Source organism: Plectropomus leopardus, chromosome 16, assembly GCF_008729295.1.
Source record: "Plectropomus leopardus isolate mb chromosome 16, YSFRI_Pleo_2.0, whole genome shotgun sequence".
Taxonomy (NCBI): domain Eukaryota; kingdom Metazoa; phylum Chordata; class Actinopteri; order Perciformes; family Serranidae; genus Plectropomus; species Plectropomus leopardus.
This window is the reverse complement of record NC_056478.1, coordinates 8,427,023-8,499,111: the sequence shown is the minus strand read 5'-3', so window position 1 is coordinate 8,499,111 and position 72,089 is coordinate 8,427,023. Positions and strand designations below refer to the sequence as shown.

General features: G+C 38.8%; 3 protein-coding genes across 3 annotated transcripts; 1 reads left to right on the top strand and 2 right to left on the bottom strand.

Annotated features, from left to right (window-relative positions):
- The first annotated feature begins 21,313 nt into the window (after positions 1–21,313).
- Positions 21,314–25,379, top strand: mrps18a (mitochondrial ribosomal protein S18A). The gene is made up of 6 exons (XM_042503413.1): positions 21,314–21,479; positions 22,536–22,567; positions 23,254–23,358; positions 23,452–23,575; positions 24,686–24,758; positions 24,860–25,379. The coding sequence occupies exons 1-6, from the start codon at positions 21,332–21,334 to the stop codon at positions 25,002–25,004; spliced, it is 627 nt and encodes a 208-aa protein (XP_042359347.1). The 5' UTR covers positions 21,314–21,331; the 3' UTR covers positions 25,005–25,379.
- An 87-nt stretch (positions 25,380–25,466) lies between these two features.
- rsph9 (radial spoke head component 9) lies at positions 25,467–31,880 on the bottom strand. Its single transcript, XM_042503414.1, has 5 exons — positions 31,654–31,880; positions 31,411–31,570; positions 30,268–30,397; positions 29,896–30,042; positions 25,467–25,740 (listed from the first exon to the last, which is right to left on the bottom strand). The coding sequence occupies exons 1-5, from the start codon at positions 31,878–31,880 to the stop codon at positions 25,580–25,582; spliced, it is 825 nt and encodes a 274-aa protein (XP_042359348.1). The 3' UTR covers positions 25,467–25,579.
- A 10,855-nt stretch (positions 31,881–42,735) lies between these two features.
- Positions 42,736–62,110, bottom strand: tmem63a (transmembrane protein 63A). The gene is made up of 23 exons (XM_042503581.1): positions 61,999–62,110; positions 58,755–58,950; positions 58,435–58,514; positions 58,230–58,308; positions 57,443–57,480; positions 57,180–57,322; positions 56,111–56,162; positions 55,903–56,011; positions 54,871–54,941; positions 54,669–54,749; positions 53,495–53,612; positions 52,439–52,572; positions 52,025–52,171; positions 49,804–49,957; positions 49,603–49,709; positions 49,370–49,456; positions 49,070–49,135; positions 47,868–48,030; positions 46,832–46,937; positions 46,576–46,743; positions 45,819–45,934; positions 45,677–45,727; positions 42,736–43,931 (listed from the first exon to the last, which is right to left on the bottom strand). The coding sequence occupies exons 2-23, from the start codon at positions 58,923–58,925 to the stop codon at positions 43,788–43,790; spliced, it is 2,385 nt and encodes a 794-aa protein (XP_042359515.1). The 5' UTR covers positions 58,926–58,950; positions 61,999–62,110; the 3' UTR covers positions 42,736–43,787.
- Positions 62,111–72,089: the final 9,979 nt, after the last annotated feature.

The window sequence follows — 72,089 nt, the reverse complement described above, 5'->3', positions numbered from 1 at the left end:
ATGCAGTGATTGATTATTGCCATATATAGCCATTTTACATTTCGTCATAAAGAGGAAGAGGAGACATGCAGAATGGAGGCAGAAAGGCAACAGGAGGAAAACTTTCACTGCAGCGAGACTGACCTGTTGATGCCAAATTTGGAAACTAGAAGTGTTCATGGATGAGAGTGATCCCAGCTGTACAACAAATAAATTTGCAATGCTTATCATCATTTTCATCCTGCAGACTTTAGCCTATATTACACAGCCTGTTTAAGGCAGGTTTATCCGCCTTAGCATTTGGAATAAAAGGTACGATTGTGGAGTGGAGGGTTTTTCCATCTGTAAGCCGGCAGCGAGGGTAGGAACAGCACCAAAGAGACATTTGTAAATCAGTGGATGCCTTTTGTTGTTTTTTTTTAGTTTTACAACCTCTGTAAAATGACTAGTTTCAATATCAGGATTGGATCCATTTAGTTCAATAACAAAGCAAGCAGTCAGCAGCTAACTCAAAGAGGAGAAAAAGCAAACTGAAATTGCTGTAAATTGGGGAGACAAAGAGGTCTGGGAGCTCCTTACCCTCCGAGTAGAGGGGGAGGTCAGCTGCCATATAACAGGGAAGGGAAGAGATTGTCTTTGCCATTTATATTGTTTAGAAAGCGCCGCCCAGCGTGCATGTTATATCTCATGTTAGAGGCCAATGCTGTTGTGTTACACGTCAATCCCGTCACGCCACTTTTGCTTTTAGAACATGACATGCGACCTAAAATCACACACTGGAGCAAGATCATGCTGCATTTGTTTGATTTTGTGTTAAAAAGCAGATGTGACATAATGAAAGATCTTCATCACAGTTTTATTTCCAGATCTCTGAAAAAAAGGGTTTTTGTTTCACATTCCCTAAAATCAACTAAAAGAAAATGCAGAGGCAGGTTAAACTGATCGGCCAGCAGTAGTGTTAATAAATGAAAAAAAAACACAGTATATATCTTGTCATTTTCATCTTGCAATTCAGACACTTGCAGGTATTTCTTTGCTACTTCTTCTTTAGCCCAAAACACGCTAAATGGTACAAATACAGATCTTGCGTCAACAAAACAATGTGGAAGTTGAACTGAATGCAAATCCTCATGCAGTTAGACATGATGGCTGTTCCAAGCAACTACTGACTTGTGCAGCGTGCCCCGATCTCTACAACAGAGCGAGCAAGTGCAGAGTTAGCATGATCCAGCCACAACAGCCACATTCATGGGACATATGCAAGGTTAAATAAACACTAACTATCCTTTAAAACATTATACACAGCCTGTCAGATATCGTAGTGGGACTGAATGTGACCAAAAGCAGAGCGACCAGGGCAGATGTTTTACATCTGGGTTTATATTCATTAACATTCGCAGTTAAAGGACAAATCACTGGTGAAGTGAGGTCAGCACAAGTATTTGGAATTTATCAACTGATGTGACAATGTCTGCCGCGAAGGGTTTCATAAAATAAAAAGATTAGAGTGGTCACGTTTGTCAGTGACAACACCACAATCAGCTCCATCTATTTGAACATTATATATAGACTTGCAAATTAAAATCTAAAACATAAGCCTGAGGAGTGACAGTCTCTCTAGATCAGTTCTCTGATTATAAAATACAACATAACACAGTATTTAATATTCAAAATGAAGAAAATGTCATTAACCGTGGATATATTAAAGTTATGCTGTTTTTTTGTTCCAGATGAAACTTGCTGGGACAGTAAAACAACTTTTCATACAGGATCTGTTATAGCTGAGGAATGAAACTGTCCAAATATTTGCAGTAAAAAAACAGTAAATCCCACCAAAGTTACTGTGGAGCCTTCACTTACTTGTAACAGAGTTGCAAATATTTTGACAGTGCATGAGCTTAATGATGTTGGACTATCCTATTACTAGTGGCATGCAAACTCTATACCTCCTGTCAGTGAATGCTCCGTTGCCTCGGGCTAAGCAGATATTACTTCAGGGAAAAGAATCCCATTCAGCAGGCAGGTAATACTGTCTGTGTCCTCAGAGACTGTTGTCTGCGATCTGGATTTGAACAGCAGCGTTCACAGCCCAGAGCGCAAGAGTTTAACATGATTTTCTGGATGATGACAAAGGTATGTCTTCCTTGTAAGTGTGGCCTATTGTGTTAAAGATGCAGTATATCTGTTTCACATTACTGTGCCTCCCCAGGTTTACCCTGCAACTTATTCAACATACAGCTCCAATAATCAGAGCCACATTTCTGCTGCAGGGAGGCAGCTTTTTGGACTGGGATACATATGAAGTCCATGTAGTGATCATACTGTCAAATTGCAGCGGATGATTATTCTGCGCTGGTTAAGAAGTCTCCTGGACCAAGCATGTGCAATAGGTGCAAAGCATGGTTAATCATAAACACTTGATATAGTCGTCAAAGATGTTGACATTGTTTTGCAAACCGCAGATACATTACATTTTAACATTGTTGTGTAGCGGATACATTAAAACTCAACATTTCAACAATGCTGTGCCTAACATGGTTTAGGTTTAGGCACAAAAACCACTTGGTTATGAAAAAGATTGTGTTTTGGCTTAAAATACCTGGTTTGGGGGCACAATCCCTGCTGGAAATGCAGAATTAGCTCAGTAAAAAAACGAATGCTTTTCATGCCACCACCTCTACGAGAAAAGTATTGATGCCTTCTTAAAAACAAACTTTTTATTCCTGAAAAGCTGCAAAAAAAACAGTGACAGGTCACTACAAAACACCTGTTTGGTGTCCAAAGAGGCTGTTGGAAAAATAGTAAAGGGTCACTAAAAAACACCTATGTTTTTTACCCAAAAAGGTGCTGGAACAATAGTGGCAAGTCCCTATAAAACACCCACATTTTGTGTGCAAAAAGCCGCTGGACAAATGGTGATGGGTTGCTACATAACACTCATGTTTGATACCCAAAAAGCTGTTGCAAAAACAGTGATGGTCACTACAAAACACCCACGATTGGTGCCTAAAAACTAAAAACAATAACATAATTTTTTTTCTTGCCTGCATCTAAAGGTAACAAAATCCTCTCACCAGGACCTTTAAAGATCAGTCATTAACAAGTCATATCTTGTTTGTTTTATCTGTACAAATGTGGAAGCAACAGTTTGCTGTTTTATAGGGTTTGTGTTCTAGACTATTCCTTGGCTGAGACCAGTAACTTCCTTAAGTTAAAAAGATCAATACATATATTAATGAGCGACCTTTAAATGTGCTTTATAAAAAAAAGTGCATACATGTATCTTATTACTGTATTTTAAAGCTATTAGTGGCATGGCTTTTGTCCAGCTTTCATTTAATTTTTGGCTCCGTGTGCAGCACAGACACATGTTCTTTTTGAACTTTCAAAGAGATCTTCCTCAGATCAAATATCTGCAGATTTCCTGAGGATCAGCAGTAGATGAGCTCCAGTAGTTATTGAATCATACCGAACAACAACAGATAAAGCTCCTTAACTTCTAACAGGTGGAGTAGTCAGCGTAAGAAGAGTTCCTCAATCAGTGTCATGGAAACATGTACTGTACATGTATGTGCACCACTGTGTGAGTGAGATAAACCAATGACATGTGCTTCAGGAGGACGAAAACAAGTTGTATGGCACCAAATGGATATTTACTGCTGAAAAGAATCTATGATAAAACTTTGTTTCATATAATAAGCTTTTGGTTGAGATATATAAATCTGTCAGAGTGCGGTTTTGTCTGGAGATGAGTGTGATATGAGCTATCTCTGTTTGAAAATGGAAACACGTCTCAAAGTTCATGTAGGGAGTGAAGCCCTGACGTGATCCAGATGCAGCCGGAGGCCAATTTTCAGGAAAAGCCTTCCTGAATACAGAATATGAGGTCAGCCTGAGATTTGATTATGAAAGTAGGGTATTGTTCAAACCAGAAATACTGATTCAATGCAAAATCTATGTTAATATTTTTGCCTTTTTGAAATTTTGTCATATTTGCCGTCAGGTGTTCACCTGTCAGTAGATCCATCACTTTATTTCAGACTGAAATATCCACTTTCAGATAGATTTTTATGTAATTTTGTACAGACACTCATGGTCTCCAGATGTTGAATCCTACAAACACTGGTGATCCACTGATCCAATGTTGTACATATATTCATGATCCCCAGATGATGAATCCTACTGCTTATTGTCCCCTGACATTTCCTATTGTGCCACGATTAGGTCAAAATTTACATTTGTGTTATACTTTTATGACCAGTAAAACTAACAACATCTCTCTCAGCCTCAGATGCATTTTATGGTTAGATCAAAGCTGCAAATGTTGGCATGCTTATATGCTAAAAGATGATAAACATAACTGCTTAATGTCAGCATGTTAGCATTTTGCTCTAATATAGCCTCACAAAGTCTCAGAGGTAGAGCAGGTCATCAATTAATTGGAGGATAAGTCGTTTGAACCCTGCCTCCTCCAGTCTGCATGTACAAGTACCGCTGGGCATGATACTGAACACCAAATTGCCTCAAATGGCTGTGCCAGTGGTGTGTGAGTGTGTATGAATGTTTAGCTGATAAGCAGGAGCACCTTGTATGGCAGCCTCAGCCATGAATATGTGTGTGAATGTGGCAAAAAAGTGCTTTGCATGGCCGAAGGACTAGAAAGGCGCAACAGAAATACATCTCAATTTACCAAAGAGCCTTGAGTATGGCTATAGACTACCTCACACTCGGTGCAAAGCGACCCTCGGGGCAGCGTAACTGTCTTTGCTAGTTTAAAGCTGATGCAGTTGACATTTTCACGGCCAGCGCTCACACCATTTAAGTAGTAAATGTGTTCATGCCAATCTGTGTGCCCATTGGCGTGAAGGTCTTAAAATGGTGGTATTGTTATTTCGAGGCAGCATAAAGCCACTGACCAAACAAAACCGTATTTAAAGTCAATGGCACAGTATTTTAATGCTATTTTAAGGACAGCCTCTGTTTTTTTCTGTGGGAGGAATACACATTAATCACACTGATCAGACATTTTGTTGTTTGTTTCACTGAATAAATAAGGTCTCCTGTTCTGAAAACTCAATTTGTCATCAGGTGAGTGTGTCCCCTTTAAGAGAGCTGCTGCCATGAATGCATGAATGGACGCAGCTTTTAAAGAGAATGGGAGATGACACTTTGATTGGTTGAGTCAGGGGACTAAATACAACCCCTTTGCCACTGGAATCTTACTTTGCACCCAGATTATGTGCCATATCACAAGCAAAAGTGGAGTTGGAACCACCCTAAATGCACCTTTGCCATGCATTTCAGATCATGTGCTAAAGATCATTCAAATAGGACCTTTATCTTGGTCTAGTTTTCTACGTGAATGATTCAGTCCAGTTCTTCCAGTAGAGACACCACGATATTAACGCCATCATACTTTCATAACGCGCTCTTCGAACTCTTCGCTCATATCCATATGAATTACATTACTTTTAATGAAAAGATTACCCTGATTACCCTTGTTAGAAAAAACCCAGGTAAAAGTCCTCCATCGCTCAAACAGCTGTGGGGTCAAAAACATGAAAGAGCACATGAGACACTGATCTAATGTAGGGGACATGAGGGACCAGAGTCTTTGATGCTTTTGTGCTTATTTTGTTCATGTATGAGCATATGGGGAGACTCTGACAACAGGGTGTTTATCAAACATGAGAAGACTTAAATCAGCTGAGAGGACTTTGTGTTTGTTCCTCCCGGTGCTTCACTGTGTTTCTGTGTTGCCTCGCTGTTCACTCTCCTCTTTAATCCTTTTCTTTCTCTACGCCATCACAGCCCATGAAGGTCCCTTGTGAGCTGCCGGTGCTTGGGATCATTGTACTCACCACAACAAAGAGAAAACATCCCACATTTGTAAATTGGCTCTTGCCAGTGGGACAGGTTTTCTTAAACAAGTATTTCAGCAGGGGGAAAGGAAGTCCACCCCTCTGAATCTCAGCAGCCAACAGCGTGGGTTAAAGGCGAAAAGTGTGATCCAATCTGATCTAATTAGATTTTCACAATGTTTTACACAGTTGACACGTTCCTCTTAGCTCTCTGATGCAAGTCCTCTGTGTCTATTTACAGGTCTCGAGTGCTGAGTGAGATCCAGAAGATTACTTTAATAATCACTGTTACTCTTGTGAGCTGTAAGGGATTTATTAATCATAACGTTGACTTGTTTCTTTTCCAAGTTCTTTCCCTCGACATTATTTCTTGCTTGTCTTTCTTTTATGGGAATTAATGTATTATTTTAAAGTCAGCCAGATGTTAAATGCTGAGCCCTTTTCTACGACCAAATAAACACAACTGGCCTCCTACAAAAAATATATTTTTGCTTGCATTGTTAACAAGAGAATAAAGCAGAAAATTAATCATAAAATATTATACAGAAAAGGTACTCAAATCTATATCCATCTTTGACATCTTTACATTAAACAAAAGAACCAAGGTGGCAGTACACCAAGGTGTCAAGGACAATTTGGTCTGCAGAACCAGTGCCAGTGAAAAAACCCTCATAGTAATCCAACACTAATAACAAATATGTACGGTAAAAAAGCTGGATTTTTTAATTTAGAACATCTGTTTGGAAACTTGTGAACCAAACAGCTCATCCAAAGCTCATCTACAACACCACAGAAGATATGGGTGTTGCAACTAGAAGACAAAAACAAGTGATCCGCAGCAGATCATCATCACTTCAGTTTAGTCCAAGGAATACAAGCTTTCTCTCAAATTTAGAGACAAATATGGTGCAATGTTGGTTTACTGCGTGCAGCACAGATAACAAAAAACACACACATACTTTCTAGACACACTGTCTGCAATGCAAATGCATCCATCTGACCATACTAGTGTTTTATCAAAGAAGGCAGGTTTTTTTTAAGCCATAAAAGCGAGATTATGTAACTTTTCAACAAGTAACACATTCTTCCTTTTAAAAATTCAAAGATGAATTCATAAATAGTAAAACATACCTGCTCAATCTGAGAAGATACACTCCGGGGTTTTGCTTCTATGGCCTTACTTGGTCAGGTATGACCAGGCCACGTTCTCGTCCCAAATCATCACAAATTGCAGTCGACCTCTGCGTCTAAATATTACATTTTAGTTACTTTCTGTGTTTTCTCTTTAGGTCCCAGGATGCCACTACTATGATGTCAACAAATGCACATGGTGGGATAAAACTGCACATGGTTTTGTTTAGGCAACGCTGAGATGTCAACAAACACACATGCTGGCACTGATGGTTAGATTTAGGTGACAAAGTCGTGGATAGTTTGGATAAGGGGAAGGGGGCACATGGGTTGGTGTAGACTCCCCCATCAAAGTATGAGTTTGTTCGACCCATCCATCTCTCCTCCCACACACCTTATAAAGCGCCCTTGCACTCCGCAAATTACGTCGTTAACAGCAGCGTTTCAACCTGACGCAGTCCTGCTGCGTTTCACGTGCATGGGACAGGTTCCATGCAGTCACGTTTTCACTGGCAGGGGCCATCCGGCTGTCTGCCAGTGTGTAATAACACTGCAACAGCGATTAAAACATTTAAAGATAGATAGATTTTCTTGTCCACCTCAGTAGATTTGTCTTTGGTTTTGATCAAGGTACATACAGACACATAACACAGCACACCATCAAAAATGCACAAATGTACAATACACGAAATATAACAGGGAAAATTGGCAGGTAGGTTTAGTTTCTGTATATTGCCTGTATGGCACAAGGAATAGAGGACTTCTTATAAATGTTCCGACTGGTTTTTGTGACTTTAAATCGACTGCCAGACAGGAGCAGCTCAAACTCTGAGAATGATGGATGTGAGGCATCTGCAATTATATGTTTGGCTTTCCTGCGTACAGCACTGTCAAATATACTGCTGAGTTGTTTCTGTGACTTGCCAATCACCTTCCCTGCATTCAATGAGTTACAGACATCTCTTTCATGATGTAGGTTCAACAGCACATTTTGAAGCCAATGTGACATAGTGGCCAAACCACTAAATTTGGCTACAACTTCTGGGTTTGTCACGTGATGCCATTTGGCTCAAAATGACTTTTTCCTAAGATTGTTAAAGAGATGTCTGAAAATTCAGCACATTCTCATCCAAACTTGTCACATGGTGCCGCTCTGTCAGTGACCTGTGTCTACTTATGACGTTTTAGATATCTTCCTGCGTCAGCTGTTTACGCTCCGCAGCGCCATTACTGTGATGTCAACAAACACACATGGTGGGGTGAAGCAGCACGGGCCTAATGTTTACACAACAACACTTGGCAACCAACGCAGACCATCACGATGGTTGGGATGAGGCAACAAAGTCATGCATGTGGACATGCTCCTTGCCATCCGGCTGTCCACCAGTGTAAAATAACAACGCCACTGGTTCTGTCCGAGCGTGATCTCATCTGTCGCCATCCAGCCACATTCCGGTTCGATGTGGCAGGTGGGTAAAAGCAGTAAATCTTTAATATTGCTTTTTTACATGTATATGGAACATAAAATCACATACTTTAAACACAATTTAAAGACAAATGATGTACTTTATTAGGATGATTTAAAGGCCCTCCTCTCCTCACGGTCAGCCATGCTTGTCAAAAAAGGGGACGTGGCTCCACTGCGGTCCTTTTAAGATGATGTGGAAAACTGTTATTGGCTTTTAGACATCTCATCAAATAAATCTGTGTATTAAGGTGGAGTCAGATGAAAGTAATCATAGATCTAGATACCCTATAAAAGTTATGTCCATTGGAATGGACGTAGGATTCAAACAGGTTTAAATGATAGTTTGAAATTTTTGAAGTGGGCAGTATGACATATGTATAGTTGGTGAATTACATACAGTAGCTAGCGTTGTGGTTAATCTCAAAACGTATTTTAGTTACTTTTAAAAAAGTCTATCTAAAAAACACAAATTCAGTGTAAGTGGACGCTGTATTGAGAGTGTTTTTAACGTGAAGTTTCGTTTCAGTTGGATCGTGTAACAGCCGCTAACAGCACTTTATGACCCAAACGGCTGACCGGCAGCAGATGAGAAATGTAGTGCCAAAGGAAAAGGCTGTTTGACGGCGAGGTAAAGCGGCGAAAATTCTCTACATTTAACATCCACTTAGACTGATATTAATTTATTAGGTAGACCTTTTTTAAAGTGGCTAAAATACAGTTTGATAGCAAACCCTGTGAGGTGTGTGCCCTGTCTGTCTCTACAAACCGGGAACATGCCAACCGCCAGCGAATGCATGTAATACATTGACTACCCATCAGTATCTTAAAGGGCCACACTTCAAAAATCCCAAACTATACCTTCAAAGCAGTCAGTCGGGGAAGGTAATCCGATTTATAGTGACTGAAAACTGAAACAAGGCACCTGTAAATTAATAAGATTTGACCATAAATCCTTCATAGCGAGGTTAAGGGTATAAAACATTCCTTTAAATGTTACTATATGGTGTGAATGGAAAGAATTAAACTTGAGTGAGTGCGCCTCCGCTCGATGACAAAGCAGCTCTCGGAAAAAGTCACTCTTCCTCTCTGACTGTGTTGGCCAGCCATGGAATTTTACTGGAGAGTTTGCCTTGTGTTTGACTGCACAGTCCTTATACATACGAGTGAATGGGAGATGGAAGGACTTCAGGTTTGCCTCTTTTCAGCGTCCACTCTTTTGTTGCATCATGTCTCTTTGTGTTGAGAAAATGTCTCCTAATTAAGCCTGATGCATAAAGACTGGAGAAACTCTTGACTGATTGCCGTTGACTGTACTACTACTTCTCACCGTGGCAAAAGGCAGACTGGACACACACACACACACACACACACACACACACACACACACACAATGAAAGGTTTTCTCATTCAGGGAATAAGATGTATTGGACATGGTGTTAAAAATACAACAAAAAAGAGGGTAGTAAAAGTAAGAAAAAAGACTGTCTCAAGTTGTTTCCATGAATGACCCCCAATGGAGGAAGGAAGAGAACAAGGGACAAAGATCATGTACCCCATCGGGGAGCCCACATAACATGTCTCTGTGGTGGAAGAAGGGGGTTGGTAGGTCTGAAAACTCTGCTCTGACAAAAACGTCATTACATCCTGCTCAACCTTTTGTTAGAGCCCATTTTAAGTCACTATATCTTAATGAAAATATACTGAACTCAACTCGACTGAGCTACCTCTACCGGTTCTCTAGCGGTTTAGGTATGCTATGCTAAAAAAGTCCACTGGATGTCGCTGTGTCTTTATATAGTTTGTCTTTTCAGTTCGTGTCTGACAGACATTAAGGAACAAAAAAAAGGTCACATCAGACCTGAGGTTATAGTTTTAGAGGTGTTGCTGAGCAGATTTATGTACCTTTATGCAAAAAATAAATATTTAATGAGGGTCAAATATTTTCTTTTTTTAAACATGTTCTACCAAACAATTGATTTGACTTTTTACGGTAAATCATTATATGAATCAGCAATACTTTATTAATCTCCAGTAGGACATTGTGATTGATTCAGTCGCTCTGATTCCAAACACAGAGAATTATAGAACTAGAAATAAGAGGTATGGTAATAAGAATTAAGCAAAAATATAAAATACAATAAAGTATTAAATTAAAAAAATCATATTAAACTTGATACAAGCATGATAACAATACATGGTTGGTAAATTTGATGTTTTCTTTCTGTTTTATAATTACATAACCGTAAATGGCGTCATTTCTAATGTTCCTTTTATTTTTAAAGGTGATGACTTCCTCCCTCTCTGCCCTGTTGTAATGTATATGTAGTGTAATGTAATAATTAAACCAAATTGGCAGATTATTGTGAAAACAGTGTCTAGCGCCCTTGAGAACATCCAGTTGAATGTGTTTTATTATTTAATCCTCAAGGTCTCTGGCTGCTGCTGCAGGGCGACTGTCTGCAGGATGTTGGAGGCATTCATAGAGTTTTAGTTGAGCGAAGCTGCACCCAACAATCACCACTGCCCCCTGCTGGGCTCCACCTGTCTCCAACTCTGTGCAGCCTATACCATTCAATACATTCACCCAGTTTCAGTCAAAGAAAAGGAGACACACTAATGAGGTTGCTGGAGTGACCTTGTGTAACGTCGGGTTTCTTTACAAGCCAGGTGTGGTTCACATAAAGGAGCGCAGATCTCTGCTGTTCTCACTTTCTCTCCTCTGTGAGAGAAAACATCATATGTTGAACGTAAAGGTTTTCTCACACAACTCATGACCTTATGACAAACCAAGTATTACTATCCACTGGTGAATTCAATATACAAATGTCCTTCAAGCACCATTATTTTAATAAAATATCAACTTTAAAATATTCTACCAGTGGTGGAAGAAGTATGATCCATTGCTCAGGTAAACGTACTATTACTACCCTGTTGAAAATACTCTGTTAGAAATAAAAGTCCTACATTGAAAATGGTACTTATTAAAAGTAAATCAGGAAATTTACTCTCAGTTTTAAAAGTAAAATTACCCAAAGCAGACAAATGTTTAACCTCACCCCCCCACCCCCCTCGCCTCAATAAAAGAAAAAACACCCCGAAAAACTCGCAATTATAAAAAAGAAAAGAAAGAACACCAGCAAAAATTATTTTAAAAATCTGAAAACCTCAAATTTCTAAAAAGAAAAGAAGAATGTAGTGAAGATAAAAGTACAATATTTCCCTCTGATATGTTGTCCAGTAAAAGTAGAAAGTACCCCAAATCCTACAAATCCCATTCTGTATTGTGTACATTCATTGTACACAGTGCAGGAAAACCACATTTTAGTAACTGTGTTTCGTAATGTAGATAAGTAAAGCAACATTGACGTACACTGACAGATTCGTCGATGGAGTTTGATGTGACAGAAAGGCACACACTGCGATAAGCAGCGTGACTGTGATGAAAAAATCACAAAAAAAAAATCAGTAGGACGTTAACAGCTAAGCTGTAACTTGAGCTGAGCAGATGTAGTGTGGCAGAAAGAAAATAGTTCCTACAAACTGCTCACAACAAGGTCTGTGGATTATCTTGAGTAACCGGGTCATGATTTCTGGATCTCCACCGCTGACATCTCAAACACTCGAAAATTCAAACCAAAACAATCTAGATTGTTAAGAAGCACTACAGGTAAGAGAGCAAAATGTGTATTTTTGATTTGGGGTGGACTTTCCCTTTTAGGTTAGCCAAAACTATCATAGCGCAGAGCAGGCCTCTCCTACAGAAATGATAGTAAATATGACTGAAGCTGCTCTAAGAGATATTTTTGTATTAACAGTGGATCAAATGACTATGTGTAATATCAAAGGGGTCATGATCATAGGGATGAACACAAATAAAATATCCTGATTGGAATTTTTTAGCTCATTGTTTTTCATTTTCTGTCACAGCAGGCAGGAGCAAATAAAAGCTGAGTGGAGCAGCCAAAGAACCACATATTTCTCTTTAGGAGTTGGTGGAAACCAAAACTGAGCTAAAAGGAGAGTAAATATTTGACTGAAGTTCATCAACTCCAAATGAAAGGCAATATTGCTTTGTATCTGCTCAATGTGTGAATGTGCTTTACTGTGATGCCGTCATCAGACAGGAGGATGTGCTGCTGCTGTCAGGTGCAGAGGACCGGCCCTCCAACTACAGGTCAAAGGTAGCTGCGGAGCCAGCTTTGGGTCTGTCCTCGGCAGGCTGCATTGCCATCTGATGTAGTGGCATCAGTATAAAATTGAGATCAGATAAAGCTGTTTGTAGTCTTGTTAAATAGTTGTCCACTTCTGGTTTTGGTACAGTTGATGTTCAGACCTGATACTGTATAAATGGTACATGGACCTGCACTTAGCGACGTCTAGTCTTTTTAACTATACAGTCACATTCACCCATTCACACATGAATCGTACTCAAGACCACCTTTTGAAGTGGACAAGGGCACAGATCGGCGTACCATGCCTGAGTTTGGTACACAGTGTTCACACTCACCAAACAAACTGGACGTTGGGTCAAGTGTACTCGGATCCAGGCCCAGGCCCCTGATGTGAATGCCCCTTAAAAATCCATGCCTATATTATACTTCGAGCAAACAAACAAGAAAAATCACAACTTTTTTAATATAAAAGGTCACCTTATAAGTCACATGATCACTTGCAGATAGCCCTTTAGTAAAAAAGGACTGCTGTTGACTGGAAACCATCTGGTGTATGTGAGAATGCCGCTGCAGGCGTCATGGCAACATGCACAAGTAGGAAGTTAAGAGCAGAGGTAGCCATGGTGGGAAACTAATCTGGGCAGCACCGCACAAATCAACACAGCGTGAAACGGCCGTGTGTCACATTAAAACATCATTCGGAGCTTATATGAATCACAGATTACATTTTTTGTTGCTGTTTTGGTGAAACATGATTCTTTCCTGAAAAAACAGATGGCGAGGAAAGAATTCAAGCTCAGAGTTTCGATCCTCTGGCTTCAATTGACTTCCTTAGCCGCTGGGGGTGATGAACGCAACTCAACCAAAGGAAAAGAAAAACGTAAAGGGTCCGAAATGTTTTCAAACATTTGAAGAGGAACACTCACGAATCAAGGAGCTATTGTATCTTAGGCAATGCAACCTGCATGAAAACTGTAGTAAATCTAAGGGCTGCTGTCATACATAATACAAGAAACACAGAAGCATGTAGAGTGTGTGTATGTGCATTTACGGGCAGGCTGAGTATGTGTGTGAGAGAGAGGATAGAAGCTGGCACTCTCAGACGGCCAAGTGGAGAAAAAAACTGGGATAAGAGCCTCTTCAAAGAGCAGCGAGTTTGCTGAAGAAGCCAGTGCCATTTCGCACGTAAACCCAAGTAAGTGCCGGAAGGGTAGAGAGTGAGAGGGGCTGAGAAAAAGAAGAGGCGGGGGAGCTCGTTGATACTCGGATGGATGAAGATTCAAGTCATTTGCAAGAAAGCTTAACATCAGAGCCGCAAACACGTATGGCATGTCACCCTAGACCTAGTTTGACTGACCACATGTAGACTTTGGCTATAAGCCTACCACTGGCTGACTTTTTTGGCCGGCATGGTTGGTGCAGATTCAGTCATTCAGGTTATGGTGATTCTAGGTGCTATATCGTAGGCAACTAAACTTGCTTGAGTTTCTTGAAATCCGCACTCTCCCTCCCTTCCACTGTCTAGGTTTTGCTGTTTTTGAAATCCACTTTGTGAAGGGAAACAACAACATCTGAGTTAACAACTTCCACAATGAAAATGGAAAGTTTTGAAAGGTTTAAATCATGCAATAGGGCAGCCTGCTTTGTTCTTTCTGTAAATTGTTGTAAAGATCTACAATGAATAAAACAACTTGTGAACGCAGCTTGAAAAAACACAGACTCCATCTCGCAGGACTTTCATGCCCAATTTTGATCTGTTTTCTGACACAGCCATTTGGAATTGATTTGCCACATCTTTGGAAATGTCTCCAGTCAAACAATACCTCAATGCGTTACTTTTTGCACTGGGGCTCTAATCTCAGACTGCTCCAACCAAAACAGCTCAATTTTGTCATTAAACATGTTAAGAACCATAACATTAGCCGTGTGATTTTAATTGTTAGCCCCGTCGTTGTCCATTTTCATTGTCTTTTTAAGGCAGGAATTTCAAGCCGATATGTCGCCTCACTCTTCTGAATAAAAGCTATGATCGCAGACTGGGTGGACAGAGTTCTTTCGCCTTTGAGCCAGCATCAGAGGTAGTAACAGCCCCAAAATGATGTCTTTATGAAAGGGAAAGCTGGCAGGACGGGATCTTGAGCAACATGGGTGTAACATTTTGAGGATGTGTTATGTGTGTCACCCACCGCAGGAGATTTCAAAATAAAATTTAGAGGCTAATTCAAAGAAAAACAGTGTCTGTAAATGTCTACAAATGGGAAAACAAAGAGGTGCGGAAGTTCCTTACCCTCCAAGCAGCAGACGAGATCAGCTGCCACATAGATGGTAGAGATGGTAATTATTGCCATATTATGTCATTGTTATTGTTTATAAAGTGCTACCGACACGTATGGTATGTCCAAAAGAGGTCATGTTAATGTAACGCTCGCCATGTCTCTTTTACTTCTGTGATGCCTGCATGCTGTCTAAAAACCACACTAGAGCGACATGATGCTGCTGTTGTTTAGTTCTGTGTAAAAATGCATAGACGGCATAGAAAAGTTACTTCACTGTGGCTCTGTAGTACAATCTCTGTGTAAAATGGGCTTGTGTTGGGTTCCACCATGTGCTTGTGTTGACATTATGGTAGCGGCATCCCGGAGCGCAAAGAACAGGTGGAGAAGGATACCTAGATCGTAATATGTGGACTTGGAAGTCCATTGCAATGTGTAAAAATGTTACGACTTGGGATGAAAACTTGTTGGGACTAAGCCTTGCCCGGGACGATTGTAATACGTTTAGCGAAACAAAAACAAGCCAGAGTGTTTTTTCCCCTACTGCCAATAGTAATACGGTGATTCCAGACCTTTCTCTAGTGCTCCACAGTTCTGTAAAGATGTGGCTACGTGACACTTCTCTAGACCGTGAGCTCCAGCCCCTGGTTTGACGAAACCTGCGTCTCTTGTTTCCAGTTGTCTGCTTTGGCAAGCGTCTTACCTCTAACCTCATCTTACAAGCAGTGGGGGCCTTTAACTAAACTCATTCCCTTGAAATAGGCTAATTGTGTTCAGTTGACTTCCTTGGATGCAACAGCCCTTACAAGTTAATCACCCAGGAAAGCCTCTTAGTGACAGCTATGCCTTAATTGCATACCAGACTGTGCCCATCAATTTGGATGGCAGCAAATCCACACATTCCATCTGCATGGGAATGAGACGTTCTGTCGAAAACTTTTGGCTCTCACTGAGAGAAATCTTCACCTAAGGAAACTCAGCGGAGAGAGGCATTAGGAAGCCGCGCCACAACAGTCAGATTGTGTAATTCAGTGATTCTGATTAAAAGGTACCGCCTCGACTTCTACGATCCCACGGTGTTGCTGTTATGACCCTCTCGGAGGTCTTTTTGTGTTTAGACTCTTCAGCAGCAGCGATCGCCGGGGGCCCTTCTGTCTTCACCAAAACATTAAAGGCAAAACAAACTGACCAGTGTGACAATAAAAGTGGAATGCGGCGGGGTTTGTTTTTGTGTGATGTGACCATGCCCACTCATCTTCGCTCTGCTCTCGGCTCTCTGGCTCGTTCCATGCTGCGTTTTAGCAGTTTGTCCAAGGAAGCGGGGGTGAAAACTCTAACCTTTTCCACACAGCAATAACTTCCCACCATGACATCGAACCAACATTGCTTCAGCGTCCCTCAGCACTCGCTGTGAGAATGTCAGACGAGCTCTTTTCATCTGAGGGAAATCCTATCTGATTTACTCTCCCCCCTCTTCCTCAGCTGAGGCGCCTGTTTGTACAGGGCCATGTTTCATTTGAATATCAAAGCCTGTGAGGAGGTGGCCAGACACTTTAAATGCCATTTTTTGGGCTTCTCTCAAGGAATGTGACTGCTTAAGTGTCCTTGACGGAGGGACCTGATCACTGACACAATGCTTCCTTTGTGGCGGCAGGGTGACGGTAATCTCTATCTATCTACTCTCTGCTCCGTAGACGGGATGAACACAGAAGTCTATTTGCATCTCAGTGTGAAGCTTTTAAGCTCCACAGTTTAGATGGCATTTGAGAGATTGTTCACATTTTTTTGGCCATGAAACCAACAACCATAAGGGTGATTGTGCTTAGAAAATTGTTACAAGAACAGTTTCAAAGGTGAAGTGTGTACGGTTTAGTGGCGTCTAGCACTGAGGATTGCAAATCACAACCAACTGAGATTTTTCTAAGCTAGGATTCCTTCAGTGTTCTTTGTTCAGATTTTAAACGTGAGCCGAATTATGTGCAGAGGTCTCTCTCGCTCCAAAACAAATGGACACAGGGATTAAAATGGTTAAAAACACCAAATTAAGCAACTGCAAGTTACAAATCACTGTTTCTCTTATGCTGTTTGGCACAATGGAGATGGGCAGCTGTTTCATCACATGCTAGGTGTGTTCTCACCTTTTTTGTCTGATAACTTAACATCCAGATGTTTTCACCAGGAGCAGAATTATCCACAGAGGTCTCATCCTCTCTAAAATAAGCAGCCCAGGTGATATAAATCGATACCTGAACTACAGCTTGTTCTCATTTAGAAGTTGTCAAATATCTCCATGCAGTGCTTTCAGCGTAAGATCCCGACACCAAAAGCCATCTTTTGCATCTGCATGACATACCGCTGGACGTCATCAGGTGAGAATGTGGCCTGACAGAACTGTTTGCAGTTTTATTATACGCTGCTGGACAGCACCTGCCAGAGCGTCATGATACACAGACGGTTGGTGTCAGTCAAGAACGCAGCTGGACGGAACCGATCATGTTCGCATTATACACCACTGGATGGCATCATGTTTAAACACCAAAAGTAACAACGTAATCCAACAAACCTCAGACTTTAATGGGTTTTCACTACCAGTCTGAATATGATGTTTTTTTCTGCACCTTACCGTGTGCCTCATTTGCCTAACCATCCATGGCAGTATGTGTGTTTGTTGACGTCCTGGCGTTGGTTGCCATGTGCTTGTGTTGCCTTAACATAATTGCATAATGTGTAATCCCACCATGTGTTTGTGCTGACATCACAGTACCGGCATCCCAGAACATAAATAGCAGATTCAGGAGGATATCTAGAGCGTAATATGTAGACATGGAAGTCCACTGCAAAGCGACACTATGTGACAACTTAGGATGAAAACGTGTTGTTAAATACAGAGGTAGATGTAATAATGCAAATGGCCCTATCTGGAGCCAGTGTTTGGCTGTGGAAACATGGCGGTGCAACATGGCCATCTCTGTAGATGAAGACATGCTCACTATAAGAAGCTCAATCTAAGCTAACAAAAAATAACAATTCTTATTTTCTGGTGATAATACATGAAGAAAATATAATTAATGTATGTATTTTCTGCCAGTATATCCCCCTAAATCCTACACACTAGGCTTTTAAATGTCACAGATGTTGCAATCTTCACTTTATGTGGACAAACTTTATGTAATCACAGCTTCCTTTCTACCATTATGTCTACTTGTGGCAGTAGTGATTCTCAAGATTTCCACTGGTCAGGAAGAAGCCTGAGAACCAGTTCCCAACTACTTTAAATAAAGAAATATTTACAAAGAAAAACAAAAACTCACAAGAGCATTTACAATGAAAAAATGCTTTCTCGATTAATAACAAACGAATGCCTTTTCAGCAATAAACAAATATGTTTATATATGGGGTTCAGGGTTATAGGGTTCCAATACAAATACGTTATCATTAGATGAGCAAAACTCTCCCATGAAAAACAGTAAGACAGTGGTTCCCAAATGGTCCAGCCACAAGGTTCAAAATTTCCCTTAGTCATCAGTTCAAGTTTACACATGAGATAAATTACCACATGTTCAATTTTATTTCACCAAATGTAAACAGCATGTTGGCCAAAAAACACAAAAGAATAAGACATATTTCAAGAATTAACAGAAACAGCACTTCAAAATAAAAGTTCTGTGCCAGGTAACACTTTACAAGGAGCTGTGTTTTTTGTTTTTGTTTTTGTTTTTGTTTTTTTTAACAAATTTGACAGGTTCAATCACGAGTCACTTGTGCTCTGTTCAGAATGGACCCTTGACCCACTTTTGGACCACGACCCACCAGTTGGGAACCACTGCACTAACTGCCCTGATTCAGATGACCTTGTGGAAAAGTGTTGGGTTTTTTTTAAACATTTTCAGGAGGGAAAATGCACCAACCTGCCTTCAATTCTTAAACAGGATAAAAGGTAAATGTGTGCCGTTATAGAAGATCCACCATAACTGTATTTTACTGTGTGGAGGTGAGGACTTCTGCAGATCTATTGTTGCAACCTGCCTCGGCTTTAGCCCGGCGTAGTCGCCGGCAACTAAACTGAGTCCCATTTTATGTAAAGTGTCTAACTCTGCGACCGCAGATCGTCTTACTTTTTTCGGCAGTGTGAAGCTCCCGGCTGTGACTTTCACGGGGATGTCTCCGATGCATCGTAGCTCTCCTATAAGCCTCTGTATTCAGCCCTGGAAACAGCCCTTGGGTGTTTTTACGGGACGTTGTTCAACAAATCCGTGATGATAGATCCGATATTGGGTGTCTTCCGTCCATATTTTAATCATATTTCGGTGATAAAAGTATATTAGCATGTATGCTAAACGCCATATTGGTTTCCCACAGTTCCGTCAGGTCAGAGGTTTGTTTTGGTTTTGTCGTCCAATCGGAAGACCGTCCGACGCGTTGTATCCGGTTTCACTGTCATATGTCATCTGAAGCAAACTGCACTGTGATTGGCCAAATCCTGCTGTATCTATCGCTCTGTGTTATTGGTAGCGCCTCTTGCATTAGATGGTAGCTGGTAGCCCCTATAATACTAATAATACTAATACTAATACTACTACAACTACTACTAATAATAATAATAATGAGACACGGGTAAATAAAGAGACAGTGTAACAGGCAGCAGGGCTTCATATGGATGTAAGCTCTGTGTTGACTGCAGGCAGAGCAGGCAGGAGAATCAGGCCCCTCTCTGAGGTGTCAGGAGTGTGATGTGGCCCTCTGCAGCATCACAGAGAGGAGCTGCTTTGCAGAATGGCACAGATGATGGGATACACAAACAACTGCAAAACAAAAAATGATGGGACTTTGTTTTGAAAAGTGTGTCCATTTTTTGAACTATAATAGTTTTAATGTTTATTTTTTTCACTTTCTGATTCCCAATACTTAGGAGAAAGGTTTTCTACAGCAAAAAAGCTTGTGCATAATACTTTTGGGTGACTTATAATTAAAGATCTGTACAATCAAATTTCCGTCTTGTTTTTTCTTTTGTCTTTATGGTCTCATAACTATCTGTACATTTAAGTGACATCACTGCAGCCTTAATATTTTGATAGCCCAGGTTGTCCTGAAAAAAAAGATGAAATAACTTCATTGTGCATTGAGAGACTGAGGTTTTAAATGCATTATTACACAAAAAGTCCAGGCGAACTAAAACTAGGTAAAAATGGCTTAGGGCTCAGATTAAGTCTTCCTTTATGCAAACAGATGAAGCCGTGAGCTAGATCCAGAAAAATAGTAAACAAAAACATTGCAGGACAATGGCATAGTGTTCTCATGATAACACTATCATTCATCAAACTCTTTATCTCATCTAAGTCTCTTTATCTTGCCGTGGAGAGTCTACCTGTATCCTCAAGTTTCTGCAACAAAAGTTTGGCATGTTCCTACAGTGCTCCTCTAGGAGCCTCTCATACTTTCATCTGATGAGCGCAGTATGAATAGAAGCAGGAGCTGGGGCCCCGTCTTTGTTATGAAAGCATCTTATGAAAGAAACACAACGATGAAAGACAGTTATATGCTGCAGTTTTATCATGTATTTATTTTCCCCTGCCCTCGCACGTTATGGTCCTTGCAGACAAATACTTTTAAATTTTACACTGATCTCTCGCACTTTGATGTGGATGTCACTATCACCTTTCCCTGTGTTTCTCCCTTGTCTTAAATAGGACAAATACTTTTAGAATGCTGTGTGTTTATTGCTGTCCCCCTTGTGTTTAATTTCATTTTGATATTGTGCAGCAATCATAATGTTGTGGTTTATTAGATTAATCAGATTTAAGCGAGAATTTGGCTCACTTTGAAGCAAAAATGTTTGATGAAAGATCAAAAGAGTAGCTATAAATATATTTATGGAATTTCCTGTTGGCCATGTAACCATTTTTATCAAGCCAGTTCATAAAACACAAACACATGTCATACACAGACACGGGGGCAATTTAAGTTGATTTGTGGACTTGTGTGATCCACACCAATGTCAAAGATTACAGCCAGTACATATAGCTGTAATTATTTCCTGTAATATGCCAAGAAAACAGTAAATATTATTATAAAGGAGGTTTTTTTTTCATTTCTCATTCACATTCCTTCACATTCTATGTTATGTAATTGTTAAATTTAAAAAAACAAACTCAAAATGTGAATAAGAGGTAAATGAAAGGATAACAGCACAAAGTAAAATAATAAATAAATATGTTAAAAATAATATAATGATGTTGAGAGCGGTAAAACTATGAAACAGACTTAAGTATCTAAATAAGCAGTCAATATTTAAATTAAAATCCAAATTGAAGTTTGAATATAATTGTTTAAGCTATATATGTGGAAAGAAAGAAAGAAAGGTGTAGTAAGAGGTCTTCACCGTAGCTGTCGCTGTTTTAATTCTCGCGAGATTTTCATACAGGAAGACACGAAGGTCAGGAATTAAACATGGCAGCCCGCAATATGTTGAGGTCTGTGTGGACCTCGTTTGCGGGCTTAAAATTAGGTGCCACATGCTCCAATGTGAAGATTCAACCGAGTATAAATGTCCCACAGCTATCGGCTTTGACCATCCAGAGTCGAGGGATCCGCCAGGGTGAGATTTAACCGCAACAGTTCAGATTTTAGCTCACCGATGGTAGCTAGCTAATGTTAGCATGCTAACGGACGTTGATAAAGAGCCATCTTTGCAAAATGATTTCATCTTTTAAACAACTATTTACTAGTTAAATTAAATAATGACTTACTTTATTACAAGTGCAACAGTAGAATTGACAAACTGCCGTTGATAGCAGCTCTTACCAAAAGCCACTGAGACAGTTTTCCCTGTTGACATCCTTTGACATCCTGTCTCTACATCACCTTTAGAGCAAAATGACACATTTAAAGAAACACTCTTTAAACAGTGTGTATCGTAGTTTGTTTCTGTGTTTTGTTTTGTTTTTTGCCTCCTACTACTGACTTTAAAAGTCCTTAAATATGTGGTTAATGTTCAACACACTCTTAGATTATATTTTATAGTAAACAATCCTAAACATCTTTAACTCAATAAAGATACTAGTCATTGTTAGATGACTGCATGGAAATACAATGTGATGTGTGTATATTATGTATATATATATATATAAATATATATATTATGATATATACATAAATATTATGATTTTGATTTTTTATTGATGCAAGAGTTGGAAATTCAAACTTGCTTTTATTAACTGGCTGATTGTAAATAATGAATGGATCATTTGGCACAATAACAGCTTAAATCGAGCTTTTGCAGTGGCATCTCCAAAACTGTGGAACAATTTACCACTTCATATAAGATCAGCCCAGACTCTGGAGAATTTTAAGTCACTGCTCAAGAGCCACTTCTTCTCGTTGGCCTTTGACATATTTTGAGCTGTTCATTCCTCATATTTGTATTTGATTAATTGTTTTGGTATGCTTGTTTTTACTTGTGTATTTTATAATGCATTTTATGTGTTTGTATTGATTATTTATTCAGTACTTTTGTATAGCACTTTACTCAACCTTGGTTGTTTATTTGTGCTGAATAGATGTGACCTTGACTTAAAGTATAAATATTAGGAACACAGTAAAGGGGAAAAAAAAGTTTATGATTAAGGCTTAATGTACAATTTCTGTGTTTCAGTGGTGGAGAAGAAGGAGGGTACAACAACAACGGTAAGTAATGCAGGCTGTGATGTGAAATTGATGATTTTTTTTGGTTAGATTTTGATAGAAACTAAATAGAGATATATATTAGATCTATATTTCTTTATCACTTTTTTTTTACAAGCATGCACGTAACAACACAGCAACGTTGATGTTTGAAGCACTATAAAAACAAACAATTTAAGGGAATTAATTGCAGATTTTTGATAAATTCTGAACTTTTTACTACAGAAAGTAATTTATAACCAAATTGAAAATTGTATTGCCTTGTTATAATGTGAATGTAAAATACATACAATTTTACAATGATCCACCATAAAAAATAGCTGATTTATGTGCAGTTCATATTTTTTTTTATATTTTATAGCAGGGCCTGTCAGGTTCAAATATGTTTGCGATTATCTGATATCTATGTCGCAATTTTACCCATCACTTGACATTTCACTGGTGTCGAGATTACATCATTGCAACACAGAGCACAGAAGCTTAAATTAATTTGTTTTCCAAAGGAGAGATTCTGTCACATGTGAGGAGATGCAGCAAACGCTTCTTTGACCTGCAGTGACCCGCCTCTGACCAACAGTTAGACAGGGCGGTGGGAGAGAGGACGCTTTATCTTCTGCCATTACTTTATTTAAGTTATGGCACGGACACACAACCTGCCATAACTTATTGTTACACTAACTGTTTGTCAGATTGAAGGAAAAATTGTGGAAGTCCCAGCAGCACCACAGCCTCCAAACCCTGCAGCTAAGTGTCCGATCTACAGATGGAACCTGCAGCACAAATACAACTACACGGTAAATCCACAGACATATAATGACCAAATGAATATTATAGAAAGGGTATCAGCTTTTATTGTTTCTGGTTTTTTTTATTGTTTTTTTTTCCAGGACGTTTTGTTGCTCAGTCAGTTCATCAGGTCAGACGGAGGGATGTTGCCTCGGAGAATCACTGGTCTCTGTACTGAGGAACATCGCAAGATTACTGCATGTGTTCAGATGGCTCACAGAGCAGGTCAGTGTTACTGCCTCACCCTTGTTTGAGTATTTAATAGAGCTTGGATCGCTGCTGTCACGATGCTTGGCTGCTAATTCAATATGTATTGCAATTTAGCGTATTGCGATTCTGTACTAAAATGTTTTTGGATTTGTTTGCTTTTTTAACACTAGACCATGGGAAAGAGCTGAATCATTTACTTCTACAGTGTGTGTATTACGAGACATACTTCCAAACATAATGCACATCATGTTTTCTCACTCCAACTTCACTTTTCTTGAAATGGATATGATGTCACATTACTCATCGTCTACCACAATAAAAGCTACAATGTATTTCCACCTCTGAATTTGAAATATATTGATTCAGGCTTTAAAAAGTTTGGAAAAAAAATAAAATCCTGATACATCCGTGAATCTTTTTTTTTGTTCCACTCGCAGCATATAAAACTTTGTCCGACCGAAACTCAAACCAGCCTCTCCCTCATTATCTGTTTAACACTGGTTACATTAAGTTACACATTCACTAATTTCAAATACAGTTCAGTGTTTTAGATAAGCCAATTAATTCATATACGGACTTTGGTATTGAATCTGACTCTGTCAGGATAATATAAAGTTGTACCTGTTTATCCTGCTTAAATCTCAAAATCAAATATTTATAACAGAATACTGACACCAAATTCTATCTGCCTGTCATGATACTGGGTATAATTGATTTTTCAGGGCTTAAATTGAAATGCAATTAACTCACATTTGAGTATATTAATGAATGAATAGCCTTATTTCAGACCAAAAATTAAAACATTAATAAACAAACAAAAGTACAGCGCCCAAAAAGGAAAAGGTAGAAGTAAATCTTATGTATCCCCACCTCTTTCTTACTTTTTTCTTTTACCTCATACATTTTTCCAATAAATTCCCAAATTTATGTACAACTTGTGTACATAACCCCAGTAACCAACTTATTAAATTTGTGAGAAACAGAATACCATTTGAGCGAGTAGAATCAACAAAATGTGACAGAGTAACGTTGAAAACAGACAAAAAGGCCGGTTAAAGTAAATAGTTAAACTGTTCTTGTGCGTCAACACAGCGCATGAGTCTGACTTTACTGTTTGTGTTAAAGGTCTGCTCCCTGACCACAGACCCAAACTCCCAGAGGGCCACGTCCCAAAGAAGCCCAAACCACAACTCAACAGGTAATGCATGTGTGTCTCTTATATGTGTGTTTCTCGCCATTATCTATGGTTGGCACTGTTCCCAGTACGATTGAAACCAGCAATGATTTTCTGTCGTACAGATACCTGACTCGCTGGTCCATTGACTCGGTGAAACCCATCTACAAAAGGGGACTAAAATGGTCTAAGAAGCGCATGGCTGTTGGCCACCCGCTACTGATGAACAATGTGCGTTACGGTGTCAAGCCTCTTTATATAAAACATTGACGGACAGAAAGCCAGACGAATCGGTAGCAACTGGACGAGACTGGGTGGGCCCTTTTTCTACAAGGATGCAATCTCAAGTGTCATAACCGCCCTGGGAAAAGGGCTTAAAAGCTTCATCCATCTGTATTTATGCGACCTTATGTTTATTAAGCTGCGTCACCCTTTTAATGCAGCATGCTCAGCTCCACACACAGCCATCCATTCTGTTTCCGCTGGTTTTCCAAAAGCCCTTGAAGTGAGCTCTCTGACGACCGAATGTGGGTAACAACTGGGTCAGTGTCACAGTTTCAAAGTAGGTGGTATGTTCGCTGTGTATAGTCAAGGCAACACAGATGTGCAAATAAAGTGCGTGTGTTTACTCCGCCTCTCAACATGTTTACTGTATGGGTACAGTATTTGAGAACAAAAAGCTTGTAGACACAAGCTGCATAACTGTAGCTCTTTAGTTTATTTGTTTCAAGATAAGGCCAACAAAAAGTCCTGCAGTATGTTACATAGAATACATTTTGAGGGTTTATTTGAACAACAGAACCATGACAAATTTGTTTCTTGAAGGAGGAGTGAGATGTCTGTTTTTATAGCATGAAGGGAAGGTCCAAATTCTTGGTCCCATTACCAATGTAAATGTATCCGTGCTGCGGCGTCATAGGCACATGGTAGAAGGTCAGGCCGAGCCACAACAGGCTGCGAAGTACGCACACTTTGCTGGCACATTCAAACTGAAGACTCCATGATCCTACAAACAAACAAAGAAAACTCGCTGTAAATGTTTGATGTTAAAGGAGGCTGTGAAAAGACTGTGCACATCATATACATGCAAGGCTATTAAAAAACAGCATGCAGAAAGAAAAAAGTCACGCTTGCACACTTACAAATGCCACAAAAGTGTACGGAAGACAATGTTTAGATGTGCGTCAGGTCAAAGATGTTTGTAAAACATCAGGTCAAAAATGTTTGTAAAACTGAAACCCACATTTACAATGCATTCCAATCAGTCTGTGGTAGCAGACATTGATTATTAGGCCATTCTTCAAAAAAAAAAAAAAAAAAAACAATAGAGAGCTTTAATATCATTGTACACGGTACAATACAAGTTGGGAGTGCTACCCCTGATCAGTGCAGTTAAGATAAATTAATATTAAGAACATTTTTTAAAAAGACGTGCAGTGCCCACAAAGTACACACAGTAACCCATTCCTGGCATAATAGTATAAACACTGATAATAATGGAAGAGAAAATATGAGATAATAGCGGTGCCAAAATGAATATTGAGGTAGACTGCAACCAGCTGAAACTTTTCCAGGTTAGATTTCCTTTTGTATTAATTGTTCAGGTGGATTTTTACTGATGACCGAATTATCAGCAGAGCTCTCCTCCTTCCCAAAACAAACCGACAAGATGATTTAAACTAGTTAAATCACAGAATTAAGCAGTTTCACATTAGAAATCTGTCTTTCTCTTACACAGATATATATATATATATATGTATATATATATTTTTTCTGCCAGTATATCCCCCTTAATCCTGCACAATTGCATTTTAAACACTCTTTCTAAAAACAGGTCAAATTCTGATGAAGCAAAATTCCCAATAAGGTTGCAGCATCATGTTCAGCAGAATTGAAATATGGTAATCTTTAGAAATTAATCCAAGAATGTTAAACTATTGACATGCATTAGTTTGCCAAGGTTTGTTCCAGTAAATCATCCCTTTATATCTACAGTCTAGCCCATTTCCAACACCTTTGGCTGTAATCATGAATCTAAGGCCTGAGGAACTGAGGACAAGAACTGGATTGCCTACTACACAAACATAAAAGCCATTTGATTGATGCTTTTTATACAAATGGAGATGATTCAGAAGAATTTCATGTAAAATTAAAAACATATTTTGGTGCCTGAACTGTACTCCTACAGGAGGAAAAACCTGAAGCAAAAAGCAGGAGGTGGGAACAGGTTGCAGGATTGTTGTTGATAAGAGGGGAAAGACCATTTCGGGGTCTCGGAGGGTAGCACCTGTCTGGTGGAGATCCATCATTCTGTATTATCCACAAAGTCCCCATTTAAAAAATGTTAACTCATTTTCCTTTTCAGCATGCGATCTGCGGTTGAAACGGCCGCAGCGAGTGTGGCGTTGAGACAGCTGTGTAGTGTCTGCTGAGGTGATGACACTTCCGACATCCGTATCAACTCAAAGAACACACACAAACATATACACATGTGGGAGCCCTCTTAAATCCGACATCTGGTGCATGTTTGGTCACGCGCGCTAAACATTTCTTCATTTCTCGCACACATCCACTTCATCTGTGTTCACTGTGGCCTGGAGTTCATCCAGCTGAGAAACCAACCCCAAAACTTACTCTCCATTTAGACTGTTTTCACAGTATTAATGTTTGCTTAATGTTCGCCTCCTGGGTTTAATTTTGCCAACATAATGTGGTGCTGTTTAACAGCTCAAATGTCTGAGCTTCCCATCAGGATCTGAATACACAAACCTGAAACACTCATCATCATTTCAGGTTTTTAACTACATTACCACACAATATATTTGACCAAAAAATACCAATATAGAAGAAAGGGGAATTCATCGTCTCAAAAAAGCAAGTTTCTTCAAGTTCATTATGCACTGCGCTCAAATTTTCAATGTTGTACTTTTGTGTGTTCTGCACACTGATTGGCAGAAATCTATCATAAATTATCTTGCTCTTGCACATTACACCTTGAATTGCTTGATTTTCTTCAGATGTGAGCAATCCCTTTAAAGCTTGAGTTGGTAAATGTGGAAAAAAATAACTTTTTGTCATATTTACTGAAACTGCCACTATATCCTGACAGTTGTGCATGAGACAGATAATGTGTAAAAAAAACATTCCTCTGCCTCCTCGTAGTGCTTCTAATGGCATTTGCATGAATCCACTTTGCCTGAATGAAAACACTCAATCACAGCTGAAGAGTCACTGAGTACACATGTATCATCTCCATTCAGTTGTTTTCAATGGAGACACGCGACAGGTGTGTTCATAAGCCACGCTGATGCCATCGCGATGTGAATGAACAGAGTACAGTCTCTGAAAAGCAGTGTGCATTGTATGTCATGTGAGGAGGAACAACCACTCATAGCTGGCAGATATCTCGCCTTACTTCCTTAAATATTTGGAGGAGAAATTGATCATTTTAATGCAGGAATAACCTGTGCTTTACATCTCTCCCGCAGACTGTATTTTAAGCCTAAAACACATTTAAGAAACAGCTGGAAGAAGAGCAGCTCAGCACTCAGGACTTTTGGTAAGAGGGCGATGACACAGTGCTTTTTATGGTCACTTAGCAACCTTAGACACAACCTGCCTCTGCGGCATGAAAAGTGGGCACAGAGTGAACACAAGAGTAGCAACCATACGTGGCATTTGTATGGCCCCTGACAAAGCTGTAAGTCACTGCTCATGAACTGCGCTCAAACTGTCAAACTAGGCTGCACTGATCAAATATGAATCAAGATTCTGCAACTGCACTGCCTATTTTTTCGCCAGAAACATATTTGAGTGCACTTTTCCAGTAAAATGAGAAAGCTTTCAAGCTTTCATGATTTACCATCAATTTGGTTTCAGCTTATCCTCCTCCCATGTTCTGGTTTCTGCCCTTTTTTTTAATGACAACACTAGATTATCAGTGAATTTTCCCGTGAAGAACGTGAAGCCCTAATCAGTGTACATGAGCCCTGGATCCAGAGCTAAGAGCTTAGGTATTTTTTATATCTAACAGTATACTTCTGGTAAATCACACCACTGCACTGTAAAGTTTTTCCAGCATGTTCCCAGAAAACCCATTTTATCGTGGCAGATTGATATTTTAGTTTGACGAATTTGTTTTTTCAGATTAGCTGTGCTTAACCAACTGTTTTACTGTTAAAATGATTCAGATGTTTCCACTTGGAAGAAACTCCTTATGACTTTTAGTCAGTTGAATCATCATAATGACGTGTGCTAAAATCACACTTCATTTAGTGGCACTGTTGCATGTGAATGGCAGCACACCGAATGAGAAAAGCCTAATGATTTACGGCTGGCATCCCAGGGGGAAAAAGAACACTGAATTAGACTTAATATTAGCAATGGACAAATACAACTTTTCTTTTACTGATTACTTTTTTTTTTTTGTACTTTTTTTAAAAATTTACTTTAGTCTTAATTTCCTTTTTTATATATACTGAAAGTAGCTTTTAATCATGTTTCAAGCGCACTTGAAGGTCATTAATTTTTTAAATAAATTGAACTTTAAAATATTTCTTCTATTTTTTAACATTATTATAAATATATTTATTGCATATTTAAGTGTATTAATGTGTAACTAAATACCTGGATTCCAGGTATTTAGAGTAGAAAAAAGTACATTTTTCAAAAGTGCATTAGTAATGAAAGATTCACTTATTTATGTTTATGCGCATCTTATTTCTTTTTTTTAAGTGCATCTTAATAATGTCTCAAAATAGTAGTCAAGTGCATGTAATTGTCTTTCAGTGTAACTTTATTCACACTAATGATAAATAAGTTATTAGTATATTAGGCACATTGTTAGTATATTTGAAATAGCACACTTTCAGTACACTTATTATGTGCTCATGGAAGTATACTAAATGTACTTATATTCGGTGTGAGGTTATGAAGACCTTATCAACTGATCAAAGTAGTATCTGTTAATACGTCCAGATCAAAAGATGATCGTTTGCCTGCTCTTGTTTGATATTCAGTAGCTTGCTTAACAAAAGCCCTCAAATCTCAGATGTGTAAACATATTCAAATAATTGCATGAAATTGTGTATGATTGTTTGTATATGATGAAATGAATGGTGACATGTTACAGCGTGGAATAGACTGAACTCTGTGGTTTCACCTTTGGGAATGTCATCACTCAGTACATCCAGGAAGTCGATAGCCGGGTTCAAATCACCCATTTCCAGGATGGATCTCTTCTTCAGATTCTTTGGTTGGCTGAAGTGAAAGAAATTGTCAAGCTTTCCCGTCTCTGAGTGCGACAGACCTGAGGAACAATGGCAAGTGATTTAAAGTGATTCGCAGCAATGATGATGCAAATTTCCAGTTTAATTTTGAGAAGTGTTTCCTAAAAAGCTGTTTATTCTAACCGTCCAATGAAAATAAATACTATGTTTCATGAAACGCCTCAAGGCCATTCACATGCAGCAGCAAGTGTGACACTCCACGATGAGAGACACCATGTCACAGAATGATATACGTTTAAATTTACCATCAAAGCTGCGGTTGATCTTGACGAGGCCGTGAGGACTCTTGACAAAGGCGCCGCGTGGTACCACAGACACTTCCTCATCGATCTGATGAACTGTCACTGCTAGCCTGCTCTCCTCATTGACTTTGGTCTGAAACCAAGAACAGAACATTACTAAGCTGGAATTTCATGGCTGCACAGATAACGCTGATATCAGCCAGAGAAAATAAATCAACTGCAGCTCTGAGATTAAATTCTTTTATTCACACTAATTCTCCATGTTTGTTGCAGAGATAGCTGACCTGAGATTATATATATCTGCTGGCAAAGGTAGGACACTGTCTCTTATGCAGTTTGATCTTTATTTTTGTATATTTAATTTTGGTCCCACGTCTGTTCTTGTTTTGGCTATTTTAGGGGGCACATATGGAACGGGCGTTTGGCGGGCGCCCTCCAGAAAATTATGAGCATCAAAAACTTAATTTAGTGCATTCTGTTGAATTTTTCACTGGGTGACAGTAATTCAGTCCAGTTCAGTTTCAAGTGTGACTTTGCATAATTTTGTCAAAATAAAAGTCCTTTGCTACTTTACTGTTTGTAAAAGTTAGTAAAGGTCTAACAGTATCTTGAATTTACTGTACTAAAGTATTGAAAATATTTGATATTAAATATACTTAATTATTGAAAGTTAATAAAAAAGCAGGTGGTCAGAATTTTTACTTTTACAAAATGTATTTCTTCTTGACATTTACTTCTCCTTAAAAATGGAGCGTACATTCTGCTTGAAGAAAAACAAAGGCTTTGTTTGTTTTTAACTTAAAGGATTTAAAGAGCAAAGTCCAATTTTTCCTTTCCTCCCATTCCTTCATTCATCCATCTGTTTGTCCCCTCTCCCTTTCCTTATTTTGTTGTATTTACTGTAAGGCTCTTGTGGGAAATGTATTGCAGTAGAAGAATACATTTTATTTTGGAAATGTAGTGAAGTAAAAGTGACAGAAATATATACATCCATTGTTTTCCCTTTCTTTGTATCAGCAGGCGGTTGGATTTATATTTATAAAGATAAAGCCTTGTGCAATACCACTGAATACTATCACACCACTTTGACAGCTCCATGTTTTCACTATGTACATTTTACAGCTGCTCACAATTGATGATACTTACCACTACCTCCTCTTCATCTCTCTCTCCTTGCCTGCGGATCTCAAGATGCTCATACACAAACGAGGGGTCTCCTGTGAAGCGACCCTTTGCAGCTTTGGACACCTCCTGGATCACAGAGTCTGTGGCAGGAGGGAGCAGGAACCAGTCCATGCAGTTAAAGCTGGATGTGACACACAGACAGGTATTTCACACAGTTAAGGGCAGACATAAAGAAGCTACAATGACACTATTTAATCTATTTACCTGTAGAGATTCTTTTTATCCTGAATTTCATCCTCTCCTCTCCCCTGAGCGATGAAATAGTCCCCCTTTAACCCTAGTATTTTACCCCAAAACAAGACTCGATGGAACTTGTAGTTTTTCCTCAGTATCACTAAGGAAGTCTGCAGAGCGGTTCTTTGCTCGACATTTAAAGTGTTTCCGCCACCAGCAACGAGCTCCAGAGAATAATATAAAGAGTCCGAGTCCATTATTTCAGTAATAGACCAATTAAAAGCGTAGATATGAGTAAATAAAACGTTATGTGGTGTTTTAAACTACTTGCTAACCAACAGCTAACCTAAGCATTCAGGTCCGAACGCTTGCTTGGTTACCAATGACAACAGTCCCTGTGAGCTCGTTGTCATGGCAACGCGCCCGTTTTTTTTTTTCTTTATCTTTTTTAAACTTCAGCAATTGCCGTCTCTTTTTGTGTGTTAACATCGCCATTAAGACGAAAATAAAAACAAAATAGTAAACGCCACATTTTGAGTGTGTTTCCCTGTAGTGTTTACACAAAAAGGGACCACGCGCCAGCCTGGTCTGACGTCACGCTCCCATCTTTTCAAGTGAGTGCGTGCAAGGAGAAGCATCCGCCAGGAAGCAGACAGAGAACGTAAATATTGGTCGTGTTTAGTTTAATTTGACGCCAGGAGGGAAAGAAATTGCAGCTTTTTGTCTCATTTCATGCACTTGTGGTAAGGAATAAACCCTCAGGTACAAACGTAAAGTATTATAGGGAAGTCATAGAAAAGCGCAGCCGAAACTGGTTAATGATGGCTCTGTTCCATTAAGTTTCCCGGAGAGCTATTACAGTGAGCTAGCATACACAATACCAGGGCATTCCCCTAAGTGGAATGCAGCCATCATTAATGTTATTAGGTGCACCTGTGCTTTTCCCGCTGTGGCATGTGTTGAGGAGTTGGGAACTACATGTAATTAAACCAAGAGTTTAGCTACATTTTGCGGTAACTTCAAACTAGTAGTTGAACTACATTCATATTTACATCGCCATTCACGTCGTTTAATTACTTTTGACCACTTTTGACGAAAGTTGGCATTCCTTCCCATCACTTTTCCATGAATAATCTATAATATTAACTTAATAGGTCTTTTTCCCGGCAGACAATTTCACATCCATGTAGCTTTTCCTAATATGACAAGTCAAAATGCCTGCTGTAAGGTGACTTTTGTATTATATTTTGTTACATTTTCGTATATCATGTACATTTAATCATTTTTTTACTGAGTAGTTTGAAATGCATTTTCTAAAAAGTAATGTTTGGATTAACCAAACTAGATTTATCCCTATGTTATTTTTGCTGTTGCTTCTTAGTGTCCACCACTACACATTTTGATTTTGATTTGGAAATGTATTTTGGGCATTTAAAAAAAGAAAAACGAGAAATATCCACAGACAATGAAAAACATAAAGCAAAAGAAACTGTCAAAGACTTGATGACTTGGTTTACATATTTGAAAAGGAGAGAGAAGTGCAAACTTACATCAGTCATTTCACTCAGGTAGATCAGTCAGTAAAATAACAAATGTGTGTCACTATCACAGGGTTCCTGCAGTCATGGAAAACCTGGAAAAGTAATGGATTTTTACAATCACATTTTCCAAGGTTGAAAAAGTAATGGTAAGTTATTTGTTTTTTATAATGAAATTGTTACAGTTATCTTCCATGTAATGTAACATAACGGATAACTAATTTTCTGTAGCTTGTAGCTGTAATAATAGAGTTTAAATCTTAAATGTTTGAAAAAAGTGGGGCAAGAAAAAAATGATTATGAGTGCTTAAAAAGTCATGGAAAAGTTTGGATTGTTTTTTTGGGAAACCTGCTATCGCGATAACTAAAATCAAACAATATCTTGATGTCGCCCATATCTACCACTCACCTGTAACTAAATAATATCAGAAACCTCACCATTCCCAGGACATTTTACAATAGCAGCGAAAGCACAGGTGTAACTTACAGCATTAATCATGGCTCCATTCTATATAAGGGTTCCAGTAAGCCAATGAGAAGCAGGGATGCAGCCATCATTAATATGCAGCTGTGATAAAGCAAATGTCTGCCACGAAAAAGGAATATAAAAAAAATTGAAACACAGACACACAAAATACAAAACAGTACAGTATATTTACTGTCTTCTTCAGTGAATTTTCCATATCATTCTTTTGTTATTTACTTTAGTCTTTCTTACAGTCAGAAAGTCACGCTTTAAGCTCTTGTGAGGTCTTCCTGAGAGCATACTGTGGTCTCTGTGTGCAGTCTTTAAGCTCTCTCTCTCTTTCACCCATGAAGAGAGGGAAGCATGCAGAGGAAAGCGAGGGCTACAGACTGTAGTCAGTAGCCAGTTTTGTGTCTGGCAGTTTCGACTGAATTGTCAGTTAAGCTCTTTGCACAGCTGGCAGGATGCATGCTGAGATCCCTCTAACATGACTGCATGACACATGGGAATAGGAGTGAACAGTGCTCGGAAATCATCTCGGAGTGCTTTTCCTATGCATGCACAATCGTGTGTCTGTATATATGGGAATAGAAACAGCATGAGAGAGTGTTTGTGTTCACCTGAGTAGGTAACAAATACATGTGGAATTAGAGATGAGATATTGTATAGGTATATTTAAGTCTTTTCATGGTCATAGTTCAAGGTAACTTACCACCTCATGACATGAACTTGCAGCACACGGAAGTCTGTCTTCTCTCTGGCTTACTGCAATTTCATGAATAGGATTTAGAGCCGGAAAATGAGAAGGAGAACAGGCCCAATGTGTTTATGTTCATGTGTCTGTTTTAGGGTTGAGGCCATAGGGGTGTTTTGGCCATAATTGAAACAGCTGAAACACAATCTAGCATGGGGGAGGAAGGAGAAAGGGGTTGATGCTGGTGTTTACTGCGCTGTGATTTGTGTCATTGTGTTGAGTATTTGCAGTTGGTTGTTTTATCTCTATTTTACGGTTAAACTGTATGAAATCTGCTCAGATCTTTGTCCATACATTTCCAGTTGTTTATTCATTTTCTGTTTCATCCCTGTCATATTTTATGCCACCTGGTAGAGTTTCGCTGGCTCTCGGGCTGTTGAGCTACAGGCTGTATTTTGGCATTTTCTTTTTACCCGCCAACCGTGCCGCCTTCACAGTGTACAGCTGATGAAGAGACACATTCACTCCTCTTTCTTTCTCTCAGACAGTTAAACTAGGCAGTGCTGATACAATATAAACCAAGATTATGTTGCTACACTGCCTGTTTCTCGGCCAAAATGTTTTGAGAAACATGTTTTTATACCATGTTTAGCTGTAAAAGTGGGAGTTTGTGAACAGGAAATGCACGCCATACTTGCCATCAAAAGTTAAAACAAAGCAGTGCTGTTAAAAAATAAACCAAATTTCTGTTAGAGTTTCATTTTTCACAACTCCAAATATTTACAGAAGCATGTTTTAGCTTATTGCTTTTTTTGTTACAAGAGATCATTTGTTACCAGCTGGCTGCCATTGTGTTGAGCAGACAGCTTTGCATGATGTCACCAGATTGGTCTGGTAGTGCATTCTGGTATCTGCAGTTATTCTGCCTCTTGCAAAAAAAAGAATAATGCTATCCTTTTTCTCTGTTTTCTCTGGACATGTAGCATCAATTTCAAAACTATTTGGGTCCTTCTACAACAAAGACGGCCTTGTTTTATGTGAGGGCCATCTTTATATTGAGATATATATTTTTTAATGTGATTGTGTATCTTTTAGATGGAGTATAGGGCATCCCATCCACCATCATGATCATCTGCTGATTTTGCAACATTTAACCAGAGTTGTCATCTTCCACCTGCACCAACATTTTGCTTCCAAAGGTAAATCCTTTTTTATCTATCTAACCTGCACTTAATCAAGACACTTTTAAAGTACTCAGACTGTTGTTCTGTTTGTTCTATATTAATATTGTTATTCATGACTAATTGATCTCCTGTTATTGGAGCTCATAGTGATGCTGTAACTTCCTGAAATAAATGCATGGTCGATATGTACAGGCAGACTGAGTAGTTCTGTGATCACTGGTTCCTCTGTGCTGCATATGGAGAAAATCCTGTTTAAAAGACACTAAACGAACATCGGTTGTTTGGTTTATCTTGGCTTGGATCCAGCGGTCTCAGCCAGTATACACAGTGTGAGGCTGGCTTTAGTTACACTTATAAAAACGTGATTGGCTACTGTCCAACAAATGATTTTGAACAGTCTGCCACTGCGAGCTAATCTTGGGGTTGATGATCCTATTTTGGTTACTCACCTTCCTTGACAATCTCTGCTTCCACTGTATTTGCATGCCTTTGGGTTTCTGGGTTTGTAACTTCATTTTAAAGCCAAAACAACAGAAAACAGAGCTGTATTTTTATTCATGCTGGTTTTATTACCCTTGTTTTCCTTCTGACCCTCATGTCCTCACCACTTTAAGTTATTACCCTAAAGATCTGAATAAAATCCAACTCTGTTTTTGAGACTATTGATGTGTGCCATTTTTTCTGCACATGTATTTGTAACAGCCTCTCTATAAAGTAGTTTTCATTGTTAGTGGCAGAGTCTGCCATTCAGCATTGCTATTTATAATTTTGTCTCTGTAGGTGTGTTTCCATCCACCTTTTCATATGTGTTTTCACTTTGCAACTAAAAAAATGTAAGTGAAATGCTAAAAATTGGTGAGGTGAAAAAGTTGCTGTATTGTTAAGTGTTTTAATGTGTGCTTCGCTATTATACATCCATTGTTCTCCTTTGTTTTCGGTTTAATTGGTGCACTTTTTTACTTTTAATTTTTATTTATTTATTTAAATCATAATTTTTAGTTTTGGTTGGTGCACTTTTTTATTTTTTATTTTTATTTATTTAAAGATCATTTTTTGGGTTTTTGTCTTTTTTATATAGGACAGCTTAAGCGTGAAAGTGGAAGAAAGGGGATGAAATGCAGCAAAGGGCTGCAGACTGGAATCAAACCTGCGGCCACTGCAGCAAGGGCACTGCCAAGGTGAGCTACTCGACGACTGGTACTTTTAATTTCATGAAGTCATTGTGCCGTGTTCTTCTGACTGGATCGTTGGTGCCGCTCACTGCATAGTTCAATGAATCAATATCAACAATATTCACAACAACAACAACAGTAGTGGTGGCAAAAGTGCATAAATATGCATTTTCTCTTGCTGATATTCTGAAAATTAAGTTAAAATTCATGCTACTATTTGGACGAAAACACATTTACTGATATCAGCCTCACTTTTTACTGTTCACACACCTAATGCAGCATCAGAGCTGGATGAATCTTATGCAAATGTAAATCCCAATGTTTTCCGCTGTGTCCAACCAATTTAATGTGAACAGTGGCATGTCCAGAGTTTTTTGTTCCTGGGGTGGCCAAAGTGGGACACTGACGTATGAAGTAGTGGCACGAAGTACAGCGCTGCTGTGGCCAGATGCATCAGCATAGCTTTAATTCACCATTTATGTCTCCGCTACCCAAACCTACATAAATTACTAACATTGCAGTGTCTTATATTCCTGTTTATAGTTTATTTTAATAGATAAATAGAACAAGCAATCACGAAACATCAGTGTTACCATGCAAATGAAAAAAAAAACACTTCAGTACTTTATTGAAGAAATTGTTCCTCCAAAAGTAAATAGTACATATGCATGTATAAAGTGCAAACAAAATAAAAGTGACAAAAAATTGAAATAAGCCTGTTTCAAACAACTTTTTAACAGTTTTTTGGGTATGTAAAATTAGTTCAGGGTAGACACTACTGCCTCTCAGGTTTAAGACTGAATTGCATCTATAAACGAAAATTCACTCTACTCATCAAACAGTTAAAACTGACGGGCCAGATGGCCTGTCATACTGGGGTGGCCAGTCAGATTTAAGGAGTGGCCCGTGCCACCCCAGGCCACTCCCCTGAATGTGAAGCATGCATTGTCTCTTGTGAATCCCTTGGGCGTGTGAAGACAATCAGAATCCAGCATGGGAATGGCAGACCCCGCCACTAACAATGAAAACCACTGTCTAAAGAGGTCATGGCAGAGTGTCAATACATTGAACGGCTATTGCAGCAAAAACAAATAGTGTCAAGAATGAGGTTTGATTTCATGAAAATCCTAGGGGTTATGACTTTTAGAACCCATTTCGGGCAGTTTTTCTCAAGAACACAGACAGGTTTTTAATAATTCCTGATGTCCATTCATTCCCATGCTTGCCCATTCCCATGCGACACTGCTTTTCCAGGGCTCTGTGTGTTGGCTGTAATTGTCCAAACAAAAGGGCCTCGGTCTGAAGTCACATGCTTCATCAGCAGCGGTGATTTCAGCTGTCTGGCCCTCCGCCCTTCTGGCTAATGTAGTCCACCAACAGAAAAAAGAGGGAGAGTGGGGTGACTTTTCTACAGAGTACCCCTCACAGAGGAGAACACACAAGGACAGCCCCTCACCAACCCACCCACTCACTTGCACAGACAAACACACTTTGAGCTTGTGGCTCAGGATGTCACCTCATTAGAGTTGGCAGTCTAGGTGGAAGTTTTTGGAGTTGGAAGCGACAGAGTGACCCCTCACAGACACACCACTCCAGTTCTGTCTCCCAATTGGCCGGCAAGGAAGTAATACTTGGAGTGAAGCAGCCTGTTTCTGTCCTGGTCCTGCTGCTCTGGGAAACTCACCTCCCAGGCGACCAGCGTTGCCACGGCACTAATCCTGACGGACAAAAGATGGGAGTGCCACAGAGCACGATGCTGCCAGACGCTCTCATTGGCTGGCACCATCACACGCGATGCTGTGATTGGCCGGTGCTATGTTTATATACAAATTGGAGCAGTCAGAGGTCACATCCATCGATCTTGGTGGTGACATGAAGGAAACCTGACCCCAAAACCTCAGAACTCTAAATGGGTTTAATTCCTATTTGATACACACACGTACATGCACACACACACATAAACACAGGGGCTCTTTCTCAAGTCCAGTGGCCTGGGAGAGCAGGATTGAGTGAATACTGAGAGAGAGGGAGTGAAGTGACTAAATAATAGTGTCTGTGGTATACAAAAGCACAGACCACAACAATACCAAGAATGCATGGAGGGCACTGAGTTCAGTGGGTTGCACACCTACACACAAACACAGGGGTTTTGGATTAACACCGGATAAATATTTTGATCCGGAGAAGGGTGTGTTGTGTAAACTAGTAATAACTCACAGGCTAAATCATTGCTCTTTCATTTGACCTGCCAAAAAACACTCAAAACCAATGGTTATTAAAGTTTTGTCAGTTTTCCTAAAATTTTAGAACTTTTTCTTTTTCCTTAAAAGAGTGCCTAAGGGATGACATAGGCCCACCCAGAAGCTAATGCCACCCTGGTTTCCTCATCAAAAAGCCTAAAAGCCCGATTTTCTATTGCATTTTGGATCATTGCAGAAAATGAACTCTTTGGTGAACACACATTTTTGATACTTACATGTTTCAGCAAGACAATCTTCACAAATGAACACCACTTTCAGTATTTCTGAAACCTAAATGCAATCGCCAGAAGTCAAACAACTACTGCAAGGCCGCTGAGTAAACACAGTTGTAGTTTCTGTAGTTTATTTAGCCTGATGTTATTAAGTGATAGGATTCTGTTGACAGAAACGGTGTCAGAGGGCTTTTATGTTGAAACGGAGACGGGAAAAGTTGAGTAAAATAGATGTATATTTTGTTTGATGTCAGTGTGGGAGATAAGTGTGTGGGTAAAAAGTTTTGTTTACTGTCTTATTTTTGCTGAAAGCCTTGCGCATCACTCAGGATGCACGCGACAAGACGTACTGCAGCTGAGCAGCATTGCTCACGCAGGCAGTGTGTCCCAGGTGTCACGCTCGTGACAGCACAGGATGTAAACATTAATGGCGTCATCCTGGGCTTAGTTGTAACATCGATGCGACATGAGCATGCAGAAAAAGTCTCCATCTGCACGGTGATCCGGTTGTATTTTTTGATTTTAGGGTAAACTGTCTCTTTAAGCATCCCTTTGAGCCAGAAATATTAGTTAGGTGTTCAGGTAAAAAGCACTGTGCCTACGTTAAAAATCTGTAAGAACATCTGACTGAGCTGTTTGAACATGAAAACCGCTCCCAGTTTACATGTAACTGGATTCAAACTTTTGATCAGACTTTCACACACCCACGACTAGAAGTCCAGAACCATGTGGGCCGACACTGAGCCAGTGAGTTTGGCGGTGTGTTTAACATTGGGTCAAAGTTTGGATTAGGGTTTTGGAAAGCTGTACTCTGTAGTTCTGGCTGCTGCTGCTGGACAGAGCTGCTTCCCAGGCTCCTGCCTCAATTACTCCTGCTCCACTGAGCTTACAGGCAGCAAGTGCATTAAACACGCATTTAACACACAACAAGCACAGACAATATATCAGGTATCTAATATCAAACACTCATCTCTTTCCCAGCTCATCCTTGGAGCCGCAGGAGAATGTCTGCAAGTCATTAGTGCCCCCGCATCCTGACCCCGCACAGCTTTCTCATGTGACTTTGTTGAGGTATGTCTGTTCAAGTTTGTCTCCAAGTCTCTACATGGGAATCATGCATTGTATGTTTGTGTGATTATTAGATTTTCATCAAAAAACCAGGTCATGTTGTGGGTTTTATTATCACTTTCAGCATACTGGAGACCATTTTGTGCTGAGAACAGTGTCTCTATTGCTTAATCACACACACCCGCACGCACGCATGCATGCACGCAGGGGCAAGGACAAGCACACGCGCGCACACACACATTGATATAATACTTGAGAAAGAGTAAACAAGCGGGAGATTGTTTTGTAATGCTTAATCTTTGTCCGACATTACGGGTAAAGCACAGTCAATAACCTTTGTGCACTTAGATCTTAGATCTTATCGCTGTGAAAAAAGTAAAAATATGTGTTTTTCAAAGTCTCCTTATGAACAGTCTTTACACATTATCTGTGACTAAATCTGCAGTTATTTGCAACAGCTAAAGTGCAATGGTTTGGAAAGGACACCTTACCCCAAAATCAAATATACATATTTTTCCTATTACGTTTAGTGCTATTAATCAGTTTGGACTGTTTTGGTGTGAGCTCGAGTGTTGAAGATTTCGGCCATAGAGATGTCTGCCTTCTCTCCAGTATAATGGAGCTAGATGGCAGTCGGCTTGTGGTGCTAGAAGCGCCAAAAAAAAAAACATTTGAAAAACTCAACAGCAATGTCTCTTTTCAGAACTCTCTTTCGAACACTCGGAAACTCACACAACATCAGTCTAGACAGATAAATAGGACCACAGGTTAGAGGAAAAATATGTTTTTGATCTTTTGATTTTTAGGGTGAACTATCACTTTAAGTCAGAGGAGTTAGTTAGCTGTTCAGGTGTAGAGTATTAAATGTGTGTAACAAGATCTGTTTGAGCTGTTTGAACACGAAAACTGCTCCCAGTTTACATGTAATTAGATCAAACTTCAGATCAGACATTACTGATCCCACGACTACTAGAAGTTGTGGGGCTGTTCTGTCCCTTAAAAATGTCTCGAGTAAGGCCTTTAAGTGTGCACATGTATAATGCAAATAATGGAAGCCATGACAGTACTTATTAGTTGTTGCACCATTAAGGAGCTTCATTACACTGATTCTCATCCAATAGTCCAAACCCCTCTTTTCACCACAGCTGATATACTCTATATGTTGTTATTTAAGCACTTCATTACCCATATTTAACAACTGTGCTAACCAAAACAGCACCCTAAGAGTCTTCAAACGACGATAGAGGTCTTTGTCAGCTGAGACAGGTACTGTGGTGAGAAAAGGGGAAAGGGCAGAGAAAAAAGAGAAAGCAAAAGGAGAGGGGACTGAGAAGGAGACAATAGTCAGAGATCAGGTGAGGAGGTGGAGCCACTGAAAGTGTTGCCCAGTTAACTGGCTCATACCAATGTCAGAAAAAGTTAAAAATCCTCAATTCAACACTGTGCATTTGTCCCTTTTCACTGTGGAGTGAATATCTGAGAGGTTAAGCTGCCGCGCTCACTGCAGCTCAACAGTGCCCCCCAATGACGACACACACACTCATAACTCTAAAGTTCTTTCTGTTGTATTTTAAAACTGCATGTAATAGTGAAATTTAAATTACAAAAAAAGCTAAGGCTGAATTCCTTTTAACATATAAAATCTGAATTTTAACACCCTTACAACCAACCCACTGTACACTTACAGGTTTGCCTTTTGCATTAAGCTCCTTGTTAAAATGCACATTTACAAAAACTTCAAAAACATAACTTTAAAGTAGATTAAATACAAATAAATGTTGACCTGTTTAAAACATTCTGTCATTAATGGTACAGCATGATTATCTGTGCTAAAGAATAATAAAAAACATTGTCTTTAACCGTTCTCATATGTAGATTCAACAAAACATTTTGGTTGCAATACTGTTACAAATGTTAGTTCTTTTGTCTAACTCCAAAAGCCAACATTAGATCTTATTAGTAAACTCAAAACAGGCCTCTCTTGATACAAAAAGTGCATAATTAACATGAGGCAATAAGTTATTCCCTTGGCAGGTGCTGTCCTCTGGCATTAAAGAAAGGCACTCTGAAGAAATCAGGATGTTAAGAAACAAACAGAAAGCTCTACTTGTTCAACTCTTTGGCATCAGTGTCGCTGGCTTGATTGTCTTGTTCTGGTAATACTTGTAATGAGCTCCAGCATGTGCAACATTTTGGCTTTTTTTCTACATGGCAACATTCCTTTGTGATTTGGTCAGAGGTCTCGTACAGAAAAAGTATCTAATTCAAGTAGAAGTCTGAGCAGTAGGGATGCACCGATTGTGAAATTCTGGGCCAAAATTGATGTTTAAAATAATAATTTGGCCGATAGCCGATGCTTTTTGTTGTTTTTTTATTTGTGCCAGTGAAACAAAGAAATCTACACTGTAAAAAATAACAGTTTTAAAGTTTGACCTTACATTACACTAACTTTGAATCATCACACATTCAACCATACAGCTTTCAGAAACAACCTTTTAAAAAAAAAACTGCTTAAAAAGCCTTTTAACCATATATAATGTATCATAAATTCAAAATCAAATTCAACTACTGTATTTTATTCAAGTTTCACACCAGTAGTTGTATACACCCTGAGCTCTCTTGTGTGTCCTCTACAGGTATCCTCCAGTAACACACATCACGTATAGGCAAGTATATACAAAAACGCTCATGATGCAGCTGGATGCAGCTGGGTGTGTATGTGAATGCAAGGTTAAACAGCAAGTGTAACTCTGGCCCAATATTTATAACTCACCTTCACTGCCCACTAATCATTTTTACTGAATAGAGCTACAACGCATTGTAATGTAACTCAATGCAACCTCTACTAACTTAATTCTGGCCACCAACTGCACACAGCTAACACTAACTAGCTTTCCTGCCAGTTTTAAAACAGATTTTTTCACATTTAAGCACTATTGGGGAAAAAATAAAGTGGGTCCCTTGACGATCAATAGTGAGTTTACTGCGTCCTTTTGTCCCAAAAGGCTTCCCGGAGAAGATATGTTCATCCGAAACATGTTTTCTATCCTCCCTAGAAACAATGGGACAACATTGGTCGTGAGTCCTGCTTTTTAACTTGTGCTAAAATTATGTGACACAACAGAAAAACATCGACCACTGCCATCATCAAGGCAAATGTGGGCCAATACTGATGTTCGGCCAAAAACGTTGGTGCATCCCTACTAAGCACCCCACTAAGTGCAAACAATGATCCAGATATTAAATTAATTCCTATTTAACTCTGCCTTTCCAGTTTAAATTCAACACACAGTCCTCTCTGTAACTTTTAAGTCACATTTTTCCAAAAACAGAATAAATTGGGCTTGTGTTTGACTGCTCAGTGCTGCAGGTCTTTGGAAACAATCACCCGCAATTCTCTTGCACCAGGTGGAGATTTTCTCTCAGTTGGACCAGCTGTGTTTGACTGAGCAGTAGGATAAAAATTCAAACTGTGTTCGATGTTGAAATAGTGAGAGTGGCAGATTTACGATCAGAAGTCTTGTGCGTCTTGACTCCAAAGCAGTGACTCAGCGTTCAAACTCGCTGATTCAGCCATCGTCTGACATGCTGTCTGTCACTGGGGTGGAGCTCTGCATCGGGCTGCCGTCTGTAGAGCCGTAAGACGGCTGAAGTTTAGACCCCTCTTGTGCTCTGGCAGGTGATTTGGGATTAAGCACTCTGGGGAGGTAGACCTGCAATTATACAACACAAAAGAGATGAGAACTGAAAATCAAATCCAATCCACTTTATTTATATAGCACGATTTGAACAAACAAGAACAAGGTTTCCAAAGTGCTGCACAGCAAAGTAAAAAGCATAATCAAACAACAAAACAAACAAAAGGGCTCTTAAAGGGGAACATGAACCAAAAAAAGAATTTCAGAATGTTATTTCCATGTCCTAAGAAAGCTCAATCAGTATTTGTGATCATGAGCGAATCTCTCTCAAAGCCAGAAACCAGAGTCCGCCACTCCATACTACCATGCTGTTTGGTAAGCTGAGCTATTTGAGATTTTTTAGTATATCCAAATTAAAACTGTTGTATTAAAGCAATAATATGTGAATTGCATGCTATTTCCAGTGAAATATTCCAGGTTGCAAACACTGGACACTGCACCAGCATAAATACCCCTCAGTGCAGTAATGCCGAAAAACGTTTACAACGATCGAGGCAGCTCTGTAATGTCAATAGGAATAAATATCTCTCTCGAGGTGATTAACCTTCTGAAACCTGGAGCGACATCACTTTCCTTCTGCCGCTTTCAGATGCCTTTCGCAAGTATTTTAGCCTTTGAACCCGGACCAAAATTGGAGTGAATACATAGGAAAAAGACAATGAGCAACTTGATAGGAAATGTTCCACATTTTGCAAGAAATTAGAAGATATAGAAAATTATTTTTTTTATGCTAGGGGAAAATGTGTGGGGAAAAAAGAAAAATGTTTTGGAAAAACTATAATTTATAATTATTATAATTATGTATTAATATTATTTGTCAAAATTGTTATTTTATTATTTTAAGAGGTTTTTTTTAAGTAATTTTCTTTTTTTTAAAACTTGACTTTTCTTGTTTATTAATTCATTTATTTACTTTTTTGTTTACTTTTTACTAATATATTGCTATTTTTTGGGTCATTTGGTGATGAGTCTGCTGCCTGATATGCAACTTAGGAAACAAAATATGAAATGTTATTGTCATACTACAGCTACATATGAATATAACATAATAATTAAGCTTTTTTTATGGGTCCAACATATGGTTTTGAGATTTCTGTTAGCCATGTTAGTGACCTGGCTCTGGGGTGTCAGTCAGACACTTAATCACTTTGATCCAGACTGAAATATCTCAAAAACTATTTTGATGGCATGCCACAAAATTTAGTATACACCTAAACATTAAACCTGCTAAACATCAGATTTTCTGCAGGTTGTTTGGCCTCCTCTCACAGTCCAAAGACTTGGAGGTCAGGTTAATGACTCTAAATTGGTCATAGGTGTAAATATGAGCACAGGAATAACATATATGGAATTTGAAAATGGGTTTGTTTTTCAGTATTTTTTTTGGTGTATTCTCCTTTATCCTCCCTGATGTGGTTGATGCGAAACTGCATGTCAAGGCCAAAAAATGATTTTGATACAAAATAATGTTAAAGTTGAAGGTATGAACTTGGCCTGCGAGGTAAACTGGCACGGACCAAAGTTCAGTGCAACAACAGCTCGTGGTGAACAATCAGGTCTTTAACACATTGTTGGGAAAACACGGACCTCAAAAGCTCTGGTATTTTTGTTTGTTAATGAATAACAAACCCTGAGGGTGATAAATAGGGTTGTAGAATTTACAGCACAGCTCAGGTAAGTTAACTCAAAGATCAGGCCTGCCCTACATACATCAGAGCTTTATTCACGCTGTGGACTTTGTTAAGGAACAAGTACAGTACCATGGTGTTTTCTTCCACTCCCTCTACTGTATCCTCATCCTCGTCTTTCACCTGCGAGAGAGCACAAACACAATGAGGGCTCAGAGTGAAGGATGACAAAGCAGCGACACCGTACAGCATGCACACGAAACCAAGCGCTCACCGTGTAGTTGTGTGGACTGAGGTACTTGAAATGGCCAAAGCAGGTGTAGCTGATGCAGATGAAGACAGTGATGACCAGGACCACCAGTGTGAACAGAGACGTAGCGGTCTGGAAACCTGAAACAACACACATGAACAACCAGTTTTGAAGGGGATCCATTATACTTTAACTCCCAATTGGCCAAACCACTGGATCCAGATTTCGCCTTAGTCATTATTTCAAGGTCCACAAATAAGAAAAAATACCACATATAAATTTCATTTGATAAAATGTAGATAACACGATGCCTTAAAACACAATGAAATATATAAACTAGGCGTATTTCTGGGGTTTGAAGATATTGAGGGCTTCGCCTGGACATGCTCAGGAAAAAACATTTCTTTTTAAGAAAACATGCCTTCCAAACATGCATCTGTGGCTTCAGAAGGCAGAAGGCATGTTTTTTTTTTTTTTAAAAATGGCAATTTGATTTTTTTAATTTAAGGTTTTTGCTGATTTTTTCCCTTTAAAAAATTTTGTGATGATTTTTAAACTTTTAGACAATTTTCTTTAGTTTTTGGAATGTTTGCTTTTCTCTAAACATTTTTGGCAAATGTCATCCAACTGATTTGAGCAGGGGAGATATGCAGGGAGATCTGGGCACTGGAAATATGACGGGAAGTTTGTTGAAAATTGGTAAAGTCTCTTTCTAATTGGCTGCAGTAAATCTCAGTAACTTTACTGATGTTAACTCTTTCCAGGTCTCCAGGTAACTAACCTGCTCTGAGGACGGAGAAGAAGTAGAGCCATATGAGACAGATGATGGGCGCGGCCAGAGCTTGATTGACAGCTTTCAGGTGGACCTGACGGTCCAGGCGAGCAGGCAGGTATGCAAAGTACAGGTTGTGTTTGTCCACCAGGTGCTTCAGCATCATGTAGAGGAGGCCTGATGGAGTCAGACACACACAACACAGACATTAAAAAAAATATCTGAACTGACGATACACTGTGTAAGATGGAAGGTGTGTACTCACCAAAAGGCACAATAATAGGACATATGATGCTGTACGCCATAATGACAGTGAACACACACAGCGACCAGCCGTACATGGCTCCGTATTCAAACTCATAGGCCTGGTTCTGAAAACAGAAGGAAATTTGAAAAAATAGTTGATTTGTAAATGTTGAGCTGTGGTTGAGAATAAAGCAAACTGCAAATATAATATTCTTCTTTTCTCTAACTTTACATTTATGTGACTCAACAGGATTAAAAAACACAGCGTGAATCTGTATAGTCGGCAGAAACATCAATCATTCCTTGGCCAGAGCGCTCTGTATGTTTCTGTTTGTCCATCACTGTTTACAGGCATGTTTACACTTGTTTACATATCCTGCAAAGTCAGGAACACCTGACCAAAGACTTTTTCCTGCATGCCTTAACCCTTTGAAACCTGAGCAAATTGGCTAAATTTCTTTCAAAAACATGGGAAGAGCACAATGAGCGACAAAAGAAATGAACCAAAATTAGCAGAATATTAGTGAAAAGTACAAGAAACTTCCCTGAAAATAAGTACAAAAGTATTTTAAAAAATATTATGTTATATATCACTTTAACATTTTAAATATTTAATTATGATAACTAGAAATATTTTTTTCCACATTTAAAAAATATATATCTTCTAATCTACCATTTTTTTAAATAAATTTTGAAGCATTTTGTACTAAACTGCTTCTTTTCCTCATGTTTTTGAATGAAATTGCAACATCTTGCTCTGGAGGTCCAAAGCAGCACAAGAAAAGTGATGTCATTCCACGTTTCAAAGGGTTAATGGAGAAAGCATCATCTAAAAAGTGTTTGCCATTTATAAAACAATGAAGATGGCCAAGGACCTTTGAAACAGAAGAACCGTACCAAGACATTTATAGAAATATAAACTATTTAATCTCTAACAAACATGTATTTTCACTGTATTTTCGTGCTTGTTTCAGGCTATGGAACAAACTGAAAGGAAATACACCAATTACTTTTCGATTTGTAGCATTCCTTTAAGGGATAATGCCTTCACTAACCTGCTTGACATATTTCCTTTCAGCAGCAGAGCGAGCGAGCGCCATACGAATGGTGTAAAGAAGCAACCCCGGCAATCGCAGCAACTCCATCCCGGAGCCCACCAGAGCCGCGGTGATCACGTAATTCACAAAGAATGCCCCTTGGTCAGGTAAGAACACACACCTGAGGAAAGGGAAAACAAAAAGACAAAAGAAAAGAGGACTATAAAGCTCAACCAATAAAGACATGTCAGTAATGAAAGGGAGGAATTTAAAGAAAATAAAATCCAGTGCACTTATAAAAACCAACTGGCCCGGCCACATGCACGTACGTTTTTACCAGCCGCACAAACGTCACCACAGCTGGTGCTGTTTTTAATCCTCTGTGTGTGTTTGTGTTTGTGTGTGTGTGTGTGTGTGTGTGTGTGTGTGTGTGTGTGTGTGTGTGTGTCATCATGGTGAAATGTGGTCCAGGTGACATCTATTGTAGCAGGAACCACCACACAGGCTGTTTTGAGTATTTTAAGGTATTAATATCTCTGTTTGTCTGTGGACAACATGAGAACATCACAACTGCGCAAGATGCAGTCTTTGAGATTTTAGGTGTGTGAGTTTAGGATGACTGCAATCCCATCGCAAACTGGTCTCTGGTGTTATTTTGACTTTTTTTTTTTTTTTTAAAGAAAATCTGTGATTCTCCTAGAAAACGATGTATAAAGTCATACAGAAGTAATCCCAATCAAACCCATTAGAAGTGTGTTGTGGAGTATTTTTGTGCACATACTCTGCATTTTCTGATATCCTTAATATTTTCTGTGCTGGGGACGTTTATGAGCATACACATCAAAAAGACAGTGCCGAAAAAACGTATAGTGTAGCGAGGAAAATGGCACGTGAGAGTGAATCTGTGGTTGGCTTTTACTTTGACTTTAGCCGGGTAATGTGTTTACAAGCAATAACTGATAATCCTGCATCGTAAATCTTTAAAAAGATTATAAGATTATAAAACAACACAGTTTTACAATAAAGTCAACAATAATATGTCACATATTGCAACTACTTTGCATTTTATATATAACAACTTGAAAACAGCTGAACCTGTATTTTCTCTTTTTATTATGAACTTATTATTAATTTGAGAATGATTCAAGTCAGTTAGTTTGGTTATTTTTTATGACAATTTTGCAAGATGTAAGATGTAAAAAAAAAGAAGGATTACTTACTCAAACCTCAGTTTCCCACCAACGAGAAACTCTTTATCAAACAGCCAGCGGAGAAACACTGCAAGACTTACATGGAAAAACAAAAAGATTGGAAAAAAGCTGAATCCAATTATACAAAAATGCATCTATTGGCCAACAGACATCTGCTTTTTTTATTTGGCATTTTACTGTTTATACAAAAATGACTCAATTATGACTCATATACACAGAACAGTAAACTACAACTGAATTATTACTGCAAGGAAACAATCAACCTCGATGCTGAGAAAAATCCTGCTTATTCAAAGTGATACAAATTACCTGGTGAGTCCCAGCGAGGGGAGGATTAGCACCATGAAGAGCAGGAAGAAATACAGCTTACGCATCATGCTCAGCTGCTCACTGGACCTGACACACAGATGGCACGAAATCAAAACATTTCCTCCGCTAACAGAAACCAACCACTGCACAACCACTGTCTGTCTGTCTGTCTGTGTGTGTGTGTGTGTGTGTGTGCGTGTGTGCGTGTGTGCGTGTGTGCGCGCGCGTGATACCTGCTCCAGTGTGACTCTCCTATTGTGGAGTAGTAAACTATTGTAGGCAGCAGCGCGGAGAAGGTCCACAGCAGGAGAGTGGGGAAGAACTGACTGATGATCGGGCTCTAAGGGAGCGAAACAAAACAAAAAAAATGTAGATTCACAGCTTTGAGAGCAGGATTTTGAAAAGTATGTGTGTGTGTGTCTGTCGAGTCTCACATTGAGATAGTAGATGGGCATCGTCACGTTGAACTTGTCCATGGTGTTGATAATGATGGTGGGAGTCGTGAGGAAGGTGAGCAGGAAGAAAAGGAAGAAATTGAGCATCAGATAGCGCATGTACCACTGAAAACCTCGCACCGACAGATTGTCCCTGTAGGATGAGGAGAGGAGGAAAAACATAAGCAACAGGACCGTTAAACACAAAGAGGCAGAGAAAATAAAACAATATGGAGTAACTATTAATACTCCCATGCAGATTTATATTCCCCGAAATCAAAATGTTTTTATATGTAGGTAGTTTGCTAAGATCACCCACAGTACAGGGATATTCCATGGATCGTTCAAGAAATTAAATCTGCTGTCTATTTAAGATGAGATAAAAAATATTTATTAGTCCCACAATTGGGAAATTTGCATTGTTACAGCAGCCAGGTGTGTACAGGAGCTAGCAAAAGAGAAATATAAATAGTAAAAAATCAATAAGGTGCCATATAATTAAAAAACAAGGTGCAGAATTATAAAACAAGGTGCCGAACTCAACAATTTAAAAAATGGAGCTGCTATAACGGGCTGCCCCTCACACAGCGCCATGCTGATTAAATAAATGATTTAAAATTGGTATCAGGGCTGATTTTTTAAATTAATGTTCACAATATTTCCAAGAATGGGCCTCATTCACCAACATCTTCCTCATTTTTTCCCGAATTTGTTCTTTATAAAGGTCCTAAATAAAGTCTACATACTATTTCTGATTTGTTCAGAATTGTTCACACCTGCGTTTCTTTTATGTTTTTATTTTAGCACAGCTGATGACTGACAGGAGGGAGAGAGAGGGGGGATGAGGCAAAAGGGCCGCAGGATGGAATCGAACCTGCACTGCAGCAAAGGACTGAACCTGTATGGGACAGACACCTGACCAGGTGAGCTAGAGGTCACCACATAAATTGCCAGTTGATCCTCATTAACATATTAACACTCGCCAATTCACATAAATGAGACTGCAGGGCTGTATGCACACACACATTGAAGCAGATGAGGAAAAAGAGAGTTAAGACAAGAATACTCATCTAGGGGCGAAAGGGGGGGGGGGGGGGGGGGCAGACTCCAAAGGTAAATAAAAAGGGCAGGAAGTGATGGTCAAATGAGCAGAGATATTTGGTACTGTAAGGAGTGGATAAAGTAACTGCTAAAAATAAGTGTTAATCAACCACCTGACCCAAAAACTGCAAACTTTATGCATTACAGTATCACAACTGTCAGGACTGAGGACAGAGTTAAGCTCACCTTAACAATCCAAACTGTGTACGTGTGTGTTTAGTGAGAGGGGGAGAGAAGGGGAGAAGGTGGACTATTTCACACTGTTTCTGTAAGTTATTAATAAGCTTAATAAAAGCTTGTGATATTTTTTAGCATGATCAGATGCTAATAATTAGAAGGCATGTTTCCCATTAACATAACTAAGGCACTAGTGTCATGACTATTTTAAATTACATAATCTTTTTTAAAACATTTTTTGTGTGGCTTTTTTGCCTTTGTTTGATATGACAGCTTAAGTGTGGGGGGGGGATGCTGGAATCGCACCCACGGCCACTGCGGTGAGGACGTAGCCTCTGTATTCAGGGCGCTGGCCCTACTAACTGAGCTACTGTGTGCCCGAAATGACATAATCTTTTTTGTAAAATAATGGAGAACAAAAACAGTTCTTAATTCTAAAAATATTATTGTAATATAAATCTTATATCATATAGAATTGAAGAAAATGCCATAACCCATTATCCTGCCCAAACATGTCTGCACATCTTTTGTGTGCAAAGATACTGTTCTTACCAAAGAAAAAAAATACAAATAGGAAAACTTTGGTGAATGTCAGAATCCTGGTGAAAACTTGTGAAGAAATTTCTTTTCCAGAACAGTTGGTTAATGAGGCCAAATATGTAACCAATATAGCCATATGAGAGATCACATGTAAAACAATCTAACTGGGAACCGATGTGATGAATCGGGTTCTACTGTTAAAAATTACTCCAGAAAAACTAAATTTGTTTGATTATAATTTAATTGGAATCATTCGTTCAGAATTTTCCAAAAGAAAAAAAACTTCATATGATTCCAATAAAAGTCAGTTGATGATAATATTAAATTATTGCCTGGCCTTGTTGGCACCAGTATTATAAAAACTAACCGAGCACATACTGTGTGTAGGGTTGCTGTTTCTTACCAATACACATTTTTGGGATGGGGTGCATAACCAACGCTCCACCTGTTCACTTTCAGAGTCGCACTGTCAGATGAAGGTTGGGGCATCCTCCCGCAGCAGCAGCAGCTTGTGCTGCCACACTCGAGTGCATTGAAGTCTTTCAGAACGCTGAGGTGAGTAAATGGCATCTGTTAGTGATACACATTAACCGGCTCTGAACAGTGGCAGCTGCCCAAAGGCCTGCCTACGCTAAAAAAGTCATGTGGTGACAATAAAATCGAGAAATCACTGTCCTGATCAGGCAGAGAAACAATAAGTCAGCTGGCACAATACAGCTGCTTCTACACTGCCAAACGTCATGGCATGTTGTTTCCCTCACCTGTAAATACAGATGCATGCACTGACAGAAAAAGACACCTTCAAATTGACACTCACAACTTGGCCATGGCTTCAGTCTGCAGAGTGACGAAGGCCATCCCCAGGGGGCGCTGTGGCACCAGTTCTGCCTGCTTCCTTACCTCCTCCAGCAGGTCTTTTTCTTTAGTGCTGTAGAACGTTATGGCATCGACCTGAAGAAACACACACACACACACACACACACACACGTACACAGGTTAAACGCTTTACTTTAAACCTTCTTTATTTAAATCTTGTCATAAAATAGTTCACATGCTTCATTTACTCTCCCTGTAGGGTAATAAAACTGATACAGAGTCATTACATGCAAACAGTTAAATTTGGGTCCTTAACATTTAAAGGAAAAAAAGACGCCTGTGTAAAACTGTCCGCTTTGTCTGCAGTGGCTGAAGACACTAATTCAAGTGTATTAGCAAAAAGTAAAAAAAAAGTATTTTCTAAGCTGTTTTCTGTTAATCTATAGCCATTTTCTAATGTTCTTTTAGATCATTTTCATGCTTCTCAGAAACATTGCATAGATCTTAAACTGCTTTTATGGGAAATGTCTTAATCAAATTAGAAAAACGTATTTTGGTTAAAATAGCATGATTTATGTGAGTCCATAAGTTTCAGCTCCACTCCTTCACAACAATGTATTTATACACCAAAATGATGTACTGTTCCTTAAAGTGACATCACTAAGAGGAAGTGAGTTTTGATTTTCTTTTAAGCTTTTTTGGCTCATTTTTCTTTCAAAACCATTTCTGTCAGACATTGGTATAAAACATGATTTTTTTTTCATTTAGTTAAATGCTTAGTGTGGTGTTAGCTTTGAGAATTTCAGCCATATTACATTGAACTTTGCAACCTGACACAGGCTAATATCTGGATATAATGGGTAAAAAATGTACTTGCAAAATATGTTTTATTGGTTTCCATGGAACGACCCGGCAGCCTTTTTCATTTTATTACAAGATTTAAAGCTTTAAAGTCATAACAAACCAATGTGCAGTACTTACTACCATAACATGAAAAATAAAATCTAAAACATCCAGACACCTTGTACAAAAGTGTCTAGTATCTGGTCCTTCTCACCTTCTCAGAGTTGGTGCAGCAGCAGAGGTGACCACACAGACGGGGGTTAATCAACTCACGTTTCCCCGTATTCTCTAAGACACGCTCGTAGTAGCGCAGGTTTTTTCCAGCTCGCATCCTGAGGTGAAGAAAACAAACAAACATAAATTGGATTAACTTAGTAAAAATAAAACCAAAGTAAACATCCCTCAACATCTTAAACACATATTTCTAAGCTTCAAATATGCTTCACGTTAGAGGTGCGATGAATTATGAATTAGTTGCCAACTTTTAAATTAATCACCGAATACTTTGATAATCTATGAATCTGCTTGAGTTATTTTTTAAGAAAGGGAGCCAAAATTATCTGATTCCAGCTTCATATATGTGAGTATTTTTTGGTTTCTTTACCACTGTACGATGATCAACTGAATGTCTTTAGGTTGTTGATAAAGACGACATTTGAGGACCTCGTCTTGGTCTTTCGGAAACGCTAATCAACATTTTTCAGCATTTTCTGACATTTCATAGACCAACAACTGATCTATTAATCAAAAAACAACTGACAAATTTGTCGACAATGAAAATACATATTAATTTATTTATTTAAAATATGGCACAGGGCATATTAATGAACATTTCCACATTAATATTTTATTTTATTTAACCTTTATTTAACCAGGAATATTCCCATTGAGATTCAGAATCTCTTTGCAAGATTATAGCCAGAGGCTGATTTCTCATCTTTAGTCCCATGGCAGGTTGATGTTAAATACATAAAAGCAAACTTGAACATGACCGTTAGCTGCAGCCCTGCGACTTCACATGCTGGTGTTTGCAAACATTTCCACTGCAGACATGAGTCGAACATCCAAAAACATATAATCTATTAAAAGTAAAAGCGAGACTGAACCACACAAGAAAATGTATTGGTCATAAAACTGAAATAATGAGCTGTAAAAGACTAAAGAGGCTAACCCTAACCCTACCCTCACTAAAACTGCTGAGTTATAGATGACAATTCGCTCGGTTTGTCACTACAAATTTGTTACAGCTAAAATTAGAAAGATTTTTTTGTTGTTGCACACACCAAAAAAAAAAAAACAATCAGCAATTAATAGTGCACAACTGGCACTTAGTGGCACAAAGGCCTTTCATCACATGATTTCATTTCCAGTTACTTCTGATTTCTCACCTTTCCTTATCAAGGTACATGAGTTTGGACACGTCATAGCCCAGAGTCACAGCACACACTCTGCAGGACGGGTACGCCTCTCTGTACCAAAACAGTGCTGACATTGAGGAATGGAGCATGTGGAGACTATTTATGGTGACATACAAGAACACTGCAGCAAGACCAAAATTCAACAGTACAGAATATAGTTCAGTCTACTCACATGAAATGGGTCTTTACTGCCTCTTCTGTTGCTGTTTTAGGGACTGAACACACAAACAAAGTGTTTCTGGTCTGCAAACAGACAGAATGAGAGATCAGTCAGGTCCCAAAAATATCATTAAGCATATTTTTAAAGGAAAACTTATCCCCCCAAATGACCATTTGTATATCAGTTACTCATCCCAAGCTCTATTGAATTTGTGAAGAAAACTTTTTTTTGCATGCTTCCATAGTGAACTAAGAATAAAAAAAATTGAGAAAATTCTTAATACAATTAATAGAAGTCATGGGAGGCTGTCGTTCAATATAATCCAATTCTCATTTATCTGTTCAGTACTTCCCAAACCAAACTACATTGACAAAATCAGTATTTTTACCTGCTGAACACAGGAGCTGCTGGTCTACTGCTGCCTGCCTCAGTTAGTTTGTTTGTATAATTGTGTGACTTTGCTAAATCCAAACTAAGCCTGCAAATCAACAAAGTCACACAAAAACAAAAGCAAAGTAACAGATCGAGGCAGTGGTACACCAGCAGCTCCTGTGTACAACGAGATAAAATCACTATTTTTCTCAGTGGAGTCTGGCTTTGAAGAGAGCTGAGATAAGTTTCATTTTTAGTTTAGTTCCCTGTCAGAGAGGGCTGTCTGTTTGGGAAGTGCTGAGCATACGACTGGATAATTGAGATTTGGATTATACAGCATGTAGTGTAGTTGTGTGAGGGTTATGAGGAGAGTTGAGAGGACGTGAGAAAAAGCGTTTCATAAATAGCATAAATTCAACATAACATGGGGTGAGTAAATGATGTATTAACGATCACTTGGAGGGTGAAGTATTCCTTTTATATAATTAAACGCTAATCTGGCTTTCATTATGCTTGTCATAGACAATCCAGTGTAATCTGAATAAAGTGAGTAAATCAAGTAGTGTGAACACAGTTTAAATGTACAAAATTGTGAGAGACATTTGGACCAAGTGCATGTGCTCATAATCTTTAATAACATCAAATCTCGTAGTCTTACAACGAGAGACTCACCGTTTCTCTGCGCATTCCTTTCATTCGTGATGTGTGACGTCGCAGCAGAACGACTGTCAGGGTCAGATACAGAACTGCAAACACTGTGTGCAGCCATAACAGTTTGCTCCTAAAAGCAAAAATGAAAAGACACAAAAAGTGTCAAGATCACAAAACTGTTTTTCAATATGTCCTAATAGTTTTTGTCATACTCTTAAACAGTGCTGACCCCTTTTGAAGATTCCCAACAGTTGTCCTCCCAAAACTGTGTGGATCAGTACCTAAAATAGATGAACAACATTTAACAAGAGAACAAACAGAAAATGATCAGAGAAAAAAACAACAAATGGTCCTAATGACCCACGAAAATAATGCACACTATAGGGAGAAGGAGTGGATTGTGCCGCATCGACTTTTGATGGCTTGATTTACATTTGATACCATCATAAAAGACACACCTGACCCAGAATCTGTACATAAAATAGCCTTAAATTATGTAATATTATTATAATTGTAGCCATTAAAAGAATATTTAAACCCTTAAATGGCCATCTTTTATATTAATAACTCATCCATGATGAAAATATTTTCTTGCATGCCTCCAGTAAACATAGAATCCAAAAAAAGGTAAAATTCTTGATGCATGTATTAAGTAATAGGGGTCTGTGTTTAACACAACTCATGCAGCAGCATCCAAGTCTCTTTTATCCAGTTGTGTGTTCTGTACTGTCTAACACACACGTGTATTTTCCCAAAATCTAAGTATTAAAAACCAAACTGAAAGTGAAACGTTTGCCCTTTTCCAAACCAGACTTAATTGACAAAAAAACAGTAATTTAACTTCACTGAACAAAGGAGCTACTGGTCTTCCACTGCCTTGATCGGTTAGTTTGTGTTTTTTAGTGATTTTAGTGAATTAACCCTTTGAAACGCCAAAGTTACACAATAACACAAACAAACTAATCGAGTAATCGACCAGCAGCTCCTGTGTTTGCGAGGTAATGCTGCTGGTCTCGCTCTCAGTGGCTTTGGAGAGCAAAAAGCTGCAGAAATGAGCCTCGGATTACACTGCGTGAGTTCTGTGACAGTTTGTAAACAGATGTTTTGATAATAGTTTTGCTGTTGTTAAACATGACTTTAATCCATCAAGAATTTTCTCAGTTTTTGGATTCTTCTTTTGACAGAGGCATGCAAGAAAAACTGTTTCTTCACAAATACAACAGGACAAAGGATGAGTAACTGATAAAAAAAATTGTCATCTGGTGGTGAAGTTCTCCTTAAAATAGTGCAAAACTCACTCAGCAAGTCTCCAGTCATGTTGACAGGCAGTATTATTGCGAGGGAGGTGACAGTAATGACCATCAGCAGGATGATGAGGTGACGCTGGAAGGACAAGTAGTGAACAGCATCCATGCCACATCTGGTTTGCATTTTTGCATCACTGAAACACACACATACACACTGAATAACAATAACCAACTCATATGCAAAGCATTATAAAATAGCTTCGGTTGAGTTATTAGTTGAGAAACAAAGACCGGCAGAACATAAAGTTACTTACTCCATTCTGAGGATGTACGGCAGCCAGGAGCAGAATCCCTGAACATGAGAGATATTTTTATTACACTGACACACAATGAGGATTATATTAATAATGATATTTGCCAAGATCTTTATGGTTCAAGCCTAGTCTCCCAAAGGCATTTTGCTGCTAAAACAAAAATACTTCAAGGTCCGGTGTGTAGGATTTATTGGCGTCCAGCAGTGAGGATTTTAGTGTGCAACTGGCTGAAACTTCTCTAATGTGCAAAGAGTGAACTCCCTGTTAGAATTCCCTCAGTGTTCGTCATTGAGGAGGTTTTTACATAGAGCCAAACTATCTGGAGTGATCTCTACTTCTCCAAAAACAAATAGGCCCAGTGATTAAAACTGGTAAATAACACTGAACAAAGCAGTTTCACTTTACGAATCAGTGTTTCTGCAGCACTGAACAGCTTGTCGCAGACAGGCAGCTCACCCAGCACCCATTTAAGCCAGTAAAAACACTGAATAAATTAGCTTCACATTAAAAAAATCGGTGATTTTCTGATGCTGCTCGTCGTGGAGGGGCTGCTTACTATGGTTGCTGGATGTACTATATTATATTTGTGGCAGTATATCCCCCTAAATCCTACACACTGTACTTTTAAAGCCCAGTTCAGTGTGAAAATTGAATTCTGTTGATATCTTAAAAAAGCCAATTTGTTTTGATTTGATACATATAAAATAGTAATTCCTCATGGTTGGCAGGGATATTCTTTCATGCCTTATGAATACTGATTTCAGTGCAAAGACCATCTTTTACGTACCAGTTCATGCTCAAACTCATCCACGCTAGACACCAAGGATGACTTGTGCCCATAGCGACGCCGTGTTGAATCAGTGAACCTGAAAGAACAGAGTCAAGGACTGAAGCAAACTGACAAAAAAAAAGATTCCTCTCACTATTTTTAATCAGCATTTCACATCTTAAATCTGCCCCACAATGAAATTTGTGTGAGATCATGAACTAACCCATCGTTGTCTGCAACCAGTGCCAGACGCCCGTAGTCCCAGAACTTCCTCCTGATAATAGAGAAGACGACCAGCAACACCTGTAGAGAGACAGAACCATCAGCTTTCACGCCATGACACAAAGTAAAACATATATTGATGTTTAGAAAGTGATGGTTGCTCAAATGATTATGCACTTTATCACATAGTTTACTACTCAATATTGCAAAATGGGAAATTTGTCTCTTGCCTACAAGGACAACACAGAAAAATTCACATTTCAGTCTTGTCTAACTTGATCACATCACAGGCAGACAGACACAGTCGATTATTAGACGCACCAGAAAGACAGAGAAATCAATCAGTAGCACGATGGGAACTCCTCCAAAGCTGAGTCCCTTGAGTACGGTGCTCTGCGTAGCGCTGAAGCAGCTACTGTTGTCCGCGAAACCAGAGGGAGAGGTACCGTTTGAGGCCTGCAGGGGCAACTGCTCCCACCACAGGGAAGACATCACTGGAGTGAAACCAGCAGTTTGTCTGCAGAGATTGATAGTAATATTTATTAAAGAACGACCTCCTGAAGCCAAAGCTGCTGCCACAGTGATTAGAGAAATACTGAGCCTGCAGTAACAATTCTTTACTTTTTTTTTATTAATGTTTTTGAGAAAATGTCTAAAAAATACTGAAAAATGTAGGTTCTAGTTTCCAAATTCCCTGGTGATGTCTTTAAATTGCCTGTTTTGTCCAACCAACAGCACAAAACCGTAAAGAAATAAAATTTTAAAAAATAAAAATAATAATACTAATAATAATATAAACAAAAAGGAGCAAATCCTCACATGTAACAAGCTGGAACTAGCTAATACATAATATTTGACATTTTTGCTTTACAAATGACTAATCCATTATCAAAAATGTATTTTATGCATTAAGAACAATACATGTAACATAATTTACTGCCATTTTGCTGATTAACACCTTTAAACTAGCGATGAAATGGTATGAATATGATTGTATTGACCAAAATTATCACAGTAATTACGTGTATTGTTAAAATGTGCTGAAAAATCATTTCACAAGTTATATAACAAAAAGCACAAATAAAAATAGCAGCACTTTTTAGTTTGCATAAACATTAAAATAACAACACAGCCAGTGCCTTACGTAAACATATGAGAACCATATCAGATGTGAATGAATGAACATTAAATATAGTTTGTCTTTGAAATGCTTTCTCAGGTGTCTGAGTCACTGTCGATGAGGACAGAGAATCAGCAGCATCACTTGGTTTGCCCGCGGCATGCCCACTCTGTAAACACCGTAATAGCAAAACAACCCATGTTGCATGAGACTGTGACTTACTTAACACATGAATACTAACAGTCTCAGATTTTACCGCATCTTATTGTGAAACCAGTAACCATTTCCCTTCAACCATGGTGCATAGTATCAAAATGACAACATGCAATACTTAAGCCCTCAACACCACAACAAAATAAGACTGTAGCTACCAAATATTGCCATTATCAATTATTTGAAACTTTAAACTTAAATTCTGTAAAGAAGAAGGAGAAACTGTAATCAGCAAATACTAACAGAATAATCAGCTACTCATTTCAGCTCGACACAGTGGACTCGTTGCTTCTCAGGGGTCAGCAACAATGTGTCACAGGAGCACCAAAAGGCTGTAACATTTCACCAAAACAACTAGGCCTACGCATGAGCTTTTCATTCTTGCAGCTAAAGATTAAATCTGGTGATGTGAGGGATTCACATGCTTCAGACCAGCGAGGAGGGACCGTGACAATCAGCAGGGGTTGTCACTGGTTGCAGGGAGAGTACATGTTCTTGGTTCCTGTTGTGGGAGCAGTTTACATTCTTTACTTAAGTAAAAGTAGCGAAATTAAAGAGAGGAAATAATCTGGTACAAGCAAGAATCCTGTAATCTGAATCTTAAATGCATGTTGAGTCATTTTTCCCCATAAATTCACAGCGGAAGGGACACTTTTGTGTTATTTTATCATTCATTACATCCATGCATTACTGTGTTAGCAGCTTTCTGTAGCTGCTGGAGCTTAAGATAGTACCAGATACTACTGTAGTTTATTCTATAACAATGTATTTACACATTTCATAAAATGAACATCTGTTTGTATGTTGAATCCAGTTGAATCTGATTCTTCAAAGTACACGTGGAGGACTAAAAAATTACAATATTTACTTGCAGAAGAGCAATTCCATAAATACTGAACATTGTACTTAAGTAAAAATACTAGGGTGCATTTTCTTATATTACACCACTAAACTAACTCCAAGTCTGTCTGAAAGAGATCTATAAACTATTTCACAGAATATTTGATATTTTGGCTTAACCTGTCATCCACTTTTGGCATAATATATATGATTTAAGAGGGAACTATTATTTCCAAATTATTTTTATAAAAAAATAAATATTTTTAAAATGTATTATTATTATTATTATTATTATATTATTATTATTATTATTATTATTAATATTGTATATTTCTGTGTATTTTTTAAAAATTATTTTCACTAAAGTGTTTCTCTTTCAAGATAAAAAAATAAAATTTACTTTTTTTTTGCAGTTAAAGCATGCAACAAGCTTTCATAGGATCTAGTATAGGCTCCTTAAACTAACTCTTTTAAAAATAGATTGGATACATTCTGGTCAACATATGATATTTTTGTTTGATTTTGAAGCTGATTTGTGATTATTTGTGCCATTATTGTCAAGTCAATATAGTATATTGTGGTAATCATTTGTTTGTAGTAGTTTGAGAGTCTGATGTGGAGGATTCATATCCTGTACTATGAAGTTTTTTATTTAAATTTCATTACGTAAACTGCTTGGTAAGTTTAAGGCCCACTGAGTAGCCTAGATTCTGTGTATCATCATAATTATGTCTGGGTTTTTTATTATTTCAATGTTTGAACTCGCGATCACATGATTTTGTTTTGCTAAACCATGACTTATCCGGAAGCATAATAGTAATAAAAGTGTGACAGTGGGTTTTCAGTTCTGTTTTCTATGATCATATATCCCATAAAGTCTATAAACACAGCTCATTATAACAGAGCCCGCGCGCCCCACCTTCCCTGCGAGTCACGCGGCGCCGTTAAAAGTGACTTTTCTCGGTTACATTAACATTGACGTGTGAAAACAAAATCACAACTCAGCATGCATAAAAATTAACATAATCTCCTACTCTTAGTTTGACTGTCGGCATTTCTCAAGTACGAGGTGAAACCTCGTAATGTTCAAACAGCTGTTTTCTACTTCGACATTTAGTCTGAGCTGCAGTTTTGACTCGTAAAAGACTCATCGAGCTTAAAGTTAAACAAAAGCGTAGCGTGTTGAAGCCTTCCGGACAGCCACGTAGAAGACGTTTTAGGGAAGCTGAAGTGTAAACACGTAAAAGTTTGTTCGTGCTGATGAGGCAGGCAAAACTTTGCCAACAGGCTGTGTAAACATCTGCTATCATAACTTCATTTTCTTGTCTGAAAACAGCACAGATCGCGTTCCCATTATGCCTCCCCGTGTTTGTGTCATGCAGGCTGTCCTACCTGCGTGTTTGTCTTTAATTCCGCCGAAAAAGGAGACTTCTTTATACAGAAAATACTTGAAATATGATTAACTCCGTCTCTGCTCCCTCCTCCTCCTTCAGGTTCCGCATATGCGCAGAAGGTGGGCACAGCCGGACAACTGTCTCGTGCTCGGGGTTCCGATCCGTCCTCGAGCTGAAAACGGTAAGGACCTCCCCCTGTTTCTACTGTTTACTTAATGTTTACTTATTTTGAACGAGTAGGTGTAAATTAAAGAGTTTCCTTCCACTAAATAAAAGTCCTGTACTCAAGTAACACCAACAAAATGTTATTAATACTGATAATAGTAGTGCAATAACAACAGAAATAGTATTAAATAAAATAATGATAATGATAATAATAATAACTTTATTTATATAGCACTTTTCAAAGCAAAGTGACACAGTGCTTTGCAAAAATATAAACAGCAGAAAATAATGAAAATATTACATTGGGCAAAAGGAGCTACTTTTTTTTTTTTTAGAAACAGTAAAGTACATATTAGAAAGAGTAAATACAATAAAACAAAGTAGAATAATTAAAATAATGAATAAATAACAGTTAAGAGAATTACTTTGTTTACCAAATGTGAATTAGGAGTCTATCACATAAATGTAGTGGTGTGAAAAGTACAATAATTCCCTCTGAAAATATGGAGAGTAGTAGTACAACTTTAAAATTTAAATCTAGGTGAAGTAGTACCTCAGAATTGTATGAAGTTGCTCTCCAACACTGCACAATGTGTGCATTAAAAAAAACAAAAACATTTTACACTAGTTTAACTTTAAAATATATTTTTTCCTGCTGCCTCAAAAACTTAAGTTAACTGAGTATAAGTTGAATAATTGGTTCCAGGTCATCCTGTGAGTTTTGAAAACATAAAATTAGCTCAGTTTAGTAAGTTACTCTGACAAAAGTTTTCTTTCACTTTCTCATTTTGCATTCCCTCAGTTGAAAGAGTTCGTTCTGACACAATTTAAAAAAAAAACAGCTGTGGTCATTTCTGTTGGAGCCTCTGCTGCACCTACAGCATGCGAGGCTGCTCTCAGCGACTCGGTTGAATCTTCAGTGTACAGGGTGTGAATTTATCACTAATTACACAGACACACAAACATAAAAGATGACTCAACAAACTAGTTGCACACGGGTGGAAGAGCGGGCTTCTGTACTTCCTTGAGTAAAGCCTCTGGGGAAACACCCTGCTTTTTCTTCCTCTTGCCAAGTTTGTGTTGGATGCTTCAGAGACTCATGTACTGTATTATACTGCTGTCATCAGGTGTGGTTGCACTGAACTGTCACCTGAATTTAACCACAAAAAACTACAGCATACTGGCCAGTTATTTAAACATTTGGTATGATAATCTCACCTTTTGCTGAATAATTGTTGTGCAGTTAAAGGAATAGCCTGTCTATAGTACTAAGAAGAAAGACAACATGTCATTTTCCACATGTATTACTCCACATGTAAACCAATAGCCAGATAAAAAATGTGGCATTTTACATTTTAAATACTGCAAACCACAGATATTTGTATGTTATGTAGCAGATGTGTTGAAACTTTGCATTTCTTTCTGGTTCAACAATCCTGTGAATAACATGTGGTTAGGTCTAAAAAAAAAAAAGCCTGTTAGTTGTGGTTATTAAAAGACTTTTTTTGGCTTAAAATACCTGCGTATTATGGCTCTATACAAGCAGCAATGTCACACTTGGCACTGTCTCCAGACGAGTCACTAAAAAAACACCCATGTTTGTTGCCTCAAAAGCTGCTGCAAAAACAGCAATGGGTCCCTATAAATCACCCATGTTTGGTGCCTATAAAGCTGCTTGAAAGACAGTGATGGGTCACTAAAACACTAACATTTTGTGCCTAACTATCCATTTTTTTATGCTTTGAAAGCAGCTTGAAAACAGTGACAGATCGTTAAAAAGCATCTATGTTGGTGCCTAAAAAGGCTCCTGTGAAACAGCAACAGGCTGTTAAAAAACACCTACATTTGGTGCCTAAAAAGTTGCTGGAAAAACAACTACAGGTCACTTAAAAACACAGTGACGTGTCCGTAAAAAAACACTCATGTCTGATTCCTAAAAGGACTCTTGTTAAACTGTGATAGGTTGCTAAAAAACACTCGTTTGGTGCCTTGAAAGAATCTTGACAAGAGTGACGGATCGCTTAAAAAACGCCTACTACTAACTAAGTGCTGCATACATTAATGGTGGTGTGTGTTTGTCGCACTCCTTTAGACAGAAATAAACCAGCTAACATTACTTGTGAAGCCCCAAAGAAGCTTCCTGCTGCTTGTGGCTTTGATTTTGGCCAATTTCGCTGCTGCGTCATGTTGGCCCAGAACGGGCTTGAACCTGTGTATTGTTTACATATTACACTATATATTATTTACTTATATTCATCATACAGACATGAGTTGCATCAGTCTTCTATCTTAAATGTACAAAAATGCCCCTTGTTTAAGATCCAGTGCCCTATTGTGAAGTAACTGCATTACTAATTTGATTTATTGTGGATTGTTTATTTTTTATTTACATATATGTGATGGTTGAGAATTGGTCAGGATGATTTTGCATGAACTTTAGTCACGAAAAGTTCATTTTTGGTCTTCAAACCAAACTTTTCTTCAATTCAAACATATCTTCAACTCTCATAAAGACACGAACTGATTAATGGGGCTGGACAACTAATTAAAAATGTTTCTCTTATTTATGTTTCAATTCTGAATAATGAAAGAATAATGCTTTTCTGCTTTTGATTTTTGTGTTGCTTGAGGGGGAAAAAAGAGAAGAAAAGATGAGGAACTGTGGCATGTTGTATAACACAATGACATGTAAGGGCAAACATCAAGAGCTGGTGGCTCTGTTGAAACGATATTGATAATTTCACATTTCCTTTGGAAAAATCACCTCATAATGTTAATACAGTGTACAGAAAACACGCTCAGATCCTCCTCCTGCAGCTCTGCAGACATTCCTCTCGATGTTCCCACCCGAAGAAGTCAGAAACACTCTTTCATAAATAGAAACCAGAGCAGATCAGCGTGTCTTCTCCACTTTCAACCCGCTGAAGAGGAGCTATAATATGCTCTTTGTGACTTCTCCCATCTCATCTGATCCCTGATTGGTCAGTGCCGTCCTTTAGATTTGAACAGGAATTAGCATAGCATAAGACACAGCGGGGAGAATCTGAATTGTTCCACATTTGAGACATCATAGACGAGGTGTTGTTGTGGTTTGTAGGACAGAGCATTGCTAACCAATGTCACGGGCCTATCAGATGTGCCAGTGGTCAAATTAACGAATCCAATGCAATTAGTCATTCAATTTACTGTGAGATTCTGCGGCTGCTGTGAGTATGTGTCCCTGCCTCTCTCTCGTTTCCATTATGGGATTTTCTGTTTATCTGTTGTGGTCTTGACTGTTCATTTCTGCTTCCAGTGTCTTGCTGTGTGTGTTTGTGTGTGTTTCTCGTCTCTGTGTGAGTGTGTGCACACAGTGATGTCCATGTTGTCAGTGTGTGTACACCAACATCAATCTACTTTTGTGTGTGTGTGTGTGTGTGTGTGTGTGTGTGTGTGTGTGTGTGTGTGTGTGGTGACTGTTCATGCCTCACTGTGGGACGCGTTGATTAGTGCTCACTGCGGCTCAGCTCCCAGCTGTCCTTGCGGCTGGCTGCTGATTGAAACCAATCAGGCTTGCGATGGCCCCATCGCGGTGACCCCTCACCCCTCCCACCCCCGGCCTAATCACCTGCTGATTGGCCCACGCAGGGCCCCCTCCCGTTGGCACGGAAGGTTAATTTGACCGGTGGATGAAGGCTCCAGGAGGGAATAGGAACGTGCGCTGGGTGATATTGCATGGATATAGCCCACCTGTCAATCACAGCCACTTAAAGGGGAGCGGCGAGGGAAACACTGACAACCGAGAGAAAGGTAGAGAGGGAAGGAAATAAGAAATGGTGATGCTGGTGTGACAACATTTAAGCAAAAGTTTTACCTTTGGAAGCAGCTTTATTTTTTATTTCATCAAAAGAAAATTTTTATTAGCTGTTTTCCAGAGCATCTTGTGGTATTTCTCATTATAATAGAGTTTGCTCAGTAAACGCAGTGAACACTTACAGGTCGATTCATTTCAGTACAGTTTGGTTTTGTCCAATTTTTTGCGGTTTGATTGTGAAAAGTTGTGGATGATACCCATGGAACCATTCCTTATCGGCCCCATTTTTTGCCACCCCTCTGTTTGGGTACCTAGCACACTAATCCAGCACTGAAAGATGGAGCTAGAAACGCTGCCGTCTGTTCATTGGTCAGTAGAGAATCAACACTTGATTGTGGCAAGTTTTTCATACATTATTAAATAATAAAATGATGTGATGTTTTGCAGCCTCTAGCAGCAGCTGCAGACTTAGAAAACATGATTTAATTAACTGTGCCGACTGGCGGTGGAACTTTTACTTGTAATGTTACTAAATGCATGAGATGACTACATGAATCCATCAGTACACCTTAAATATCAATATGACAACTTTTACTACTCCACCTTGTCTCTCTTGGAAGGCATATTCTTTTAGTAATGAGTTGATCTTCAGGTATTTTAAAAAAATGTATCTTCATTTCAACCATTTAATTTGAACGGCATAAATTTGAATCCTCTCTCTTAGCGGAGTGTCGTTTCTGTGTGCTCAGGCAGCACTAAACCCCTTCTCTTGCCTGACAAGGCATCACTGCAATTTGATGCCCCTAGTTAATGTGGAAGTGTTAGGAAACACGTGTTTAGGAAGTAGCGCTGAGCATATTGTATGACTTTGGTTTTTAAAGGGCTTAGTTTTGACTCACCAAAATCCCAGAATAACACAAACAAACTGACTGATTGAAGCAGCAGTAGCGTGTTCAGTGAGGTAAAATTACCGTTTTTGTCGATGAAGTCTGGCTTTGAGGAGAGCAAAGAGAAGTTTTACTTTCAGTTCAGTTTTATATACTCTGGTTTTAACAAAAATATGTGTTTGTTTGGGAAGTACTTAGCATACGATTGGATAAATGAGACTTAGATTATACTGCACGACTTGTGTGAAAGTTTGTAAACAGATGTTTTGATTTGATATAGTTGGCTGTTGTTAAACACTGACCCCTATGACTTCAATACATCATCAGTTTTCTCAGTTTTTGTCTTCTTCTTTCACAATTTTTCTGAAGAAAGCTGTTTTTCTTGTTTGTCTCATGCAAGAAAAACAAAGTTGTCTTCACGAATGAAATGTAACACAGGTTCATATAGTTTGTTGTTGTTAAAGGCAAAACCCTGTGATTTCAATTTCCCAAGAACTTTCTTGGACTCTTTGTTTACTGTATAGGCGTGTTAAAGAACACACATTTTTTTCCACAATATCAATGTCACACATGGTAGATAACTGACATACAAATAATATCCTTAATGGTGAAGTGTCCCTTGAAACTTGGCTTGTGAAAACCTTTGGTGCATGTTTCCTCACACTAAAAGAAAGGGGAAACCATTGGAGCTGTGAATATTTCCAGGTTATCAGGCAATGGTTTTACTGGTCTGGCCCACTTGAGATAAAACTTGGCCGTGTGTATCCCATGAACCAAAAAGACTTTGAGACCCCTGGTTTACTGTACATTATAAATATTGCAGTGTATAGGATCATCCAGAGGGTGGCAGTGTTGTATTCAATGTAAAAAGTTGCAGCCTGTGTAATAAAAGGTCTATTAATAGGCCACAGTTTTATGGTCAAATTGTCTATTTTGGTGCTGTGGGTCTGTTTTTAGATTTATTTCAAACTTATTCTATAATATTTCTACTCTTTATATGTTTATAAATATCAGATTTGAGCTTATAGGTTAATTTTTTACCTTCAAAATCATAGTTTAACAAAAAAGAAATTAAATAAAATTTCTATTCAGAAGAGCTTATCTTTTTGTAGTTTATTGTAGGTTTGATCTGTTGTCGTTAGAAGTAATTTGGCTGAAAAGCTTAAGAACATTTAGAACATTTTTATTTTTTTTTCATTTTTCAACTCTTAATTGTAGAATTGGTTTTCCACAGCACAGCATTGATTTTCTTTTGTAAGTTTTAATAAGTGTTGCACTTTGTGGTATTGCAATTTACAGCTAAAATGTGTATTTGTGTAATGAACCAAAGATAGTTCCTCTGAAAATCAACATGTTGGCGACACACCCCTCTACCCAACCCCCGCCGCCCCCACACTGGTCTAACTCTCCTCAGCCATGTCAGTCCATAGATTTCACCTTATCCCTGTGTGCGTGCATGTGCTTGTGTGTGTGTGTGTGTGTGTGTGTGTGTGTGTGTGTGTGTGTGTAGTTTGTGGCAGGTTCTTCTCCCTCCTAGTCTCTGGTGGGCAGAATAATGTTGCCAGATTACCATATCATTACCATATCATTTCCATGTCATTATCACACTTCTGCCTGCGATATGCACCTATGTGTGTGTGCGTGCACGCATGTGTGCGTGTGTCTGAACTTTGCATCAGATCTTCAACTGTTTCTCTTTGTGTTGCTCTCAAACACACATGTTCACACACACACACACACACACACACACACACACACACACACACACACACACACACGACGCGCACACAATCCCCTCACAGGAATACACACATCCCTCTGACACGCTCCCTCTGTTTTTCACTGTCATAGACTCTATCTCTCTATCTCTGTCCCTCACCCATGTAAGCACATCATAATTCTCAATAATCTGCCATTCATGATCCGTGTTTGCTTATTTGTTTCGTTAATCTAAATGCCAATTAAAGTTAACCTGTTAGTGGAATGGCAACAATTGCTAACACTTATTTTCGAGACTGAGTTGGACCTGTGAAAGCAAGAATCTATTTTTTTATTTATTTTTTTTTTTGCATTTTAGCTTGTTAGGGAGCTGTATGTCACCAAACTCGCTTCCTGTTTATCTGTTATTAGCGAAAATCCTTGATTGGTAGATTGAGAAAATTAATCAATTATTTTAGTAATGAAATCATCATATACATCATTTTTAAGGAGAAGGGAAAGTGTGTCTGGCTTCTCAAATTTGAATATCTTTTAGTTTCCCTAGTCCTCTATGATTGCAAATTAAATATCTCCTGATTTTTAAAGAAATATATTTTAATTATTTGCATTTTAGCTTGTTTAGTGAACTGAATGTTACTAACTTCATATCCTGTTTTTCTGTTACTGCAAATTAAATATTCCCTGATTTTACAGCTGTAGTCAGAAAAAAACAGGCAATCAGAAGACATCAATTTTGGGCTTTGAGAAATTGTGATGATGACAGTGGTGTAAAGTAGTCACGACAGGCCGCAGTGCGCGCTATTATGCTGGTCCCTACTGATGGATTTTGCATCAAAACTAGCGACTGTATATCAGATCATCCCGTCACATAATCAAATAGACTTTACAATGCAAAGCATCAGTTTACATATTACAAAGCAATCTATATATCTGACAAAAATACCGAAGAAAATATGAAATGATTAATTTAACGGAAAAGGTTTTCTTTTTTCTATAGTTTATTAATATTTTCATAGTTCATTTAAAACACGCATATAATATATTTTTTTTAACAATTGTCATTAACTATACCTTTACCAAAAAGAAAAAAGGGGGGAGGGGTTGTCTTTTTGAGGGCATTAATAGCAAATGGAACCAAATGAATTTAATCACATTCGTATGTTTGAGGTGGCAATCTGAAGAGCTCGTTCCTTTCCTGTGGGCCCCCCCCATCCCCCCACTGGGCCCCAGTGCAACTACTGCCTGCACTGTCTGTATTTACACCCCTGGATTGAGATAATTGTGATGGCCATTTTTCACCATTTTTTACATTTTATGGACCAGTTGTTTATCAACAAATTGAGAAAATTGTTGGCAGATTAACTGTAAAAAGTTAATCTTGCTTTAAAAAATCTAGCAAACATATTGTCCTGACAAAGATAAGTAAATATAACCATTCGTCTTAAATTACCAAGAGGTTAACAACTTAAGACTAATAGTTATGTTTACTTATCTTTTTCAGGGCAATTCGTGTTTTAGATTTGTTTTTTTTGAAAGATCAACTGTCTGTATTTAACTGTTAACAAAATTAACTAAGTTTCAGCCAAGGACATAGAATTCATTTCATCATTCATCGCATATGAATCAGGGGGTTTTGTCCTTGTAAAGAAAATTTCAAGCATCAAACAATTAATTTCCTGCATTCTGGTGAATTTTTATGCACGCTTTCTGCCTCAATTTATGTTGTAAATGTCTTTAAATGTATAGAATGTGTAGAAGACCCATTGTTTTAATGGGGGACACAAATGCATATTATAAATATTTTTGGGGGTTGTGTCCCATGTGTCCACCCCAAAATGTATGCCCCTGTTTGCAGCCCTTACCGTTATTGCTGGCCAAATGGAAAGACTTGGTTCAACATTTGGATCAGACTGCATTAAAATTTAAGATTAGTTTCCACTTTTAAATCACTTGTTTTAATGATTATATGTCCATACAAATAAATATATACTCAATTCTTCTTTTTAAAAATCTGTAATTAATCAAGTTGTCCTGATAATCCATCACATTTCCTTATCTTGCCTGTTCATCTCCAGATTGCAATATATCTAAAATTCAGTTTCACCACACCCCATGCATCCCCCTTTTTCCTCAGAGTCACCTGGGGGTGTTGGAATGCTTAACTCACCACTACTAACACATTTTGGAAAAATGACAGCCTAAAATCTCTTTGTACACAGTCAGAAATGCTGCAGTAATGAAGACCAGAACACGCCCCCCTGTAATACAGTCCGTCAGCCATTCTGGCTCCAATTCTCACCCCGCAAGGTCAGCCATTTTGGGGTCTGCAGCTGCCAGAAAGAGCCCATTTAGAGAGGGGAGCATGTTTGGGGTCGCGCCCTTGTTTACATGGGGAGCCAGAGCTGATGGTTTTAAAATGGCGTCCAGATGGTGACAGAGGCTTGATTGCGGCAGAGGGGGCTTCTGTGTCCCGCCCACTCCTGCTGTCCAGCTACTTTAGCTAAAGCTGCATGTCTCTATCTGCTCCCTCTACCTCCTATCATCAAGCTACCACTCCTGTTTTTATCACCGCCTGCTCTGTCCAACAGTGCTCACGGCCACTATTGTGTGTTTCCTCTTTGGCTGTGACTCCTCGCCTTTATATTACACTCTGTGTTATCTCTGCCGTCGCTTCCTCCCCCTTCTTCCTCTCTATAACCCCCTCCTCTGTTTCCCCTCCTTTGCCCCTTTTTGCTTCCTACTAATTCACTCTTTTGCTCTCTATTACTCAAACACACCGCAGCCACAGATGCACACACTCGCCTGCAGGTGATGCACGGCAGTGGTGTGTGTACATTGTCCGTGTGATGGATTGGACGACCCGTTGTTAAATTACAGTGTCGGCGCCAACTCCCCCCCTGAAAGCACAGGCTTAAATAAGAGCACGCTGTATTAAGATGGAAAGGAGAGAGAGGGAAAAAGAGGAGAAAAGAGATACATAGTTTGATGAGGGGAGACAGAGGGAGAGATGAAGCAGAGTCGGGTGAGAGGGGTGTCACTCTCAAGCTTTCTATCTCTCTGTATTCAGTGTTTGCTTTATCACTCCAGAAAAGAAAAAAAAGAGGACAGAGGCAACCCAATCTCCAGAAAAAAATGTTAGTATTGTACGTTTATGCAAAGCACAGATACCTTATTTCTGCAGTATTATGTAGTGGATACACTGAAATTTTATATTTCCTAATGCTGTGGTTAACGTAGTTATGTATATGCAAAAAAAAAAAAAAAACAACACTTGGTTATGGTTGTGTTTTGGCTCAAAATGCATGCTTTCATGGTACTATCCCTGCTTTTCATTGCACTATTCCACCAAGAAATGTAGCATTGTCTCTGCAAAAAGCAACCGCTTTTTGTTGCGCTGTCCTGGCTGGAAATGCTGCGATGTCTGTGTAAAAAACAGCTGCTCTTCCTGGCACCATATTGGCAGGAAATGCAGAGATGTCTCAAGAAAAAACAAGTGCTTGACACAGCACTATCCTCACTGCAAAA

Excerpts from the sequence above, each read along its gene's own strand:
- mrps18a (XM_042503413.1), top strand. The coding sequence starts at position 21,332 with ATGGCAGCCCGCAATATGTTGAGGTCTGTGTGGACCTCGTTTGCGGGC. Across the intron at positions 21,480-22,535 it reads GAGTCGAGGGATCCGCCAGG|TGGTGGAGAAGAAGGAGGGT; the intron begins GTGAGATTTAAC and ends TCTGTGTTTCAG. Across the intron at positions 24,759-24,859 it reads CCCAAACCACAACTCAACAG|ATACCTGACTCGCTGGTCCA; the intron begins GTAATGCATGTG and ends TCTGTCGTACAG.
- rsph9 (XM_042503414.1), bottom strand. The coding sequence starts at position 31,880 with ATGGACTCGGACTCTTTATATTATTCTCTGGAGCTCGTTGCTGGTGGC. Across the intron at positions 31,571-31,653 it reads GATAAAAAGAATCTCTACAG|CTTTAACTGCATGGACTGGT; the intron begins GTAAATAGATTA and ends TGTCACATCCAG. Across the intron at positions 30,398-31,410 it reads GAGATGAAGAGGAGGTAGTG|ACCAAAGTCAATGAGGAGAG; the intron begins GTAAGTATCATC and ends TCTTGGTTTCAG.
- tmem63a (XM_042503581.1), bottom strand. The coding sequence starts at position 58,925 with ATGTCTTCCCTGTGGTGGGAGCAGTTGCCCCTGCAGGCCTCAAACGGT. Across the intron at positions 54,942-55,902 it reads AAGGAATGCGCAGAGAAACG|ACCAGAAACACTTTGTTTGT; the intron begins GTGAGTCTCTCG and ends GTCTGTTTGCAG. Across the intron at positions 49,136-49,369 it reads CCCTCGCTGGGACTCACCAG|TCTTGCAGTGTTTCTCCGCT; the intron begins GTAATTTGTATC and ends TTTCCATGTAAG.